The sequence below is a fragment of the Diabrotica undecimpunctata genome, chromosome 6 (assembly GCF_040954645.1).
Source record: "Diabrotica undecimpunctata isolate CICGRU chromosome 6, icDiaUnde3, whole genome shotgun sequence".
Classification (NCBI taxonomy): Eukaryota; Metazoa; Arthropoda; class Insecta; order Coleoptera; family Chrysomelidae; genus Diabrotica; species Diabrotica undecimpunctata.
In genome coordinates this window covers 138,138,757-138,210,845 of record NC_092808.1, presented here as the reverse complement: position 1 = coordinate 138,210,845, position 72,089 = coordinate 138,138,757, and the positions used below count along the sequence as shown (strand labels likewise).

General features: G+C 32.5%; 1 protein-coding gene across 1 annotated transcript; it reads right to left on the bottom strand.

Annotated features, from left to right (window-relative positions):
* Nucleotides 1–23,915: 23,915 nt before the first annotated feature.
* Nucleotides 23,916–58,955, bottom strand: Osi15 (DUF1676 domain-containing protein Osi15). Its single transcript, XM_072533826.1, has 2 exons — nt 58,620–58,955; nt 23,916–24,301 (listed from the first exon to the last, which is right to left on the bottom strand). The coding sequence occupies exons 1-2, from the start codon at nt 58,915–58,917 to the stop codon at nt 24,012–24,014; spliced, it is 588 nt and encodes a 195-aa protein (XP_072389927.1). The 5' UTR covers nt 58,918–58,955; the 3' UTR covers nt 23,916–24,011.
* Nucleotides 58,956–72,089: the final 13,134 nt, after the last annotated feature.

Here is a 72,089-nt window from a genome sequence, read left to right as displayed (position 1 = left end):
TATTACATCTATCTGGTTATTTACGTAAGGTGGAGCTATTTTATCAAAAAAGTCGTCTACCCATGTGTTATTTAGAGGCAGTGAAAAGTTAACTTTTTTCCTGTTCATTTTCCTTGCTTGGTTCCAAATAAGACTAGATGAAGTTTGTTTATTTAATTTTGAACACCATTCAACCCAACTTTGTTTGGCCTTCAATTTCAGGAATTTTTTGACACGAGCATTCACTTCTTTGCATTTACAAAAATTTTCAAGAGAAGGATTTTTTTTGTAGTTTACTAATGCTTTCTTTCTTTCCGAAACGGATTCATCACATTCCGAATCCCACCACGGAGCGGGAGTACGTTTACATTTAAATGATTTATATTGACAAATTGATTGTTTAGAAGCTTCATTAATACAGTCAATAAGGAAATTATATTTTTCTTGCGTGTCTGAGTAGGCGTGAGGGTTGTTAGTTAATAAGGTTTCAATAAACTGAGAGTATAATGACCAATTGGCTTTTTTAATGTTCCACTTACTGCTGGGATAAATGATATTCGCATCAGTTCCCAAGATATCGATTACAACCCTTATAACGAAGTGATTTGATCCCAAAGTATCAGTATCTACAGACCACGAAATTTTATCAAAGAGAGAAGGTGAGCAAAATGTGACATCAATCATGGAATCTGTGTTTCCTGGTCTCGTTTGGCAAGTTGGTTGTCCATTATTCATTACCACATAATCTAGATTCTGAATTGTCTCCACAATTTGATGGCCTGTTTTATCATTTTTAGATGAGCCCCACAGAGAATTATGTGCGTTCATATCTCCTCCAATGATACAAGGGTGTTTTAATTGAGAAAATAACTTATCCCAATCTTCAGTGTTAGTTTTAGCTTTCGGACACCTATATACAGAGAGTAAAGTTAAATGACTTCTGTTATAGTTGATTTTAATACCACAAGCAAGCAATTCTTTATTATAATTTTTTTTAATTTTTATGTTTTCAAAGGGAATACCAGTTTTAATTAAAATAGCAACTCCGGAATAGCCGTCATCCCGATCTTCGCGAATTACATTATAACCTCTATAACTATAAACAACATCCCGTTTAAACCAGGTTTCACTTATTAAAGCTATATCAATATCTTCGGTTATTAAAAAGTTGAGAAGGCTGTTTTTGTTAGCAACAGCTGATCGAGCATTCCATTGTATTATTTTGAGTTTAGCTTTGAAAGTAATTAGATTAGTTGTTTTTTTAAAATATTATCTAGAACATTATTAATACCTTTGGCTAACATATTAATATCAAGTGATTTTGCCTGTTCTAAACAATTAATATTTTGAATAAAATCTGAGAAAAGAATTACTAAAGAATCTACTAATTTATTTTTTTCATTGTCTACAGTTGAAAAACTTTCCTTGTTTAAGGGTGGTAAAGGTTGAGATGGTCCAAATCTGAAAGGGATGTGAGGAGATGTAGGATATTCGGAAGTTGGAGATGATACTTTTCTTTTTTTATTTTCTCTATAATCAGTGCTTGATTTACTACAACTTGGTTGACTAATATTTTTGGTTTTCTGTAAATGAGGCCTCAATAGGTTGGAATAAGCAGGTTTATTAACTTCAGATGTGTTAGTTAATTTTGGAAATTCTCTATCTGAATTTGACAATATTTCAAATCTGTTATTACAAATAAGACCAGAAAAAGAAGAATCGTTTAAATTTTTGGCCTCCAAATATGAAATTTTATGTTCAATCATGATATTTTTTATTTTTTTTTGATGTTCGAAAAAAGGACAGTTTTTAGAGATTGATATATGCTTATCACTTTTACAGTGTATGCAATACATTTTTTTTTCATCACATGTATGTGTATCAGTTTTAGTTTCTCCACATCGTATGCAGTATTCCTGTGTACCTTTACATTGTCTAGAAATGTGTCCAAATTTGAGGCATTTATAACATTGTGTAACTTTACCTAACAATTTTTCAACTTGAAAATATACATAATTAATTACAACATAGTTTGGTAAACAATTGCCTTCAAATGTAATTATAACATTACGTCTAGGTACATATTCTGTATTTCCATCCTTTTCTATTTTCCTGTGCATTCTTTTAATATCAATAATTTGTGAACTAGAGGTCATATATTTTTTCAAATATTCAATGTTATATTTGGTATCGACATCACGTATCAGCCCTTTGATTTCTAAGAGGAGATTGGGAATATACGCCTTTAAATTATCGTCTTTTAAATGAATATTAGTGACTAATTTATTTGCATCCAAAATAGATTTGAGGATTACTTTAACACGGTTTCTTCCTATACTTTTAATTTCCTTGATATTGTTGATCTTTAATTTTTGATGTAAAATATCACCCACAACCATAGGGTGCAATCGGCCTATATTCTGATCATTGGTCTTTTCAACATATACACAACAATTTTGAAAATCGTAATTACTAGAATTAATATTAAAAAGTTTTACTTCCCTTGTAGCAGGAGAAACGGTGGTATTAATTCCTGTATCCATATCTTGTTCACTAACACTAACAACTTCAGAAGTATTTAGTTCGCGCATTGGCGTCTTATTAGTATTCTCCCCCATCAGGGGAGAATATTTTCACTTTTTTATCACTATTTTACTATAATATGTAAATATTTTTAAACACGACGAAATTAAAATATTCTAATTGTCACAAAAACTGGGAGCTTAATGACTTTATCAATAAACACGTCTACCCGATATCAATGTATCGCTTCGACTGAATAATTATAGTTAATCTTTAATAAGATATTAAGAACGTTGATGTGTTTAAAGAACTTAATTCATCTGAAGTAGTAAACGCCTTAATTATTATCCTTGTAACCGAAATAACTCTTAACTAATAAGGCTCAAAAAATTAAAATGATTCACAATATATTACACTTAAGATTCGTCGTAAAAGTATAGGCCTACCAATTACGTCTTATCAATGTTATAAAAAAACACACAAAAAATGGACTGGAAATAAATCTAGAAAAGACCGAATATTTAACAACAGAGCAAGAACCAGTGAGCAACTTGGAAATGGACGATAATAGGGAAATTAACGGCATTGACAAATTCAAATATTTAGGATTCATACTCTCAAAAAATGGAACCACCGAGCAAGAGATAACCAGCAGATTAGCACAGACAAGAACATGTATTAAACAAATGAACGGGGTACTGTGGGATAGATAGATTACCAGAAATACAAAGAAGAGAATTTATAACACCTTGGTACGCAGTTTAATGACCTATGGAGCAGAGAATTGGGTAATAAATAAACGAAACAGGTCCAAAATCACAGCAACTGACATGGAGTTCATGAGAAGAAGCTGCAGAGTGACAAAAATGGATCGCATCAGAAATGAGGAGATAAAACGAACTCAGCTACATCGAAGAAAAACGTTTAATTTGGTATGGACATGTGAGAAGAACAGATCATACAAGGTGGATAGCAAAGATTTCGGATTGGAGCCCAATAGGAAGGAGGAAAAGAGGTAGACCCCGAAGATCATGGAGAGATGAAGTGGACGAGGCCATGGAAAGACGAGACCTTAGAGACGGAGAATGGCAGAACAGAAAGGACTAGAGACGTTGGCTGAAAGAAGGAAGGCGGCGACAGCTGTAAAAATCCTTGTATAGATAGATAGATAAAAAAAACAAGCAAATAAACATAAATTCATATATATATATATATATATATATATATATATATATATATATATATATATATATATATATATATATATACATATATCCAGGAAGCTTTATTAAAAAAAAAAACTGAACAATAAATATCGCGTTTTGAATAATCACTATACTTTGATCGGTATGTTTATAGCAAGATAATTCACTTGTTTAACGGCTTCGACCAGTACACTGAGGTGTATGATCCTTACTATATTAATATAAAATGTACCACGAAGAAATCAGTTGGAACAAAAATGTACAAGTAAATAAATTTATTATTATTATTATTAACACTCGCTACAACACTATTCTTTAAACAATTTAAAATAATAAAAAAATAATCTCAGTTCTGCATAAATACAATAAATCAATAAATAAATATTGTTGCTGAAGAGAACTACTTTCATCTTTGCGGAAGAGACCATCATAAGTTAATTGGATATGTTACTGTATTCTTACATATTAAATGAAACTGCTACTAAAATACTACATAAAAAGGAAGATAGAGAACAATTTGGAAACCATGGAGGCATATCGTTTATTAACACGGTGTGGAAATTTCTATCAATTATCTTGCTCAAGCGGCTTAGTCCATATTGGGAAGATATTCTGGGCGACTACCAATTAATTTCGTGCTGAAAGGTCAACAATAGACCAGGAAGTCAACCGAGATGTACACCAAATTTTCGTAGATTTCCAGCAAGCATATAATTCGATAAAAAGAAATAGATTATCGCTAGCAAGGCTAGAAGTGGGAATACCAAAAAAATTCTAATTTTCGAGATAACTCTAATGTGCGTGGCAGACTCATATCCACAGGTAAAGATAGGTAACAGAACATCGATGTCGTTTAGCATAACAACAGAAGTTAGACAAAGAGACCCCTTATCACCGTTACTATTCAATTTGAATTTAGAATATGCAATAAGTAAAATATCGTCTGAGATGTCAGGAGAATTTGCGAATAGAGAATAAAAACTATTGTTGGCCTTTGATGATGATCTAGATGCAGTCGCTTATTCTACAAAAGACGTGAAAGAGGTGATTTTACAACTTGAGGAGAAAACAGGTAATCTATGTCTTCGAATAAATGAAAAGAAGACGAAATACATGGTAATAATCAAAAATTCAGAACCAAGAGTTAGGCAGAGCATTACTATTAATGACCACAACTTCGAAGTAAGAAAATAGTTTAAATATCTGTTTAAATATCTGGAGACGGTAATCACAGATGACAACCACATAGAAAAAGAGGTCTCAGCAAGGATATCTGTGGGAAATAGGGTATTAAACTCCCTATTATTACACAACCACATAGAAAAAGACGTCTCAGCAAGGATAGCTGCGAAAAATAGAGCGTTATACTCACTATCATCAGTGGTAAGATCTAAGCTTCAAAAGAAGGAAATTCTAACTTAAGACTGTACAAGTTTTATTCTTCTCTCAGTTGTTACATACGGAAGTGAAACATGGACTCTTTATTAGCGGAAAATAAATAATCCTCAGGTATTTAAAAGGAAGGTTCTCAGAATGATATTTGAACCTCAAAGAGATGAATTGAGAGGAGAAAGGAAAAGGCGTCGCAATGTTGAGACGCTGTGAATTGGTGACTTTGTATTGTACTAAAAACATCGTCAGATATATAAAAGCTAATCTGATAAGATCATGTGGTTGGATCAGAAGAAGGCAGAGTGCTAAAGACAGTGTTTTTTGAGAGACCAGACGGTAGTCCGTCCCAGAAAAAGACGGAAAGAGGATGTTAAAGCCGATTTATCTAGGAATAAGGAATAACTATAAAAAATGAAGGCACAAGATCCGTAGAAGATGGAGGGCTATAGTAGAAGCGGCAAATACTCACCCCGTCAAAAAGACTAAAGTTCCAGAAAAAGATAGTGAGTATGAAGGCTTATTACCTTTGTGGAATTACAATGAAAAGACCTGTTTTATTGGAGGAGGCATTCATTAGCCTTTTGCGCCCACTGCTGAACAAAGGTCTCCCGTAAATAATTCCATTCCATTTGATCGTGAGCACTCTGAATTCAATTTTGCTGGATTCGCTTAATGTCGTCTGAGTAGCTTGTTGGAGGACGTCATCGATTACGATAAGCATCGTGTCTAGGAAAACCTCACCAGGCCCGCACACCGGAACGATTGACAGATTTCATATCACTAAATTCTAGTAAACCAAAAAGTGCGAGTAAAGCGTTCTTCTCGTTCGTGTAGTGCCTATCCGTTTCGGATGTTGGCGACCATAATGGCAATCTTAATTTTGCAAACTGCTGCCCTGAAAATTGTTGTGTTGAACCACATACGTAGATTTTTCAGCCAGAAAATTCTTTGCCTTTCTGGTCTTCGTTTTCCCGTTACCTTTCCTTGTAGAATTAATAGCAGCAACTCAAAGCTTTCTCTGTTTCCCATGCTGTGGCCAAGGTATTTACTTTTGACTGTTTTCATTCTTCTTCTTCCTATGCCGTCCCCATTAACGGAGGTTGGCGACCACATTTTTAAAGGCTTCTCTATCTTTTGCAACGTGGAATAATTCGTCTACAGTCATGTTTGTCCAGTCTCGAATATTTCGCAGCCATGACTTCCTCTTTCTACCTATTCCCTTTTTGCCATCGACTCTACCCTGCATGATGACCTGCAGAAGACTATATTTATTATTTCTTAGTATGTGTCCAAGGTATGCACTGTTTTCATTGTGGTTAACTATTTTCCTTTTTGCATACTTAATAAAACGTCTAGGTTAGTATCGTGGTCGGTATAGGATACCTTCAGGATTCGACGATAAAGCCATATTTCGAAAGCCTCAATTTTCTTGCAGGTAGTGTCTGTGAGAGTCCACAACTTAACTCCATATAACAGTATGGGCAAAATATAACATCGTAGTAACGACATTGTAGCAACGGAGTGAAGCCGACAAGGTTTAACAATTTTACGAGAGTTTAAATAATGAAACAAAGTCGAAATAGAAAAATAGTAAGTGAAAAGGATATTATTTCGAAAAAAATCAAGAAAGCAGGTTCATCCTACTAGATGAAACAAACTGTGTAGCAAACACATCAATAGAGTGCAGCTGGTATGCAGAATTAATTTGGTAATTGTAAAAGTCTTCTGACACACACTGAAAGAAGAAGTTACTAGTAATAATATACCAACACTATCGAGTTAATACCAGTTCAGAGAAATATGATCTTTGTTCAACTATAACAAGCACACAACGATCAGAATTTAATATCAATTAGAGGGAACACCACTCGAAATTTACGACGATCTTAGCCAAAAATTTACGAAATTTATGGCTGACGTCATACTACCGAGGCCAAGTAAGTAAACTGTCAAATTTTTATTGTCATACATCCAACAATAAACATTTATAGGTTAGAGGTGATTTTTACAACTTTTATTTCAGTTCAGAATTTTTTTAAAACAAATTTCGGATTGAAAATCGAAACATCAAAAGAAAATGAATGCTTGATTATAATTTAATCCCATCTAAAAAAAACTTGATATTTAGTTTTTTAGTTAGAAAATTTATGCATCAATTATTTTTAGACAAAACAAATAAAATAGAAAATTAAGAAATAAAGAAAATATAAAAAATTATGAATAAAATATAAATTTTAACGTTAATTTAACATAGTAGTTTAACAAATGGCATATATTACATATACCTAATAATATATACCTACAAATGAGGGACCTAGAAATAAAGGGGTATAAGTGACAAAAAGTAAATTTTGAGTAAACGCCGTTCAAAGTTGAGCCTTCATTAAAATTGCCATGATATTTGAATGCTAGTTTCTTCTCCAATTAAGTAATTGAAGGTAATCATAATTGTATTAACTTTACTTATTTTAGAGCTATTTAGGTTGCTAAGTAGCACTTGTTCCTTTTTCTGTTTCTGTTTTACTTCTAAGAAATGCAACACAAAGGTAAAAAGATCATAAAGTTTGCTTTTTCTAAGTTTTTTAGTTCTGCACCTTGTTAGCCATCATATCGCAGATTTATGAAAAACCCATGGTACGTAGTTAACTAACTGTTGAAGATTTGAGTATTTAGCTTGCTTAATTAGATGCCTTTATCAATCGGTACTGGCAAGAAATCTGGTACAAGGGCAGACGAGTGGTTTCATAGATAGCTCACTAAACTCTTCTATGATACCTCTAGCTGTTTTCTTCTAAAACAGGCTTAAAGGTTTGTCCTGTTGAAAATGTAACCATTGCATGCTGTGTATTTCACTTACGCTCTTCTTAAAGTATGGCGCAAGTATTTGATAGTCTAAAATATCGTCATTTTCTATCTGTACTGTAAAGAACTTTCTACTTGTAAAAGTTAACAGCTTCATCTAATATTGAGGTACATATAGGTGTCCTTTATCATTTTTTTCTTTTTTAGGTCTACCAAACCAAAGTCTTGGCCACACTTATTATAAGAATGACCACTTATAAAAAAGCGATGATCTACTGTATAAATATTAGTGTCTCTGACAATCTAGAGCTAAAATTTGACTCTCAGATAACTCTTATTTTGGCCTCCATAGTTTCGCTAAATACATATGTTTCACAGGTGGCATAAGGCTCCTGATATATTTTAGTAGACAAGATGATATTTTCTGCGTTTACCTGACTCCTGACCTTCGTGTCACATAAAGAAATGGGTCGTTCCAGTCTGTAGGTTATGGACCCCTAGGTTTATAGTTGTCTTGAATAATATGCTTTAGAAGTTGACATATCAAGAGTTGGTATAGTTTTTGGCAAGTCGAAGATGATCGCAAATTTGCTAGCATCCTTTAGGTTATGACAATCATCGTTTGCTGTTCATATGGCTTCCGCCTTACGCAAGTGAAAGTCTTGTTGCTGTTTGAGCTAAAACATTTTCTTCTGCCAAATCGTGATTTATTTTTATCTGAAATTTGTCACATTTATTACAGGTGTCTGCACTTGCGCTTTTGAAACTTAGATTGAACTGAGTATTAAAAATATCCCTGTAATAGCTTTCCTTTATAAATTTTTGACAGAAGTGATAAGTCTAACAGAACCTGTTAGATTTACCACTTAGATCTCTTTACCTCCAAATAGAATGAAAGATTTCCAGTTCAGCGATGCAATTTTCTCAATATTTACAAAAATGTCACTTATACCCCTTTACTTCTAGGGTCCTCAAATATAAAAATATTAACATGTTTACAAAAAATATGTTTTATGAACTAAACGTGTATTTTTGACCTAATTAGCTTGCTTAATAGTTTTTACTATAAACTAAAAAATGAACAGAAAATTTGGTTAGATGGAAATCCCTCTGCCCCTTTTATTTAGAATGACGAAGGTTATAACGTATTTACAAATCTATATTTATGCAAATCTCATAAGGATTAATTACAGCACATTTTGAAATATTATAAATTTTTTAGATAGGCACTGGTCAGCTTTACTCCAATTACTATTTTAGATTTATAACTCCGGAAACAAATGCATTAAATAACAGCTAATGCGTTAAATAACAGCTTAATCTTTTTCCAGAATTTAACCTAAAAAATAGCTAAATATAGAGTCTTCCAAATGTGGGTAACTAGAAAAACGAATAATTTAGTCGACCGACAAAGCAGTTATAAAAAATAATAATAACCTTACTTACTGAAACTGGAAGTGTCGACAAAAAGATTATCCGCTGGCACTTCCAGTAAAACTTGATTTAATGACAGGTAACAATCACTCACTCATTAAATAATAATATGATAATAAAATAATTATCAAAGCGTTTAAACGTTTTTAAGGTTGTACAAGTTATAAGGATAGAAACTGCAATAAATGCGTTTGTAAAAATTAAAATTCTCTGCAGTATACACACTGGAGTACATCTGAGAGTACGAGCTTTGAGGTGTGACGTGTTTTCGATACTATAATATGGACTTGAAAAATGGACACTGAAGCAAGAGCACATAATTAAGCTATAGTCGTTTGAAATGTGGTGCTACAAAAGAATGCTTAGAATAGCATGGAAACTGAAGAAAATGAACTCAGAAGTATTGTGAGAAACAGACAAAAAATACGAAATAATAACCACAGTAAACATAAGAAAGCTACAATATCTGGTACACGTAATGAGGGGACAGCGATATGAAATTCTAAGATTGCTAATACAGAGAAAAGTAAGAAAAGGAGGAAGTATAGAAACAAGAAAAGTGTCATAGATAAAAAAATTAAGGAATTGGTTTAGATGCAATTTAATACAACTTTTCAGAGCAATGCAGATAGAGTGAAGATCGTGATGATGATATCCAACCTGTGATTGTAAAACGGCACTTAAGGAAAAAGGAGAAGAAGGTTACTTATACAAAAGCGACTATTAAAGAATTTCGAAGTAAAAATTTGAAATGATCAGTTTGTATTCTTAGGTACAGTAACAAGGGAGAAGACTTCAGATACTATGCCAATACTGCAGTAATAAGCAAAAACAATTTTTTCTGTCGTCTATTTTGTAACAGCTCTCGACAAAGTCAAGTATTTAAAGCATGCTCAATCATTCCGCAAATTCTTCCAAATTTTTACCCTCACAAAATTCTGTTAGCTACACCCAGGGCTAACAAATCCTTAAAAGAAGTATGCTACGCTTTCTAATTGGCATATCGAGGGCAAGTCATTGTTCTCTTATGACCCTTTCCTTTCTCAGAAATAAGTCAATAGGTAGCTTGTATGCTTTATCTCTTCACTACCCCTTTACTTCTAAGAACAGGTATAATTCTCTGGCCTCTTCTCTAAAAAACCTCCTAAAATCAATTTAGTCCCTTTCACCCCAGTCGCTCCCAAATTCTAAAGTACAAGTAGGGCTAACCTCGCATGAGCCAATAAAAATCCCCTCTTTAAATTTAATCTCTCATACGTATTTCGGTTTGTCTTGTACTTGTAATTGTAATTATAGTCTTGATGTCTATTTGCCTCCACACATCTCACATCATACCTCATACTTTATATTTTTACTACTGCCGTATATTTATTATCGTCTAATGGCTGATTCCGTTCTTCAGCTGTATTGCCTATGACACTGTGCTTGTTGACATAACAGCCGAATTGTTTATTGGCGCCAGTCCACAACAACTACTGCATCCTTACCTAAGAACATACCTTTTAGACACGTGCCAATATGACCCTGTAAGTACATTTTATTGTTTTCTTTTATTCGACCCAAAAACCGAGAGTTTTACAAGCAAAGACACTAAATCCCGATGTAAGTGGTTTCTAACATTTCCATTCTTTATTTTTCTTTGTGACAAAGGACTATTCATATTATAGGTACGGTCAAATAATTGTTGAATAATTTATATGTATATATATTTCTCATTCATACCATATATTTTTTTTATATAATCATTTACGTATATTACTTTTTGATAGACACACACCATATATTATGTAATTAATTTTGTTCAACCTTTTCTATTTTAAGTTACCAATATAACACTGTCAAAGCAAATCTTTTTTATTTTATTTCATTGTCTCTTTCAGGTATGATTTATTTTGTTACTTTATTAATTTATATACATATGTGTATTGTATATTATGTCTTATTCGTGCTTACTGTCTTTCGCCATTTTATGATTTTTTGACTTGTCTTTGAAAACTTTACATAGTTCGCTTTTCATTTATATTCATTGCATTAGGTACTGATATAATTATAGATTTTTGGAAAGTTTTTACTTATTTTACAGGACGAAGATGCTGAGTAAGATAACGTTTTAGAATACTTTCATGATGTTTATAGAATTATTAAAGAGATATTTTTGAACGTTACAGCCTGTGGTTCTTGTGGGATATTCCAAGGACTGTTTTTTGATGTTATTATAGGCTAATATTGTACTAAGAATCGGATTTTTCAAAATATATGCAAAATTTCTCCAAATATATTTGTCTTTTTATTCTTTGATCCAAAATGATTTTATATATATATATATATATATATATATATATATATATATATATATATATATATATATATATATATATATATATATATATATATATATATATATATATATTATGTAGATCAAGCACATCATGTCCACAATCATATTCCAAATATGTTATTATTGAAACTTGGTATGTTTCTATGTAAGGAAGAACACAAATGAGTTTGAGGCCAATAGACCTTCTGCTTCTTCTCAAATGCTTGTTCATCTCCTTTTTCTTCAAAAAAAGTGCTGGAAAAGAAAGAATTTGGACTGTTGAATTTGGACTTAAAGTCAGTATTTCTTCTTCACATAATAGGTGTCCTTAAAGTCTTAAAACTTTGTTTATAGGTACCTTTTCAGGTAACGAAGGACTCTAATGGAATCATTCTGACTTTGTGGTTTCATTAACGAAGAGCCCCTATGTTATTGAAACCTAATACATAGCTTCCCCCTTTGAGTATGTTCAAGAATTCTTAACAAATTAAAAAACAGAAAGTCACCAGGAGAAGATCAAATACCAAATGAACTCTTAAAATATGGAGGTGATCATCTTGTACAACAACTGCAACTTCTTATTAATAAAATAATCACCACGAACAGAATACCAGATGAATGGAGGAGAGCGATCATGGTGATTCTTTAAAAAAGGAGATAAGAAAGACCCCAATAATTATCGAGCAATAAATCTAATAAATACAACACTCAAATTGACAACAAGAATAATCATGCACGGATGCAGTTTTTGTAATAAGACAAATAAAAGAAAAGTTGCTGGAATACAACAAACCAGCATATATGTGTCTGATAGATTTGAAGAAAGCGTTTGATATAGTGAGAATTCGGGACGCGATACATTTATTATATGAAAAGGGAATATCACTGGATTTAGTAAAAACTATTAAGAATATATATAAAGATCAAATCAAAAGACCTATCAAATATGAAACTGGCATTAGACAAGGAGATTCGCTGAGCCCATTAATATTTAATCTGATAATGGATGAAACCATAAAGAAAGTTAAAAAAAGAATAGAGGATATAGAATGGGAGAAAAGGAAATAAGGATAATATGCTACGCCGACGACGCCATAATAATAGCCGAAAATGAAGATGACCTACAAAGATTAATTAAAGAATTCGAAGATACGGCGCTAATATACAACATGGAGATCTTAAACTCAAACTAAAGAACAGAGAAAACTAAAGCGATAGTGATATCAGCGGAACTGAGAAGATGTAAACTAGTCGTAAATAACAAAATAATAGAACAAGTGATGGAAACTGAATACTTGGGAATAAAACTGTCAAGCTACGGAAAAGTGGAAGAAGAAATACAAAAACAAGTGAACATGGCAAACAGAGCAGCAGGATGTCTCAACAACACAATCTGGAGAAACAATTACTTCACAACGGAAACGAAAACCAGGATATATAAATCAACAATAAGACCGATAATAATGACGTACACAGCGGAAACAAGAGCAGATACGGCGAAAACACAAAGACTACTGGAAACAACAGAAATGAAAGTCTTACGAAAAATAACAAACCAAACTCTAAGAGACAGAGTAAGAAGTGAAGAAATACAAGCGAGATGTTGTATAGAGGAAATAAACGCGTGGACTAAAAGAAGAAAAGTGGAATGGAATCAACACATCGAAAGAATGACAGAAAATAGAATAGTACGAATAGCAAGAGACAAATCGCCAAATGGAAGAAGATCATTGGGACGACCGAGGAAAAGATGGTCAGACAACGTCAATTGAGGCTAAAAAACGAAGTAAAACAGGCATTTTGCCTATTTATTAAGTAGGAAGAAGAAGAAGAAGAAGAATTCTGTCTAGTTCTTCAAGACCATATACTTTTATGTATTTGTCCACGCTTTTCATAATCTTTGATATACCAGTACTAAGTCCTGCATAGTAATAATGAATATATAATATAATGGTTACGGCTATTTCGTTCCCGTATAGTAATCATCTGTATCTTTCTCATATTATTATGGTCTTATGTTCTTTCCGTTTTCGTCCCTTCATGTCTTTTCCGTTGTCGTTCTTAACTTATTTTCTGCCCATTCTCGCATTTACTAGGTTTCTCTATTCCTTTTAAAAATAGGGTGGTGCTCAAAATTCTTTCTATTTCTTTTCTCCATTTCACTCGTTTATCTTCTGTAGTCTAGACCTGTCGAACCCCGACCAACATACCTCTACCAGACTGAAGCCCGGACTTTAATATCGTTCTTTGTGTAAACCTCCCTTTTGTTTATAAAGAAGGTACATATTTAAACTTGCTGGAATCCTTACGCGATATCGATTGGAATATAAAGAGTTTATAGTAAATAAATAACAATTAAAAATCTTATGAAAACGAGAACGGAAAATAAAACAAAATTCATTGAAAATGTTTTTATAGCAAGCTTTTAAATTCTACGTAATTTTCTACTATTTTGAAATATGTTGGCATTGCACTACAATTCCTTTTTTTGTGAAGTTACCTAAGAGCCTTTCTATCACTGTCTTTATGTGTAGTCGTTTCTGTTTATTTGTAGAGTTCGAAGTCTTCTTCTTCTTCCTACTTTATAGATAGGCTTAATGCCTGTTTTACTTTGGTTTTTAGCCTCAATTGACGTTGTCTGACCATCTTTTCCTCGGTCGTCCCAATGATCTTCTTCCATTTGGCGATTTGTCTCTTGCTATTCGTACTATTCTATTTTCTGTCATTCTTTCGATGTGTTGATTCCATTCCACTTTTCTTCTTTTAGTCCACGCGTTTATTTCCTCTATACCACATCTCGCTCGTATTTCCTGACTTCTTACTCTGTCTCTTAAAGTTTGTTTTGTTATTTTTCATAAGACTTTCATTTCTGTTGTTTTCAGTATTCTTTGTGTTTTCGCCGTATCTGCTTTTGTTTCCGCTGTGTACGTCATTATCGGTCTTATTGTTGATTTATATATCCTGGTTTTCGTTTCCATTGGGAGGTATTTGTTTCTCCAGATTGTGTTGTTGAGACATCCTGCTGCTCTGTTTGCCATGTTCACTTGTTTTTGTACTTCTTCTTCCACTTTTCCGTAGCTTGACAGTTTTTTCCAAAGTATTCAGTTTCCATCACTTGTTCTATTATTTTGTTATTTACGACTAGTTTACATCGTCTCGGTTCCGCTGATATCACTATCGCTTTAGTTTTCTCTGTTGAGATCTCCATGTTGTATATGAGCGCCATATCTTCGAATTCTTTAATTAATCTTTGTAGGTCATCTTCATTTTCGACATAAAAAAAAGGGTTCCAAGTCTGTAAGGACTAAAGTGTAACCTCGCGTGTCTGGTTCTTCGTCTTTTATTCTTCTCATGCAGTTCTCCTTTTAGGGAAATCCTCTCCTCTATAATTTTTGTTTATTTATTTATTTTGTGTGTTGTTTTTCATTCAGTGTAGGTAAAACTCCTTCATTTGTAATTTGGTTTACTTAGCGTACCAGTAATATTCTTTGGTAGATCCGCATGTCAGAAGCTTTAAGTTCTTATGTTAGTGGCTCTGTAATGTGTTAACTCTCTTCACTGTATACAGCAATTTATTGAATATATGAACATGATGATCATGTATGTAAATCTGATATTTAGTTTTAAGTTATTATCTTTAATAAAGCAAATTATATTTAGCTTGTGGAATACTGCTCTGGCATTTTTGATGCGAACTCTTACTTTTTGCTCATATCGCAGTTTTCTGACCATTGGCGCCCATATACGTGAAGATGACTCTTTACAGCTATACTCTATCTATTGAGATCTGCTAATCTGAATAGTTGTTATACCTTATTCTACCTAGCTTACAAACTATGTGAAAAATATAAAGACTGGCAGAACAGGTACAAAATACGATTATAGAAAAAGTAACAGATGCAAAAGAGAGCTTGCATACTCATTAGCATGACTCAAAAGGATAGGAGTAAAAGACCATTAAATTGTAGGCTATAAACCTAAAATTAAATAAAACTTAAACGTAAAAAGAAGGCTTATGTTTAGAACTAGACGATGTAGATTAGAAAAAAATGATAAAAACAGATGCGACGTTTTGATAAATGATAGAGGCAGTTGAATAAATTCTTCTTTTAAAAAGATATAGGCAGATTTTAAGGTTATAATAAAATTACTTTTTAATACTTGATAACCAGATTGTAATTCCAAAAAATACTAGGAAAAGGATTTACAAATAATAATTTTCCTTAAGTGTTATTGAATTAATTAAATTTAAATTAAGCAGGAAGCATTACAAAGGGCTGCTCTTTCTCTTACTAGACTTTCTTACGTGGATGTCTGTATCGTACGCCATTGGGATGTTGGTTGCGAATCTACAAGGCCGTATATTCAGCGATTCTCTGATAACCTGAAAATTTGTTGTGCATTTCGTATTTCACACTTTTATACTTATTTCTTACCACTTAAAGGAAGTAGAGACATACTTATAGTGCAGTCGATAAAGCAAAATTACATATTTAAAAGTGGAAAAAAATTAGTACTACGGATTAAACGGTGAATCTAAAAGGAGTTACTGGGAAATGTATATTTATGCACGAAATTAAATGAATACTTTAATAGCTTATTAAAGAAGATTTATGGTTGGAAATAATAAGTTAGGAGATGTATTACATGAACTGTTAATATAATGCAAAACGAAATCAGAGTGGATATTTAAAAATATTATGCAGTGTTCAAACTACCTCTGCAATAATTTTTTTTTAGAAAATTTTAAAAGAGTTTGGAATGCTCACTCTCTTTTTCAAAAACTATATCTCTCAAACCAGTGCTCCTTGTCGTTTGATTTATCATATTAAATACTTTAAATATGTATTTATTTTACATACATATACAGTGTGTCCGTAAAGTATGAAATACATTCGATATTTCCTAAATGAAAAGCCTTTTTAAAAAAATCTAAAACACGTCGATTTTTAAATTTAATGTTCTACATTTTACAATACAATTTCATTATACAAGGTGATACACATTACAGTGATGCCGTCATGGGCTCTTTTTTAAATGTAACACCCTGCATTTTAGGGCATTTTTAGATCGATAAAAATGTGCTGATTCCAAAAAAGTATAATACTGGAGGTCTAACGGTTATAATTTAAAAGATATGCGCTTAGAAAATTAATTTTTATTGATTTATAATATTAATAAATTATAAATAAATTATAATAAATAACTTGAAAGTAATCCAGTAATTAATACATGACTTAATCTTAAATGTTCGAATTGTAGCCCTTGTTGTATTTGACTGTAACCCAAACGTTGTACAAATTCTTGTAGAATCTTGTTTATGGTTTCTTGAGAAATATTGTTTATTTCTTTACGAATTCTTGTTTTTAATTCTCCAATATTTGCAGGTTTCGTTTTATAAACAACATTCTTTAAATGACCCCACATAAAATAATCCAAAGGGTTGGGGTCTGGCGATCTCGCTGGCCATTCAATATATCCACGTCTTCCAATCCACCGATTCGAAAAAATTTCGTTTAGGTACCTTCGAACATCTAAAGCATAATGCGGAGGCGCACCATCCTCTTGAAACTATAAACTTTTATCAAAACATCCAAGACTAATTGTACTGGGGAATAAATTAACTAAAGTATGTACGAGATACCCACTTAAAAACTGAAGGTATGCTGGACCGTTTAAATTACCTTCGAAATAGTAGGGTCCAATGATTTTATTTCTTACAATGCCAGCCCATACGTTTACGTTTTGCGGGTATTGTGTATGATGTTCCCGCATCCAGTTAGAGTTTTCTTTTGCCCAGTATCCACAATTCTGACGGTTGACCTCGCCATTTAATTTGAATGTAGCCTCATCAGAAAAAATATCATTTTGAACCAAGTGAGGGTTTCGGTGGCTGTTATTTATCAATATTTCGCAAAATTTGTGCATTTTACTTACTTTACTTACTGTTACGTACTTTGTGTACCGTTGTTTTACAAACATCGAGATCACTACTAACCTTACGAACAGAAGTGTGCGCATCTTCTTCAAAAGCAAGTAGAACATCTAATGTTGTAACATAATTTACAGAGGGACGACCTGATTTGCGTGCATTTTCAACTGTACCAGTTTCTCAAAATTTATTTTCAATCTTACTTACTGTTGACTGCGTGATGGGTATTTGTGGATATTTATCATATTATCATAAATTACACACTTCCATCTGAGTTCGCGATTTGTCTCCATACCCAATCATCATGAGTATTTAAATTTTTTGCTTTACACTCAAATTCATTTCTACTTAAAATTAATTCTTAGCAATAATACAGAACATTCACGAATTAATACAATTATTGTACTACTTAGTTGTTATTGAACGTTACTAAAAATAATTATGGTTTACCAAAAACTAGAAGTAGCCTAATTTTTTGCAATTGATAATAAATAATTTATTTTCTAAGCGCATATCTTTCAAATTATATCCATTAGACCCGAGTATTATACTTTTTTGAAATCAGTTTATTTTTATCGATCCAAAAATATCCTAAAATACACGGTGTTATATTTAAAAAAAGAGTTGATGACGTCATCACTGTAATGTGTATCACCTTGTATAATGAAATTTTATTTTAAAATGTAGAACATTAAATTTAAAAATCAAAGTGTTTTAGATTTTTTTAAAAAGACTTTTCATTTAGGAAATATCGAATTTATTCCATACTTTACGGACACACTGTACATATATCTCTCTAATACGCAAAAAAAAATTGGTTTAGCAAATTATAGGAAAATTGCGGCAATACCAACAATAGGCAGATTATACTTAAAAATATAACCTAGTAGAATGTAGACATTAAAGACACCTTAAGGACAAGAGTCAGAGCTGTACAATCCACCATAAATAATTTATTCTTCTTCACCTTCCATCTCTACATACTCCGTTTTTGATGGATTAATTAGTAAAACCCACTTAGTATATTTTTCACTTAATGATGTGCAAATATTACTTACTTATCTAGAAAATGCAAGCTGCACAGTTTGTGATCTTCAATTAAAATATCCATAGGTTCACATTTTTTTTTCAGGTATTTAAAACCCTCTCCAAATAAATCTTAAAGAGCGTAGACGCAATTCAGTAGCCCTGCGAAGTGATTTGGTAACAAAACAAAAAGAGAAATCAAACAATTTCTACCTGGCGAAACCGAATTAAAATTTTTACCACTGTGCTTTCTAAAACTTGCAAAGCAAACAGCTTGATAAATTACTCGGCAAGGGAATCTAAAATTCCATTCCACATGCCGTTCATCATGGTCAAAATTCGTAGTGAATTCAGTTTCTGGTACTACAAACGGAGGACGGGAAAGATTTTTGTTTTGGTTTAGAGCAGTGGCTATACCGTTCTAAGGAGACCTAAAGAGGTCGAAATACGTAAAAGCGGCTTGTCGCTGCTATGTATCGAAACAAAAATCTAATACTGTCATTATGTTTTATTACTTTACTCCGTTTGGAGTACTAGAAACTGAATTCACTACGAATTTTGACCATGATGAACGGCATGTGGAATGCAATTTTAGATTCCCTTGCCGAGTTATTTATCAAGCTGTTTGCTTTGCAAGTTTTAGAAAGCCCACTGGTAAAAATTTGAATTCGGTTTCGCCAGGTAGAAATCGTTTGATTTCTCTTTTTGTTTTTAGATGGCGTAGTTACGTCCGTATATAGTTATTTTGATAACTATTGTCTAGGACGGAAAAGATTTTTGTTTTGGTTCAGAGCAGTGGCTATACCGTTCTGAGGAGACCTAAAGAGGTCGAAATACGTATAAGCGGCTTGTCGCTGCCCTGTATCGAAACAAAAATCTAATACCGTTATTATGTACGATTTGGTAACCTTTATATTTTTTATTAATTTTTTTTTTATTTTCAAATCAGTGGAATTTTCTAGTCTTCTAACATTTGCCACAGCTTAGCTAATAGGACATTATCATACACCTCTCTTCTCGTACGACATAGACATTCTTACATAATTCTTACTATCTTTCTGTCGTTCTATCGCCATTATTCTTGTAAAGATTGTTCATATATATGCAGTTATTCATTCTAGGTGTAGCTCCTTAATAAGGACATACTGTAATATTTTGTCAGAGCCTTCTTTAATTAATTTAAAAAATAAAGGATTGACTAAAAAAATTACCACCTATTTGAATTAAGAAATAAAAACCATAAATATTTCGGTATTTATTCATAAAAATTGTGACAAAAACTTGTTTAAACTCTTAAGCCACTCTACTAAAATCATCGTTTAAGAATAATCTTATTAAGAAAGTATCGAAATCAAACGTTCTATATTGAAGAGGATATCGTTAGTTGCTCTACATTTTCAGATATTTTTTTCTTTGAGATGCATCATTTATTAATTGATCTGCTGAAATTTGGGTCGGCAAAAGTTTGCAAATGACGACGAAGAGAGAAGAAAATTAGTTGTAATTGGTGACAACGACCGGTTTTTAAAAGTGAAAACTAAGAAATCTAATTTTGGACCATAATATAATAATAATAAATAAAAAAATTAGGTATATTTAAAAAAATCTACTGATTACGGATAATTGAAGCAATTTCTTGAAATATTGTTATATTGATAACTGTTCACACTGTAGTGAATGAAAGCAAAAACGTTTGCGTAGTATCTGGAACAGAAAAATATATCTACTGAAAATTATGAAACATTTATTGTGATTACAAAAAATTTACTTGAAACAATCATACTGAAAAATTTTATACTAAAGCTTAGTAACCAGCTGTATATACAGCACAATTTCAATTCTGCTGTATACACAGTTGGGTTTCAATGAAGCAGCTTCAAATTAAAAACAAACTGCTACTCATACTAGATAATTAAAAAAAATTCGCTAAAAAAACTTTAACAACAAACTGAGTTAGTTTTGAGTACTGTCAACTTTAAACGTCTGCGTCGTCTCAACAATATTTCATTGATTTCTGCGAATTTTGATAGCGTTTTTTTAAAGCCTAATGTCTAAGTCGTATCATTACGATTAGAACTGACGGCGACGCTGTTTTGACTCTCGATATTCCCGTTTGTACAGTTTAACCCTTAACTGGTCCGGTACTGTAGCAGTAGCGTAACTGGTCCGGCGTAGTCTGCGAAACTACTGTTTTCAAAAAAGCAAAACAAAACTTAAAAATAATTTTTTAATTAAGAACAGATGTTACAAACATACCCTGATATATTTATATAAAAGTGAACGTATTAGATTTGGGCATTATTTGGGTTAAGAAAAAAATATTTAAATAAAACTGACATCCATACAAATACTTATGAAAAAGTACATAGTTTTGTAAAGTAATTAAAAAAATATATAAAAAACACTATGAAAAAAAAATGTATTCCTAGGATAAATGTTCAAACTATGTAACAAAACACACTGTTCAAACACTAAACAAAAAACTATGTAAAATAAAAATCGATCAAAAATGTTTGTTTCCAGCATCGGTCAAACTTTACCAATTTTATATGCAATTTTTACATAGTGGTTTTGTACATCCCAAACAAACAGGCTTTTTGCAACGCAAGCACAGGTATTTTGTCATCCTGCGATTTCTACTCGGACACAAACTGTAAATCTTGCGTTTTTCTAAAATAAGAACATCTGTCTGATTGTCCTCTTGTTCTTCTTAAACTCCAAGTATCTGGCTAATTGTAAGACGTAATTGATGTGAAATGTTCGTCATTGTCATTCGTCTTTTCATGTGATCTTACACTAACTGCATAGCCAACTCCAGAGCAAAAACACTTTTTTCTTTTATTACTGGATTATTTTTATAAGACTGATGTAGAATATATGAATTTGCTATAGAAATGTCCAATATGCGAAAAAAAATTGTTAATCGCCATCTTCGGGTTCGACGGCTTGAGGTGCTTTTGGAGCATTTCTCATCTAGGGAATCTACACCTCCCTTATTCTCATTATAATTAGAAATAATTTCTGGTTTTTCAGTAGAGGGATCACTATAACGTCTACTATGCATTGAAGATATAAGTACTGTAGCCTTTCCCACTTTTCCTTCATGAGAAATTAAGGTACATTCTTCCCTAAATCCATAAATTGTTCACCCTTCAAGTCTGTTTCTGTTGGGCAGTATTTCAGCCTTGTACTGCCAGGTACTGAATAGAACAGTACCAATTATCAGCTATGATATTTCGGTTGCTACCAAAGAGCGGTTCAGCTAAGCGCAACGCAGCTTGTGTAGGCTTTAGGAATTTTTTGTGCTCGTCACTGATACCAAATCTATCTATGTCTTTTCAGCTGTAGATATAAGCAATATATAAATAACCGTTACGTGCATCCGTAAGACACTGTATTTTGAGTCCGTATTTAGCCGGTTTGTTAGGTACATTTTAAACCGGCATTTACCTCGAAAACTTACAAGCATTTTATCAATTGTGGCAGATTGACCAAGTCCGTATACACTTTGACAATTTTCTATGAAAGTATTGAATATAAATGTAATAGCCGCTGTTGGATCATCTTTTTTGCGTTCCTCCCTGTCTTCAGGATTGTCGAATCGGATAGCAAGTAAAAGAACAGCAAATATTTTTTTGCTCATGACTGCTTTGAAGATTTCTCTTCCAGTTCCATCTGTTACAAATAAACGGTCTATATTTTCGTGACTGGAGTTGAAAATGGCAGTGTAAACAAGTAGTCTTGTCAGAGCCAAAAATGCTCTTAACTCAATAACATCCATTTCTCTAAGATGATGGATAGAACTAGTTATTTTCATATTTCTCAAGCATTGATCGTAATTTTGTGTTTGTATTCTGCTTAATATGTTGTAGAATGTTATCACTAAACAACATATTCCAAACAGACAAGTGTAGTGTAGCCTCGCCGAGCATTTTTGCCTTTGTTTTTAGAATTGGCACTTTTATGACAATGTTGTGTTTACGTGTTCTAAATGAGGGGATAACTTCTGACGTACACAACCTGTGTCGATTTTTACCATAAACATAGGTTTTGTCACTATCACTTACTGCTAATTCATTACAATCTGCAGGCTCGTCAGAATCAGAAAATTCCGAACATGTATCGTGTTCAGATTCAATGTTATGGTCTTCCGAAATATTGTCTATATCACTGTCATTATCACATTCCTCATTGTACCACTTTAAAAGAGTTGTCTCATAATCGTCATCGCCGAAACGCACTCGTTTTGATTAATAATATGGCCATAATTTCTTAAAATGCACGACACACAAAAAAGTCACACCAACAGTCCGGCGTCGTCCGAAGAAGTACTCTCGACCTCATTGTTGCGATAACTTTTTAGGAACTGAGAGAAACTTGTCGAAAATACACCCACTTGTCAAGCTCCAATAGTTTAAGGATTAGATAGAAGGACTTGCCTGTAGGCAGTGCAAATTTCCAATAAAATATAATTCAAAATATGGAATCGACAGCACGCTAATATGGGCTTTTTATAATTTCAGCATTTAATTTACTTATTACCGTTTGACCTGAAGATGCTTTGCAAATTTTAGAAAGCGAAACCAGTCGTTTTGGGTAGTAAAATGAAAATGATTGTGAGTGAGTCTAATTTATTTCTGTTACCTATTTGGAATAGGTTTAATTCTTTGCTCTACACATTTGTGTTACAGATTATCCCAAACTTTTATTTTCTTGGTTCCCCTGGTTTCTAAAACCTGGGTTACTTCCTTCCATTTTTTTTTTCAATCTCTCACACGTATTTCTGATAAATTTTGATTCCAATCAGTTTTTCCTTGGGCGTTCGCTTCTTTTTTACCATTTTTCCATCTTCAGTAATTGTTTAACAATTCAGTTCTCAAGTATTTGTATGATTTGACCACATAGCTTTAGCTAAGATACCAACTTAGCGTTAGTATCTTTCTTTCCCAGTCTCTATTTTTTTTCTTCCTGTTGATTCATATTCCACATTTCACTAGTATACATCACTGCGGGTCTTATTAGTGCCACGTAGACTCGCAGTTTCGCTGTCCTTGATAAATTTTTGCTCTCAGTATATAATTTAGTGACCCTACTCCCCTTCATTAATCTTTTGTCTATTTCTATTTCCCCTCTTCCCGTGTTTGTTATTGTGACTCCTAAGTATTCAAATTCTGTCACTTTTCGCCTAATCTTCTTTCATTTTGATATGTTAATGCAAAATACTAATATAAATAATAACATAATAAAACAAGATATAAACATACAATTTAAGAAAAAAAAAATAAAATGATATTAAAAAAACAAATAAATATTAAAATAATATACTTTATTAGCCTTTTTTACAATAAGAAAATAAATAAATAAAATAAATAATAAATAAATATGTAGATATCGATTTCTATCAAGCTATAGTTTGATAGCCAGCAATTGGTAACGAATCTTCAATGGATGTTCTACTCCACTGTGGTGTAGGAACGATTTCATAGGATACCTTCGATTGTCCATGACTTTCCAAAAAGCTCTTAAAAGCTACAGCTCCAGAGATTAAAAAGGCTGCTAATCCGCTCTTTAGTCCAGCGAAGGCAACAAATGATATTGCGGAAAGCACTATGGGTATAATAATGGCAGCCTTAAGTTTTAAAAGAAGAATAAGCGGTAGGATCATTTTTCGTAGGCGTTTAGTGCGGCTTTCTGAAAATATAAAAAGTATTTTTAGATGCATCTATTAAGACGTAAGTAAAAAAACGAGTCTTAATATAAAAAATGAATGTTTTATTTATTTAATTTTGATCATATTTATACATTTTATTAAAAGCTTTAAAATTTATAAATTTATGTTTACAAAAGAGTAAAACTTTTAAGAATATGTGTCATTTAATTTGCTGAAATAATTTAGGTTTCAACATAATATATATATATATATATATATATATATATATATATATATATATATATATATATATATATATATATATATATATATATATATATATATATATATATATAAAATAAAGTTTTATTTTGAGGTTGCAGTCATTAATAGGGCAGGAAAGTAAAACTCTTTGTTCTTTATTCAAGCTTTCGCAAAATTTATTTGCTTCTTCAGGATATGCTAAAATATGGTATCAGTAAATACAACGAAATTAGAACTAAATAGCATTGTATAAAACTAGTAAAAAAAAAACTTACAACATGAGGTTAATCCATTAAATTTTCAAATTTGCAAAACATTAAAACTTAACTTATTTTAAAAATTATACAGTTATGTAAGTACAATATTCCAATTTAATTTAATTTTGTAAAAATTCATTTTGACATTGATTGTTTGATTTATGTCAGAAAGACACTCGTTTCTGTTTATTATATTTTTTGTTGTTGATAACTAGCTCTTGATTGTTATTATGGTTACGTACAAAGTGGCGCCAAATATGAATATTTAAATTTTTTGAAATTCTAATATTTATAGTCAGAAAATCTAATATTGGAAAATTATAGTATTAATTTTCGTAAGACAGAATGTAATTATAGATATTGCTTAGTTTATCAATATCAGTTCTTTTATTAACGCATTGATATTTATTTATGCATACCATTTCTAAGAATTCTCTTTTATTTAATTGTATGAATGAATTATTCCATAAGAAATGGTATGCATAAATAAATATCAATGCGTTAATAAAAAAACTGATATTGATAAACTAAGCAATATCTATAATTACATTCTGTCTTACGAAAATTAATACTATAATTTTCCAATATTAGATTTTCTGACTATAAATATTAGAATTTCAAAAAATTTAAATATTCATATTTGGCGCCACTTTGTACGTAACCATAATAACAATCAAGAGCTAGTTATCAACAACAAAAAATATAATAAACAGAAACGAGTGTCTTTCTGACATAAATCAAACAATCAATGTCAAAATGAATTTTTACAAAATTAAATTAAATTGGAATATTGTACTTACATAACTGTATAATTTTTAAAATAAGTTAAGTTTTAATGTTTTGCAAATTTGAAAATTTAATGGATTAACCTCATGTTGTAAGTTTTTTTTTACTAGTTTTATACAATGCTATTTAGTTCTAATTTCGTTGTATTTACTGATACCATATTTTAGCATATCCTGAAGAAGCAAATAAATTTTGCGAAAGCTTGAATAAAGAACAAAGAGTTTTACTTTCCTGCCCTATTAATGACTGCAACCTCAAAATAAAACTTTATTTTACATAACGTGTCAGTCAATAATACCTAACTACTTTATATATATATATATATATATATATATATATATATATATATATATATATATATATTCTCTGAGAGGTACCAACCAACTGTTGGTTATTACCTCTTAGGGCATAAGGTTCCCTTTTTCGAGCTGGAAAATTGTACGTTCCCTTTAAAAATGTAATATCAAGTGAATTGGAGACGTGTACGTGTAAAGAAGAAACTCTTTCAGAAACACTTAAACTCATACAAGGTACTAAAGATAAATATATTGATAAAAAGATTTGTTGAATCCTTAATACATTTTAAATTCACACTTTATTTCTGCTTAAGCTTATTACCACTAGCCCCTCACTTGCTTTTATTTATTAAAATTCTTAATTTTTTATTACTAAAAGTTTTAATTGTAAACAATATATAAACATTAATCAAGTTTTAGCTAATTATGTTTCTACAAACCACAGAGACACATATTAATTATGATAATATTGATTTTTTTATAAACAGTTCTAATAAATCTACATTAAACATTTTCGCATTAAATTATTTATTTTGTTTTAATAATTTATTGTATCAGATAATTCCAATTTGGAATAATAATATATATTATAACGCCGAACGTCGACTATTGATTATTTAATAATTTTATATCACAGGTTTTGTTTACGTGACGATAACATTCTATTGAAAATAGAAAAGTTAATCATAATGTAGAGTCATCGGGAAAAATTATAATTTATGTTGGCTATAAAAGTTAAATGTATTTTGCTGAAACATCGCACACTTTCATAGCATGATATTTCAATGTTTAAGGTAAAATTGAAATCAGAAGTGATTTCAAAATTTTGAAAAAGAAACTAAACTGAAATCAACAGATTACACCAAGGAAGATATTTGGTTAAACCAAAACATAGGACTTTATTGAGAGAACTGTCAATAATTTCAGCTTCTTAAAAGTTTTTAGTGTTGGTCTATGCCAACTTTTAAAAAAAGGTTTGTTACTAAGAGTAAAAGAAGAGTGATTTTTTAACTACAGAGAAGCAAAATTGTAAGTACAGTTTTTATTCAATCCATATAAACCATTTGAAACATATCGCATTGATATAAACAAAAGATCCATTTTTATTTAAAAAAAACTAATCTTCAAATGTCAGTAGCGGCTCTTACTCTATTACTGGCTAATGAAGAAGATAAAAATTAAAAAGGAATAGCAAATTAAAAACTAAAACAGCAGCTACTAAAGAAGTATCAACGTCTTTAACATCAACATCATCTACAACATCTCCAACATTAACTTACTCTAATGCCGTAAGCAATTTGAATTTACCATCTAAAAAACAAGCAATTGTTTTATCATCAGTAACAGATATAAGAATATAGGAAAATAACAATAGGAATTTTAGTACAACCAAAAATATCATCTTCGCATTCAAAACCTTCAACAAAAGGGTATGCATTTATCTTAGTAACACTACAATCGTAAGAAAATTTATTACAGAATCGCAAATCCGTTTTAATACAACAAAATGATATAGAAATTAGTAGATTAAATACTCCTGCTAGTCGACTAGTAATCTCAAATGTGTGCCAGGACATTTCAAACACTATAATCGAAGACGAGCACAAAATAATACCACAGGACATAAAGATAAAAATTGTATTACCGAATTATCCAATACCTAAAATTTTTACCAACTATCTTAATCTATTAATTTTTAAATAAGAAAATAATCAAATAACTTAAAAATTTCTTACAACAGAAACCCCAATTGCTAATCAATCTGATACCATTGATACTTCTACTTTTTCTACTAGTTCACTAGTATAAAATATCCCAAGCTTTACTAGAAACTGATTCTGTAAGTGCCAAACGGAACTTTTCAGATACAGATACCTCCTAGTGAGGAAGTATTGGATCAACCATTTGTCACGCACAAGAAGGAAGAAACCAAAACAAAGAGACCGAAAACCTGCAATGAGGTAGAAAAATTATCACAACTCGCAAAAATTCTATTTAAAGAAGAAACACTATAATTAAATTTTAAACATATATAGTCGATTTTTTCAAAAATTCATATGAAAATAAAGACCTTATAAGCTTGGTTAAAGCGTATAGACGTTGTTAACAAGTTATTGGGAATATTGTCAAAAATGCATCCATAGTATACCGATAGCCACATAAAAAAACAGAAGTACCAGAATTCTTCTTCTTAAAGTGCCCTCTCCTCAATGGAGGTTGGCTACTACAATTTTAAACTCTTCTCTATCTTCAGCTGTTCTTATTAGCTGTTCAAAATTTAACGCTGTCCATTGTCGGATGTTTCTGAGCCACGATAGTCTTTTCCTTCCTAGGCCTCTCTTTCCCTCGATGTTTCCTTTCACTATAAGTTGGGCATATTGGTACTTATTATTTCTCAGTATGTGGCCTAGGTATGATGTTTTTCTAACTTTTACTGTGTTAAAAAGTTCTCTTTCCTTGCCTATTCTATGCAGCACTTCTTCCTTTGAGGTATGCGATGTCCATGAAATTTTGAGTATTCTCCGGTAGATCCACATTTCAAAGGCTTCCAATTTATTTACGGTTGATGTTTTAAGGGTCCACGTTTCAACTGCATATAGAAAAGTCGACCAGACGTAGCATTTTGATAAACGTAGTCGAATTTCGAGTTTTATTCGAGAATCACAAAGCAGTTTTTTTATTTTTTCGAAAGATTTTTTGGCCTGTTTTATTCTCGATCTTATTTCTAGATCAGGATTTAGGCTGCTATCGATCTAACATCCCAGGTACTTAAATCTATTGACCTGTTCTAAAATGTGTCCATTTATTGTGCAAGGTTGAGGTACGTTTTGGTTTTTTCGGATTGACATCACTTTGGTTTTTTTAATGTTTATTTTCATAGCAAATTGCTTACAGGTCGAGTTGGTCTTATCGATGAGTCGTTGTAGACCTAAGTCGGAATCCGCAATTAACACTGTATCATCGGCGTATCTGATACTGTTGATATTTACGCCATTCACATTGACTCCATCCTTGGAATCCTCCAATGCTTCTTTACAGAATACGCAACTATATTTACTATAACCAACTAGACATATCACTAGAAGTAAACTAAAAAAATTGAAAAATTGTATATTTTTTAGTCAACTAAGCTAAGTTTTTTTTAAAACTTAGCTTAGTTGCTTAGAGTTAAAAAAAATAATACGAATTAGTAGACATTTGACAGTAACTGATCTCAGCTTTGCTTTATGTAAAGTTCCACACTGAATAAAAGCTCTTTTGTAAATCGAAAAAAACAAGACTAGAAGTAAACATATAAGTTCTCAATAATATACAGCGCGTTCCAATAGCCGGTAGGAACGTCCAGAAAGATCAACTAAGAATAAGGTTTACCAAATGCGTCCTGCTAATCAATTAAGGACATGATATAGGGTACGAGCTATATAAGCTATATTCTACCAATACTGGAGTAATATTAACAAATAATTATTTGTCGATATGCTTGGAATCAGGTTCTTATAGAATACAATGTAATCTTGGTTTAATTGTCTGTAATACTGCAGTAGCAGAAGCAGAAACTAAGACTAAAACCTCTCGAGGCAGTTAAGTAATGGTTAATTCTGAAAACTCTAAGGTCCATACTCCGTGGCAGACCAAGTACTGTTAAGACTGCACAGAAAGATTGCTATGAAATAACCGAAAGTGATCCAAAATGAAGTTTTCAAACTAAAAATTGGAACCCAGAATGCCAAAAAGGAAGTCTTTTTTAATAAATTTAGATGGTTTGATCCATTCAGCCGCGATAGATACTCTTTGCTATAATATAAATATCTTCAGAAGAACTAATCTTCAAACTAATCCCTGCATGCTCACCTACAGACATTTTCAAGTTACAATGAGCAATTTAAAACTGTCTAAATAAAGTTCAACAATGGACTGCCTAGGACAGCTTCTGGACCAATGCAGCAAGATATAATAACATATATGTTACAGAAACAATACTTACGAAAGACCTTACCACTTTGGGACAATACTTTCCTGACAAAACCTTGAGCTTTAAAGAACACGTACAAAGAACGGCAGCAAATTTAAAATGAGAAACAATATAATCCAAAAGCTATGTGGTACCACATGGTGTTCCTCAACTTCCGTACTTAGTTCGTCCGTTTTCCTGAATATGCTTCCCCGGTAGGGCTTAATAGCAAACACAGTTTGTTGACACACAATTAAATCAGACAATGCAAATGATCTTGGATACAATTGGACCAACGCCAAACTATTGGATTTCCTTTCTGAGTCACAGTCGACCGCCACAACTATGAAAAAGTCATTCTATTTTTCTCAGAGAATATAGAAAATTAAGGCTAATCACCAACTACCCGTCGACTATATTGGGTTTAATTGCGAAACTAATAGACTGCGCTCCAGATATCCTTCATTTTTAAAGGCCACCTTCTTAAATCATGAACAGTTTAGTCTCACCAACATCTGGTCAAGACACTGGGAGAGCGACTCACCATAGGGAATGCACCAAATGGCCTGTAGCGATTAGCAATCACCAGGCTTTCGACTGTCCAGTAATACATGGATATCGCAAAACAGATTCCAAACGATAAAGCCGGGTACACACATGTCAGTAAATTGGGAAAGTAGCTGGCATGTCAGTTACTGGCATAGGCCAGTAACTGGAAAGCACAAAACACATTTTCTAGTAATTGGCATGCCAGTAGCTCGCTTGCCTATACTGTCAAGCCGTAATAACAGGGTAGATTTGGATTGGTAGGCGAGAAAATCTTAAAGCAATTTTGTATTTTGACCTCTATCTCCTTTATACTAATACCTTCACCCATTTCCTGTTGAATTGTTGTGTAAGCATTGTCACGGGCTATTTTATTTTTATATAGAGATGACTTAAAATTCAAAAGACACTCCAATTCTCCATATAAAGCAATACATTTGATCATTTTTTCTTCACCTCAACGAAACATTTTGAAGTTATACTTCTATACGCGCGCTCCACGTTTGAAATTTGTATGGGAGTGAATCTGTGAAATCATTACATATGTAAGATAATCAGTAAGAGAGAGACAGAAGACATATTTTCTCTCTCTTCCTCTCTCGAATATAAAAATATTCCTTTTGTATATATATTTAATATTATATATATTACATATATACATATAATATTACATACATAATAAAATATTTATTAATATTATTATTTATGTGATATGTTTTTTATTATTTATTAAATGTTCATAATTATATTAGTCTTTTGTATTTCAAAATAATAATCTCAATAAATTACTGTATGACCCAGAACTGTCAATTTTGAAATGCGTTTGTGTCATGTCCTCGGTAGTATAGTAGTCAGTATCCCAGCCTGTCACGCGGGAGACCGGGGTTCGATTCCCAGTCGGGAAGGACTTTTTTATTAATATTAATAAATGGTAAATTAAAAACATGCGTAAGTAGAAAAGTTATGTATATTATTGTCATTTTTAAATACTTAGGAATATTGCATTTTAATTTGTATTGTATTATTATATTGAATTATGTTGCACTGTATTGTAGTGTATTTTTTTATGTACATTATTGTCATTTTTAAATACTTATGAATATTGCATTTTAATTTGTATTGTATTATTATATTGAATTTTGTTGCACGATTGTATTTTATTTTTTATATTAATAACAAAATAAACAATGAATTTTACTGCAGAGTATGCGTAAAAAAATTTTTGCATTTAACTCCTTTCATACATATATGAAAATAAAAATATACATTTTCAGCAAAATGTTGATTCAATCCTTCATTTACTATACTCCTATTACAGGTCAAATGTTGTTTATTAATTGTTAGTAAGTTGTTATTAATTCTGTTTCTCTTTCTTCTGTGTCTTACCTATAGCATTACATATGTAATGATTGTGCAGATTGACTCCCAAATAAATTTGTAACGGCGAATGCGTGTATAGAAGTGTAACTTCTACCGGCAGTCCCACTGGACTGCCACACCCGTTTTTTTTTTAAATTAACAAAGACTAATTTTTATCATCAACACAACAAATCTGACAATTCTCTCCTAGCTACTGGTATGCCCGTAGCGGTAGGGCGCGTTCACATATGCCAGAGACACTCCCCACGCATGCGCCTTGCATCTCACAGCATGCTACTAGCAAGAAAATCAAATTCTTTGCGATTAGCTAGCATGCCAGAAACTAGCATGCCAGTGAACACACACACTAGCCAGTTTGGGGAGAGTAGCTGGTGCTTGCTAGGTACTGGTATGCCATTGTGCTAGTAACAGGCATGTGTATCTTCGGCTTAAATAACCTAAAATACATTGTAAAGCAACCATAAAACATCTTTGAATAAAGTTAACTGAATATGGGAGTAGAATATGTGATTATGGTTTGTTAAGAAGCTAAATATAGGTATAACAATAATTAGTTTTCTTGTAATTTTAAAAAAATGCAGGCTAATTAAAAGCACTGCAGAGTAACAAGAGTCATCTTCGCTTTTACTTAATCTCTCCTTGATGGATTTTAATAAAATCTAGGATGAAACCTAATAATTTATTTATTAGTACCACGATTGAGGACGACGTAATTAAAATTACATCCATTTAGTAAATTGCCAAGTTTCATTCGTACTACAGATGTTTCAATTAGATAATTATTTAGCTAATTAAAATCTTCGCTGGTGCATCGAATGTAGCTTTTACGTGTCACTCTGATTGATTACTGTTGTGTTTGTCGTTGGTGTATTCAATAAATCTACTAATGCACCGTTATTTAATTCACTACTGTGCGATCTTAATATTTGCAGCAATTAATTAAACCATTCGCAAATCAGGATGACTGAGTTTATCTTATTCTGAAACGCATTTTACCAAAATAAACAAAGCCTAGAAAACCACAAATGAAGAAACACACTGTAAAAACTCTTACTAAAAATTTACATAATGCCCAAAAAAAAATTATATAAATAATAAAAAAAAGAACGAACCCTCCCGTTTATGAGAGAACCAGAAGATATCTCTCCATAATATTAAATTCCAGAAATTTTTTTATCAGACTTCTCCTGGAGCTTTTATCCCGCAATATATGATATTACTCTTTCTAAATACAATAAGTTTGAGGACCCCTCAACTGATGCAAAAATTATTTATTCTCCGTTCATAAATTGTTCAGAGCACGAAATGTGCCTCTAACTCATAAAACGGTCGTAAACCATAGGCGTTCCTGAGGTGCTTATTCATTAAATAGTAATATAATATTTTTTAATACTGTTATATATATAATATTAATAATATTTTAATACTAATATATTTAGCAAAAAAACAATTAAAACTTTCACGGCTAATGTTATGTAATTATATTATATTAATAAAAATAAGAATTTAACCATTAACAATTTTGTAAATAAGAATACCTTATCTCTTTGGATATTTCAATACTAATCTTCGCGTTTAATCACTTTACTAGAAAACCTGGAATTCATATCCGAAGGTACTATTCGTTGCAAGATAATTAGGATGGAATTCCCCAGATTTTTAATAATATAATGGGTATGCTTTGGCCACGTGCCTCGTTTGTTCAGTTTATATTCGAAACTTAACTTAAAAGGGTGAAGTTATTACGAACGAAAACAATTTTTTTGTTTAGTACGTTTTTGATCGCATGTAATTTACGGCTCGTCGGTGTGTCCGCGTCTACGGCAGTAATTAGCGTCTCGAATATTTCTTTTGCGAATTATATGCAGTGCGTGAGTGATTTTTTATTCCATATACCTACGAACATATACGTACCTTTCGCTCGTGCTTGTTTTGTTGGATTGTTTGTGATGGCTTCATCATCAACATCATCAAGTTTTACACCGGTACTGTTGCGTACAGTCAGTAAGTCTGTCTATTCACCAAGAGAGAAGACTATTGTTCTGAATGTTCACGATGCTCTGGTTTCTCAGAATCCCACAAATATTGTTCGCAACATAGTCAAAAGTGCCAACATGACTGGCGTAGGAGAGTCAACTATATATGGGTTCCTATCAGAAAGAAAAAAACACGGTATAGCTAACCCAAACACAAACGAACACTTAAAGAGAGGGAAAAAGCCTATTTAAATTGATGAATTTGCCAAAAATGGTATTCGAAGGAAAATTCATGGATTTTTTTTCAAAAAAGAAATACCAAACCTAAACAAAATTTTACAAGAAGTTAGAGACGACCCGGATTTGCCTCATATCGGACGAACTAAATTGTGGCAAGTTTTAAAAGAATTAAATTTCCGGTGGGAGAAATCAGACCGAAAATCACTTTTGATTGATCGGGAGGAGATAATATGTTAAAGAAGAAATTATCTAAGATCCGTTTGTTGGAATTTCAGTCCAAAAGCACAAAAGACTATCACGAGGAGATGACAGCTGATGTTTTTGAAGAGTATTTTGAGCAGATGGTTGGACACATACCACCAAATTCAATTATAGTGTTAGATAATGCACCTTATCATTCACGACTAGTAGAAAGACTTCCAACTGCTGCGTAGAAGAAACAGGATATTCTTGACTGGCTGCGGAATAAGTATCTGCCTTACGAAGATGGAATGGTAAAAGCAGAACTTCTAAAAATTGCCCGGCAACACAAATCTAACTTTAAGGAATACGTAGTTAACAAAATGGCGGAAAGGCGAAACATTACAGTCCTTAGACTTCCACCCTACCACTGCGAAATAAATCCAATTGAACTCATTTGGGCACAAAGGAAAAGTTATGTGGCTAGAAAAAATACGTTATATAAAATACAAGCTGTACGTGAATTGTTATACGAGTCTTTACAACATATTACAGAACAAAACTGGAAAGATGCAGTAAGGCATGGAACAAAAAATGTGGGAACTTGATAACATAATTGATGCGACCGTAGAGACACAACCGCTAATTATTAACCCTCAAGATGACTCTGATTCCGAAGTTGATCCTATTTATTTTGAATTTGAATAGTTTTCTAATCGTAATTATATAAGGTAAGTAATAATAGTTGTAATCGTATGGTATTAAAGGGGAAAGGCGCAAAATGTCGCCTGTCAAAATGTTCAATGTGTTTTAAATGTATCCATTTTTTTTCAAATCCTGAGAAAACTAAAAAGCATTTTTGAAAAATTTAAAGGCAGAATGAAATATTTTTTAGAATAAATAAAAAGGTTCTTTTGCATGCAATATTTTCAATTAAAAATTATACTATATTTTCTCTTTTATTTTCACCCCTGTTACATAACATATTAAAATAAACATTGTAGAAGTTTTCAGGGACTTTCTGCCCTGAGTAATAATGTAATCTTGCATTCTGGGTTTAAATTTTTCAAAAATATTTATTAGTTTTCTCCGGATTCGAAAATAATGGATACATTTAAAACACATTGGAAATTTTGCCAGGCGACATTTGGCGACTTTTTCCTTAATTAAATAAATGTATCTTTTACAAATGGCAAGAAACTTTTTATTTTTGAATAAAATAAATAAATTTTATTAAAAAATACAATTTACATAAGTACAATTTAAAAAATATATTTATTTAGTTCAAATAAATGTTTCAATCATATACTCTACGACACTGGTCGTTCATCTCTAACCATTCAAAATACCCCCGTAATAGGAATATAAGGTATTGTATTCCTTCAGATATAAGGTGGGTTAGTCGAAAACGTCTTAAACCGTCAGTTTTAGGTTGGTTTTTACTATTATATCGTATTACCTATCCTCTCTGTATTTCAGTTTTCTAATTAGGGTTAAACTTGTAGTGAGCTATCAACAAATTGTGAACCGACTATAATCATTTTACAACATATGTACTTGCTTCTTTCCCAGATCATTGTCATATCTATACAAATTCATCAAAAATTATTATTGGTGTGGGATCAGCAGTTATACCTCCAACAATACATTGCAGCTTAACTGATCTTTCAGTTGTAGTATTTATTTATTTTAAGTCATAGTCATTTATTTAAGTCATAGTCATTAAGTCATGTAGTCATTTAAATACGTACCCAAAAAATTTCAAATTTTCCATTATTACCGACTCTCTCAATGCATTACATATGATAGAACAGTTATTTATACAAGTTATCTTATAGGTATTTTAATGCCTGAGAATCAATACACAATGCCTCTTCAGTGTTAGTGAACTTAGTGTCTGTTTCCGACTACAAATCGTTCCTTAAAAAAATGACAAATAAATGGAAAAACGAATGGAATATTTTAGAATCAACTCTACACATTGTAAAGTCCTCAACCAAATCTTGGGGCGAGATAAATTTAAATTGCCAGCTGTTTGTTAACCTAACCCGTTTACGTATAGGTCATAGCAGACTCACAGCTACCCAACCTCCAAATCAAATCGCCCTATTTGTGACTTATGTAACTGCCACATTAATCTAACACATATCTTAAGAGAGTGTCCTAAATATATCAGTGAAAGACAAAAACACTTACTATCTAACAATATAAAAGCAGTAAATTGTAAATTTACAAATATATTTAAGTACTTGAAAGATATTAATGTTTTAAACAAACTGTAACTATTAATGTTTTGTAAACCCTATTTACAAATTGTAAAATATGACATTCTTATCTAATTGTGAACCTAATAATTAATCAAATCAAATACTGCTTAGATTTAGGTATCTGTGTATTAATATTATAATACAGCTAATAACTCAAAGTTGTTGGTGCTGTTATTAATAAAATAAAAAAAAGTAAATAGAGATGGAAAATGTCCTCCTAAATCAAAATCAATATAAAACGGAAGATTTTTTAACAATTATAATGGGACATAAAATATACCGGTTGTTAATATTGTGTTATTAAAAAAAAAATGATAACCCTGCACAAAATTGGCAATGGTGAACTACGTACCCTAGCACACTTAGTCCATAATATAAGAAAACAGTTTATAGTGATATTAATTATGCTGCAAATAAGTAACAGAGGGAATGAGTCACATAGAGTAAGTAATACCACCAGAAAATAAACAATCAGACTCTATAAAAAAATATGTAATCTTTTATCTAAAGATAAAATAGTATGCATTTCCTTGCTCTTTGTTATTGCGGATCACTTATTGAAATCTATAATATATATAGACCAGTTTCTTATTTCCATTTATTTTATAATTTAACAAAAGGAGTACAAAACTAATCTAAACATGAATAAAGTTACGTATACTATAAATATTATCATATTTATACACTATAAAAATCATAAAATGCTTAAGAAAAGAAAATTATTGAGACTACAAAAAAATAATATTTTTTATTTTTATTCGGACTTTCTTGTACCTACATATTAAAGGGAAAAATTGTCAGTTTATTTAAGAACATTGAGTATAATAATGTAAAAAATACTACTAATTAAAATAATATAATAATACATAGCCATACTGCTACATTTCGTTAGTACAAAGAAGCAGTTTCTATAGTCGTTATTACGGGAACATTAATTTGTAAATTAACTGATTTTTAATACAGATAGCAATCACCCTTGATATGAATCTTTCCAGCAACCTGCACTGGCCAGCTTTAGATGTGAAACGAGCAAGAATTTAATCGAAATCAAGGCGGCGTCGGACCGGAGAAGAAAGGATGAAATGAATGAGAGAAAATATCGCTTGAAAGTCGAAGAAGGTCATGGACATCCGGAAGAAAATACTCAGTGGGTCAGTGAGCTAATTAGTAACGCGTGCGTAGTAGGCAAGCTGCACCCAAGGTAAACGTCATTTGTGTTGGTCGGAGTCGAAAACACCAGTGGTATACATTGCAATATTCTTATTATGTTATATTTTAAATATGCTAGCGGATGTTGCTGTAATGAAATTTTTATTTTATCTTTAATAAAATTCACGTTACTATACAATTTTTTTCAATGGTTTTTAGTGCGTTTACTTATAGCAAAAAAATTTCACAACACTGTGGAATATACTAAAATATTAAACGTATCATATGATAAAACTGTCATTTTTAGGTCTGAGAATTTTTCTCAAATATATTTTAAACTAATTGGTCTTGACTGGTCTTTGATTTTATTTCTAAGCAATATTAGCTTGCCTAATTCCATTTCTCTATCGGTCTCTTACTGACAGTAGCAGCGTCAACCCTGAGAAATAAGAAAAAGGAGAGAACAGAAGCATGGTTCGATGACGAGTGCAGACAAACAATAAAGGAAAAACATGAAGCACACAAAATGGGTATAACAAGAAGAACATGGGAAAGACGAACATCATTTAAAGTCGTAAGACGGAAAGCAGACAAGATATTATATAGAAATCGAAAAAAAGCCTATCAAAATGGACAAATAAAAAAAATGGAAGAAAATTTTAAAAACAATGAAATTAGAGGAGTCACAGAAACCTGGAAGCATTATTTTCAGATCCTATTTGGTACACAAATAGACACGGAAGATAAAATGGGTAGGAACTACGTAGAAGAGAATGAAGTAGAGAATGGAGTAGAAGCTCCAACCATAGAGAAATTTCTCGAAGCTATTAAGGCCCAGAAAAACAATAAAGCCTCGGGGGTTAACAAAATACTAGGAGAATTGTATAAGCAAATCACATCGATGCGCTCATCAAAGACATATGGCAAGAAGAGAAAATACCCGACGACTGAAAGAGAAGTATATTATGCACGATCTACAAAAAAGAAGACAAACTTCAGTGCAAAAACTACCGTGGAATTTCTCTACTATGTACATCATATAAAGTCCTTAGGTACATTAAAAACCAGCGGCTCCAACCACTAGCAGAAAATATTATTGGATAGTATCAGACGGGCTTCCGATGGGGAAGATCGACACTGGATCAAATATTTACAGTCAAACAGATCTTGAGTAAATCATGGGAACATAATATTGATGTTCACAACGTATTTGTAGACTTTAAACAGGCATATGACTCAGTCAAAACGAACAAACTCTACAATATATTGGCTGAATTGGCAATACCACACGAGCTAATAAAACTCATTACAGCCGCAATGGATAAAACTCAGGCATGTGTACGAATACAAAACCACCGGACATGGTGGTTTCGCAACCAAAATTTCCAAACTTTTCCAAATTTTCGCAGGGACTAAAGCAGAAAGATGGGCTGTCCCCAACTGTTTAACCTGGCACTGGAGTATGCGGTTAGGCAAATGCAAACTGAACGAGAAAACCTACTGACCGACCGAATGGTCTAACTGGCCACTTATGCCGATGATATTAATATTATGAGTAGAACATCAACAGGAGCACAGGAAACATACGCAGAGTTAAAACCGCAAACAAAAAGGCTAGGTCTGGAAATTAACACAGAAAAAAACAAAACTAATGATACAAACGAGAAGAAATAAAGTTCCACAAAACATTATACATAAAGATGACATTGAAACGGTTGGAAAGTTTACATACCTGGAAGTAGAACAATATTCCGACGGATCTGAAAATTGAGAAATACGGAATAGAATAACGCATGTAAACAGCTTATTTTGCCCTCCATCATATATTTCGGTCTAAAAATATCCACCGAAATACAAAGATGAGAATCTATAAAACCTTAATTCGACCAATAGTATGCTATGGTAATGCAGCATGGATCCTGAGAGAAACATCCAAAAGCGAACTCGACACATTCGAAAGGAAAGTACTGATGAGAATACTAGAACCTGTGAGGAAAAACGAAATATTTAGACGTCGATAAAACAACGAGCTTTATCGACTTTATATAAGGAAGCACCACTGTCAGACTTCATTAGAATACAAAGATTGCAATAGGCTGAACATGTGATAAGAATGGAAGAGGATAGGCTACCAAAAAGAGCACTGAATGCTAGAATGCAGGGAAAAAGACCGGTTGGAAAGCCAAGAAAGCGCTGAAAAGACACAGTAAACAGCGACGCACAAGCCCTCTTAGAAGTCCATGTATGGAAAAAATCAGCCACAGACAAGCAAGGGTGAAAGCAAAAAATAAAGAAGGCCAAGGCTCAATTTGGGCCGTAGTTTCGTAGAGGAAGAAGAAGATCAATCTCTTAAATTTTAAATCATACCAATATCAAACCTCTTCACGAACGTGTCTGGTCTAATCGTCTTCCACCAGGTCTTCTGTGATCATCCTCTTCTATGTTCCACGAACTTGCAACACAAATAATCTTATACGTACTTCTTCATTGTAACTTCAAATTGATGTCACTTCTACACTTCCTTTAATTCATAAATTTTTAATATTATTTTTACTTGTTAATCCACGCATCGATCTAACTTTTCTGATTTCCGTCACATTATCATCAGCCTTCACGGGTTAGGCTCTCTGGCTATACCGTTTATTCATATCACATGAATATGAATCTTTCGTTCCTGAATCTTTAAATATTTCTATTACCTTTTGGTTTGTAGTTATACATACACTAGTTTCTACAACCGGTCGTGTTTAGTTTTATTCTATCAAGATATTATTTTCAGTTGCTTTAACATCCTGCCATTTTGTTATTAAGGATGAATATATTCTATCCTTGTCTAATCTGTTACTTTTTAATCGGTCAACCATCTAACACTTTCCAAAAATCTCATCCCAGCAGCTTGGATTTCACTTTTACCTTTTTTTTGTTAGCGTTAGCGTTCACATTTAGCTAACATATATAATTATTGAAATTACCATTGATTTATTTAATTCCAAGTTTGTGTCTATTCTTTCGTGTATTTCCTACGGATCTTCTTATAGTTTCGAATATTTTTTAAAAACTTGTTAACTTATTGTTCATATCACTTATAGTAAATATATATTCAAAAATCGCAAACCAGATAATTAAAATTAATACTTAATCCAGGGAGATAATATCAATGCATATCTTGGTTCTAATGTTCTCCCAAATGCCAATATTTTAGTTTCAAGTTTAGATATTTCGCAATTATAGTGTTTGTTTACAACCCTCTCAAATCTTAGATGTAAGAGCACTAACAGCAGAAATAGAAAGCGATCATAAATTGGTATTGGGCAAAATCCGAATAAAAACACATATGTGATAACAAAATACCAGAATACACCACAAAGATAAAAGTCGAAAGCTTACAGGATGACTTCACAAGATAATAGAACAAGTGATGGAGTTTAAATATCCAGTCATCACAATATCTAGTTACGGAAAGCTTGATACATATTTGTTTACAAATTGTATCTTTGTCGAACTCCTATTCTTTTAAGTATTCCATTGCTATGGAGAAGTGCAAAAATATTAAACATTATGATGTTCCACAATTAGTATCAAAATATATTATAAGACCAATTTGATTAACTTGCGTCAATTCGGTGAAGTATTTTTTATTAGTGGGTATTTTAATAAAATTTATATAAAGAAAACATTTATATAACCAATGCTACACTGATTCAGAATAAAAAATATTTATTTTGCTCTTAACCGTACAATTTCACTCTGAATGAACTAACCCTATGCAAACATCTGTTAAATAAAAAGCGTGATTTTCTATCCGCTTTCTCACTAATATAAATAAAAAACAATACCAAAGTTAGTAATAATAGATAGCAATCTACTTTTACTTCTTCGCCAATAACCAATGGCGGAAAGGTTACGCTTCTATCATTTTCTTCTTCGGACCAGAGCAAGTATCAATTGATTAGTGGGAGAATGCGATCGAACAGCTTTTACTCGAGAACTGGTTGTTGATGAAAGCAAGTGTAGAGATGGGAAACTATTGATACAGATATTAGTTGATAAAGTAATAGTATCCAACATATTCATAATTTCTTTTGCTTTTGAGTTTAAGTGAAAAAAAAAAGATTTTCTGAAACTGTTTTCTTGTGGTATGTTTAAGTTAAATATTGTCATTTTATGGGATAAAATCACAATGTATTGTAATAAAAATTACATTTCCAATTCGGGAATTTCCATTCCCGATCTGGAAATAGATTTCAAAAAATATTATAAATTAAGAATTTTTGTTAACCTAGAGATGTTAAATAAATGGTGTTTTGTAGCAGCCAATTTGCCAGTTGAATTGTTTGGCCTCAATCTTGTACATAAATAGCCATGTTTTTGGTTTAAAATTCAAATGTTGAATGTATGCATATTAAATTCTTAGATAATTAAATGAAGGATAAGTGTACTAACCGCAAAAATTTTTCTGAACATATAATAGCCTGTAAATGTCACCATTCAACTTACATATGTGCGTCCCAAAAAAGTATTTGTTAGGCATTGTTTCCTAATGAAGAAAAACATAAAAAAGTTTAAACCCTATAATATTTTTCTTATTAAGATGTTTTTTGTTTCTAATATCTTGATGGAAGGACGATTTATCACGTATTGGCGGAAAGAAACCACAAGAAATTTTAAAATAAATGTACGAAGTATAAAAGGAACCCAAATGGATTCGGACCATTTTCTGGTTAGAGCTACATGTCGAACGCTGTAAAAAGATAAAAAAAAAATGATATAGAAAAACTAAACGAGGTGGAAATAAAAAGAAAGTATATCAATGAAATAAATGAAGGGCTATTATCCGAAAAAGAAGAAAAGAAATTAGAAATTGAGCAAGTGCGGCAAACTACAAGAGAGGCTATGACTATAGCAAATGATAAAAATTATTCCACAAAAGAGCCAAATGAAAGCACAGAAGAGTTGGTTTGATGAAGAATGCCTTAAAATAGCAGAGGAAAAGATAAGATTAAACAATTGGCACTAAAAAATAATAATAATGATATGAACCAGAGTTTCAAAGATTAAGGAAGAATAAAGAGAAGGGTATGTAGAGGAAAGAAAAGAGAATATAACGAAAAAATAATACAATAAATATAGAAAAGATTAAAAAAAAAGAAATACGGTCGTTTTATCAAAAAGTTAAAAAATCTGAAAAGGAATACCAGACTTACAATTCATACATGGAAAAAGAAGATGAAACACTCACGAGTGAAAAAGAATCAGTGATGGGTAAATGGGAGAGCCATTTTAGTAAACTACTAAATGGGCAACATGCAGACGAGAACAAAAATGTTCTTATACAGGATAATGGCATAATAATAGAACAGCCGGGTGAAGGAGAGATTAAAAATATAATCAATGGGCTCAAAAATAATAAAACACCGGGAGAAAACGAAACAGCTGTGGAAATGGTGAATAATGGAGGGGAAGAACTGCAAAAAAGGATGTATAGTCTTATCAAGAGGATATGGGGAAGAGAAAAATATGTGAGAAAAGAGTGGATCAAGCTTTATTATGCTCCATATACAAAAAGGGGAATATATTGGCATGTGAAACTGCAGAGGTTGCAGACTTGCTCTGTTGGATACTTGTTACAAGACATTAGCCAGAATGCTAAAAGAGAGACTCAACAGGCTTGCTGATGATAAACTATTTGAATATCCGGCCGGTTTTAGAGTTAATAGAACAGTGACAGATTAAATTTTAACACTAAAAAACACATCCATTCTATGATGAATATGAAGGTAATCCTTCACGCATTGATCATAGATTTTAAACAAGCGTATAATATTATAAGCAGAAATAAAATGTATGAAGCAGTGAGCTTCTTGCGCTTGCCCCTTCAGTAAGAATAACTCTTAATAGCACAGAAAATCATGTAGTATGGAGAGAATTTTTATCGGATGAGTTTGAAGTGAATAGAGGTCTTAGACAAGAAGATCCGTTACCCACGGTGCTTTTTAATTTGGTATTGGAAACAATAATCAGAAACAGCCGAGTTAAAGTGATCAGATTCATCTTCATCAAGGAACACCAATGTCTGGCCTTCGCTGATGGTCTTACTATTCTAACCAAAACAAGAAAAGGAAAATACAGAGCAAAAAGAAGAGGGACAGTTTACTTTTATATCTAAAGAATTAAGGGAATATAAATTCGAGAGAGTGGTCCATTCTACTTATCTGTGGGTTATTATAAAAGAGAAAGGACAGGTAGAATGGAAACTGAATGCCAGATTGGCAAAAGAAAATAAAAAGATGGAAAGCCTAAGACAACTGATGAAATCTAAATATATATCGAGAAAACAAAGTTAAGGATATATAAAATAGTAAAAAGGCCCACAGTGACACATGGCAGTGAAGTATGGACGATGAAAAAAGCACATACGGAAAAATATGGGAAAGGAAAATGCTCAGAGTTATATATAAAGGCAAAACACGGTAAAAGTTTGAGTGCGACTAACAAACAGCGAACTAGAGGAACTGCATAACGAACCAAGCATGGGTCGTTTCATAAAAGTACAGAGAGTAAGATGGATGAGACAGGTGATGAAAATGACAAGGCAGAGGATGCCAAAGATGAATATGAAACGGGACCCAATCACGAAAAGAAGAAAAGGACGACTTAGACAAAGATAGTTTGATAGTGTACAGGAAGATCTCAGAAAAGAGCAAAAAACAGGGATGGCTGGAGGCGAATAGTAAGCCAATTTAGTGGGCAAGGAGCATAATTGGACAATAAGAGGTTACAAGTAGTTGATCCAAGTTTTCTAATTATATAAGTATTATATTAATTGTAATAATTGTATTTTAGCCCTAGGCCTTTAAGGCCTGTTTAGCTTTGTAAATAAATGTTGATGACTGTAAAAAAGTGTTTTTATTGGATTTACTTTTCTACAAATTATTAATATAGCATTTAGTGTTAAAATAATCAAAAGTTTAAAGATCAGATATCAATAGGTTTTCAATTTTATATAATATAAAAAAATAGCTTAAAACTAATACTAAAAATGCAACAATGAAAAAAATATAGCAATGGTTATATCTGTCAACAAATACGGACCCATCTCTATTCTGAACTTGGCACTACTGGCCCGATGCTGGCAGTGGCACTGACACTGACACTGGCTTTGAGTGCATGTAACAAGTGAATCTCTCTTGTTAGGCACCTGTAGAATGGACTTGATTGAATATCTTATATCCTATTAAATTTTTGATGGATAAGGCAAAACGTAATTGTTTTAGGATATGCATAACAAAGAAAAACCACAAATATTAGAACAGACAAATAAAACATGAAATAGGTTAAAAAGCTTGATACATCTTTCGGAAAAGAGTGCACACTCTTATAAGCCAACTTTAAAATTAGTGTAAATAAGAGAAGCTATGGTAGAACATATCGCAAAAACAGGAAACAACTCTCAAGAAATAGCAAAGTTAAGAAGAAAAATAAAATGTATATGCATCAAAGATAAAAGCAACTATATAAATAACATGTGTCAAGAGCATGAACTATTTAAAAAATTTAAATATTTAGTCTGAACGTTCAAGCCTCAACTTCAAGCTGTTCAAGACCATATTGAAGAAGTAAAAACCGATATGAGATGAGGAGCACTGAAGAAACCTGGAAAAAATAATACACAGAATTATACAAAGACACTTCAAAAGATGCATCAGTCTCAGAACAAAATAAACATGCAATTATAGATGCAGAACCAGTTATTTTACGAGCAGAAGTAGAGAAAGCTCTTAACTGACACCGGAAAAACCAAAATAATGATCTTCTAGCTATTAAAAACTTTAATTTCGACGTCTTTTTCCTTGAAAGGAAGACTCGGCTTTTGCATCAATAATTAACATCTCAGAGTGTCTAGCACAGTTAAAAGCTTTTGTGTACTCTATGAAGCAAATCTATACCTCCTCTCTCTCTGACATTTTGGTAGGAGAGCCGATAGGCTCAACAATGCTTCTATGGTCCCTAGACAGGAGACTTACACGTTATACTAAATGATAAAATGGTTGTCGGTGAGAGTTCATTTACATGATGCAAAAAGAAAAATTTCTACTCACAAACCTTTAAGTTTATTAAGTCTTAAATGAAGTTAGAATATCAGTCACACACAGAAACATATCATTTAAGATTTAATAAACTGATGAGAGTTGAGAGATTTTCCTGTTAACATTACGCTTACTTAGTACTAACCTATTTTTTGACTTCTTAAATTTTTATATGTACCTGTTAAAGAGTTCTTCTTCTTGATATGCCTATCCGTTACGACTGTTGGCGATCATCATGGCCATCTTTATCGTATCTGCAGCATCGCGGATGTTGTATTGAACCAGATTCTGAGGTTCTTTAACCAAGATGTTCTTCTTCTTTCTGGGCCATGTTTTCCAAATATTTTTGCTTGCAGGATGGCTTGGAGGAGAGCATATGTGGATTCATTTCGCATAATATCTCCGAAGAATTGTAACTTTTGAGATTTGATGGTGGTCAGTACCTCTTGGTTCTTATTGATTCTTCTAAGGACCTGCTCATTTGTGACTCGGTCAATCTACGGGATCTTAAGTATTCTCCAATATAGCTACATCTCAAATGCTTCCAGTTTTCTGCACATGTCTTCCTTCAAGGTCTACGATTTACCACCATAAAAAAGAACAGAGAAGACGTAGCATCTCAGCATTCTTACTTTATATTAAGAGAGAGAGTGTGACTCATGAAGAAGACCCCCATCCAATTGAAGGTGGATCTAGCTTTTCCGATGCGTGCTCCAATCTCCTGGTTGTTGGTCCATTTTTCATTTTTTATGGTGCCGAGATGGTTGTAGTGCGTCACTCTTTCTACAGGGGATTGGTTAACGTAGAGTTGACCTTTTGTTATCCTTTTCTTCGTATGGTATACAATAATAATAATTAAAAATCAATATAAAACTTTACATGGAGTAAAGGAGGAAGAGGACATTTTCGGTTGCATTCCGGAACTCATCGAAAACTCCAGGGAATCGCCTTCGGGGGCATTCTGTAACAATGTTACGGACGGTCTGTCGTTCTTATTCTGCTTAGCGTTGTCCATGTATTGCAGATCAGTTCAAATCCTGGAGGTTTCTGATCGATACAGCCTTTTTCTCCAAGCGTTGGTGAGGTTGAAATGTTCCTGATGTAAGAAGTTGGCTCTTGGAGGATATCTGGAGCGCAGTCTGTTTATTTCGATATTAAGCTGATCATGGTGGATGGGTAGTTGCTGGTTAGCCTTGATTTTTCTATATTTTCTAAGAAAAGAATAACATTCGCAGTTTCGGCTGTGAAATGTGACTCAGAATGGGAAGCCAATAGTTCGGTGTGGGTCTAATTGTACCTGAGATCATTCGCATTGTCTGGTTTAATTTTGTGTCAATAATCTTCGTGTAGGTCCGCAATGTATACATTAAACAGTAAGGGTATCAAAACAGATCCATGTGGTAGTCTATTGCTAAGCTTCATTTGGACACTTTAAAAGTTGCCTGTTGTGACTTAAAAAGGTCTGTCGATGAGTATGCTATCAATAAGTTTAGTTACCTTTTGGTACGGAATGGCACGGATTATTTTGCAGATTACTCCTTGTCTCTAGACAGTATCGTATGCAGCTGATAGATCAATGAAAACAACGGATGTTTTTTGCTTTCTTTGAAAACATGCTTCAATATGTGTTGTTAGGAATAGGATCTGATCTGTGTAGTTGCGGTTAGGTCTGAACCCTGCTTGCTCAATAGGTATCAAATCAAATATGTTATTACTAATTCTGTTGTAGATTAAGCGTTCCAACAGTTTATAGACACAGCTCAGCAGTAAAATCGATCGGTAGTTTTGGGGCTGATCATTTGCCTTTTCTGGTTTTAATATGGCTATAATGGAGGGCTTTTTAGTGAATGGAGGTTTTCTCCTTATTTTAACATATCTATATAGAAATCAACCAGCCATTTCCTAGCATATTTAACACAGTGGAGTAAAAATTCTGGATGGATTTTAGTATTTTTAGTTCTTGTTTTACTTTGGTGGTGTGGTCACGATCTTTAGAGGTTGCTGCAATGCGGGAGGTCACTCTGTTGGAAGCTATTAGTACTTTCTCTTTAGTTAGGAGTCTAATACTATTAAGCTTTCTAAGTAAAGACCATGCTTTTCTGCTTGATTTACTAAAGTCTAATTTTCCACAGTTTCCATCCATTTTTGTCGTCTGGCTACACCCAAACTGTGTAGTAGTTCGTCCGCAATTTCTCGGTCTTGGCTTTCGTTGTATTCTTGATATAATTTCTCACATTTTTTATCCCATCCTGGGAAATACTCTTTACGATATCCTCTGGGTATAGTTGTCTTCGCTATAGAGATAACCGCGCCAACAAATCTTATGTAGTTTGCACGTGTTGGGGTTACCCATCTCAGTCATTATACATTGTTTTAGTATTGTTTGGTGTTATAAGATATCGATAGAATCGATAACTAAATAATAATGTAGAAAGTTTAGCTTGACTCTGCTAAGTCGAATTGACCATCACACAAATTCCATTGGTTGTTTAAAAGTCAACAGCCTTGAAACAGGTATAAGTTTTAATTTACTAAGTTATTAAATTTTTATTGCCACTTTGATAACTTAGATGTTGAAATATACTTCAAATTATTTTAATTTCGGTAACAGCCTATGCGTTTTGTTACTTAATAATAAGTTGGAATAGGAAAAAATACGTGGATAACCGTGAATTCACTTTTTAAAAAAATAGTATTGAATATTATCAAGCCAATAATTGTTTAACTGTCATAATATAATTGAATAATTAATAATTGACTATTAACGATTTTGATGTCATCTGTCCATCTCGTTAGGGGTCGACCTCTATTTCTGTTAGCTTGTATTCGGGGTCTCCATTCCAAAATTCTTTTTGTCCACCAGACATCAACTGATCTTGCTACATGACCTGCCCAGTTCCACTTTAGTGTTGTTATCCTTTCAATAACGTCTGCTACTCCTGATCTTTTGCGTATAGTAGCATTGGGTATTCTATCACATAGAGAAATCCCTAACATTATTCTCTCCATTACCCTTTCCGCAACTTGTAGTTTACTCACTGTTGTTCTTGTGAGCGTTAGGGTTTCTGCGCCATAGGTCATCACTGGAAAAATACACTGATTAAATACTTTTCTTTTCAGACACATTGAAATCTTATTCTTCTTTTCAGCTCGATTGTTTGGTTGTCTAGACCTATTATGATCTCATGGCCCAAGTATTTATAGGAGTCAACTGGCTCAATATCTTTGTCTTCTACTGAGATGTTTTTGTTGTGGACTAAATTTGTCATAAATTGTGTTTTTGAAAAAATGATTTTAAGACTAACTCTTTTTGTGGCAGTATGGAATTCTTGGAGCATTATCTGTGCCTGATCAAAGCTGTCTGCAATAAGAACGATACCATCTGTAAATTTAAGGTTATATAAAAATTTTCTATCTACATTGATGCCCTTTTCGTTTCAATCTATTGTTTTACAAGCGTATTCTAGCAAAGTTGTAAATAATTTAGGAGACATGTTGTCTCCTTGCCGAACGCCTCTTTAAATACGAAAGGTCTTAGTATCTTCATTAAGTCTTACACAGGCTGTAGCATGCTGATAGATGTATCGGATGAGGATCCGATACGTATGCGAGCTTGGAGCATTTCACTTTGATTGACCGTATCAAATACTTTTTCAAAGTCGACAAAGACAAGTATCAGGGGTCTATTATATTCAATGGTTTTTTCAATCAATGATTTAATGGTTTGCAAATGATCATTTGTTCCGTATCCAGCTCTAAATCCTGCTTGCTCGCAAGGTCAACCTATTAGTTATTATCTTCATGAATGAAGATGGGCCTGCGTAGCGCAAGCGGTAGGATGCTTGCCATGCATGCCGGTGGTCCGGAGTTCGAATCCTACCGCCGGCAAGAACAACTAGACATTTTTAAAAATGTCTATAGGCCCCAGGTCGACTCAGCCTGAATAAAAATGAGTACCTTGGGTAAAACCAGGGGTAATAATAGGCGGTTGAAGCGTAGCACTGGCCATGTTACCTTCCTTGTATACCGTAGGTCCTAGATATAGCAGACTACCCTGCTATACTCCCAAAGCCGCGAAGCGGTATAAAACAGGAGACTATTATATTATAAATAACTTATAAACGTGAGATAACAAGCTAATAGGTCTATAGTTCTTTAGCTCTCTTAGCTCTTAGAAAAAGATGACATAAAAAGTGTGACTACAAATTGGATTCAGATGACGCAAAATCGGACTAAATGAAAAAGCATGCGAGAGGCCTATGTTCAGCAGTGGACGTTAGAGGCTAGTTGATGATGATGATGATGATTAACGATTGACAATTAATTTTATGAAACTAACTTAAGTTACTTAAAGGTATTTGACATAAAAAAATTGCTGAAAACTTTTCTAAACTCTTTAGAAAATACATACTAGAATTTACTTCCTAGTCTTCCTAGAGCATCTTTAGGGGTATCTGAAATAAGCCAAGAAACGCTTTTTCAACTGAAGAAAAAACTTCGATAAAAAACTCAAAGTTGATGGTTGATAAAAGTTTTTTATGTAATATAACGTTTTTGACTTACTTCGTCAAATTTGGCCTATACAACAATTTTTGAGAATGTCATAAACAGAAAATTGTACATTAACATTACACGATACAAGGACAAACAGATTAAAATTTTTAAAAAAACGGCGAAGCTATATGTTGATTGGCATCAGGAGAGAGAATGGCTCCTGGTCTAAATGTTATGGTGACATGTGACATATGACAGCTTGGATGGGCTGCACAATCATGGTGATGTGATCTGCACATTTTAAAATTCCATGAAACTGAGCATTGACTAAAGTTTCAACTGACACTACTGTAGGAAATCAACTGATGAAATATGAAATTATATGGAATATTTTAAGTAGATTGCATAATCCAGATCTCACACTCAAACCTGTCTATAATAATTAGGGTTTTAGTTTGAGGGCAACTGAAGTGGACGTAGAGTATGAATGCAAGAAAGAGAATAAACAATCTATTAGATAGTGGGTGGTTGACTACAATAAAAGGGTCTACCAAGCACTATCAATACTGTAGAAAAGAAGAAATCGTACTATGAAATTGAATTAATAAGAATTAAATCAAAATTGAAAGCAGAGTGTATAAATGGGGTATAATCCAAATAGTTCAGTTAAACCCACAGTCAATGGGAGAACCACAAATTTTAAATTGCAAAGCATTACTCAAGACCAACTGACCAACAGTGGGAGATGTTGAAATATACAACTGTGGAGATGGTATATTTAAATTACGTAGAGATATGGAGAGTGTAATCAACGCCAACTATAGATCAATGGAACCTGAGCAAGCTAGTTTTGTAAATTATTGAAGAATAAAATAGTAATGTTAATCAAAGTATGAAATTAATAAACTCTTAATGGGTATATTCAGTGCAGGAATTCTAAAGTCTTGGACAAGATTTAATTAATAAACTGTGCTCGACATCTGCCTTTTATTTGATCAAAGTTCATTTATTCGATTATTCAACCGTATATCACTTTATCATATTTGTGACGATAAACTAACTACTGCCGGCTATGTTGACATATTATTAGAAACGAAATTAAATTACACTTTTGATGAGGAATATTTGGCTGAAAGGAACATATTTTGGTTAAACAAGAGCTCATAATACTGAACTCCTTGGAAATTAGTTAAATGAAAAATGTCATAATCGGTGAATTGGAACTTATGGTCCTGTTGAGTAGCAGTCTTGTTCACGAGAAATAAATCCTCCTGATTTTTTATTCGGGGATTTTTAAAAGACAATATTTATAAAACTAACTTAAATACTAAGGAAAACTTAATACAAAGCATTCGTCAAGCATTTAGAAAAATAAAGCCAGTGCATATACTTAATTGTGTATTATTATTATTAATTAATTAATTATTATTACAACAAAGCGGGGGGCATTTCGAACATTTAATTTTATATTTTTTTAAAATTCATTCTAGTTGTTACGTTGTTTACTATTGTTGTTTTTAGGTTTATAATATTCATATTTTTGTAAAATGAGTTTTGGTTGTTAGTAAATTTGGTAGGTAGTTAGGTAGTTTTTTGTTGTTGGTAAATTTGTTATTCATATTTTTCAAGTTGAATAATTTTATTTCTAACAAATAAAACTGTGGAGAATTAACATTTGCGTAATAAACTGTTAGAATGCGTTTTGTTTTTAAGTGTCTTCAACATGACGTCTAACAAGATGTATACAAATTTTATTTGCTGAGTATCTTGACACAACTGCAAAAAGATGTCATGTATGTCATGTTACGTGAAAGAAAATTAAAAATGAAAACGAAAAATGTCAAAATATATAGGGTGTCCCATATAAAAAAACACATAAGTTAGTATGTTGAAAAAAAAAAAAGAAGTCATAACGTCTTAACTGCTTTTTTTCTATCACCTCTAGTTTTGGTGTACCCTGCAAAGCATACCAATTTGGGACACCCTGTACATGTAGTAACACTAGCTTTTAAAGATATTACTAGCCATTACATCAAAGAACAAATATTCTGGATGTTCACCATTTTCGTTAAAGTATAAGCACTGGGTATAAAAATATATATGACAGAACCACATAGAAACTCATCACTTCTGAGTCAAATGAAAGTTAAAAAGACAAATATGAATAAATAATTCCAATATTTAAAAAAATTGTACAAAAAACTTATTAGTGGTGATTTGGTTGTTAAAATAGATCCTAACCCGGTTAACAAGAATAAGTACATTTTTATTGGAGAAGATAAGATTTTGCTTGCGGTTTTTAAATTTCTCGACCGGAAATCTACTGACCACTGATTATTAATATATGCAAAATATTAGAAGTACCATCACATAACTGTTTATATAGCTGTTTTGGGAATTTAGATTTTTTTTTTGTAGTTGTCGTTACTGAAATGTATCAGTTTCTGATTGATTTATTATTTTGTAAAATAATGTAATATTACACTAAAGAAAAGGATTAAATAATGCTATGAAGTGTCATAACATATTTATGATTTTAATATCACAGATTTACAATAATATCTACAACTTTAAAGCTATTTTCTTGTGGTATTATAAATTAATTACTATTTAATTGGGAATAAGCCACAATTAAAGGTTAAAATACGTTTATTGACGTTTCAATTTCCACTTCGGAAATCGTTCTCAAAATACAAACATTAGTAATGTTTAACACTAATGTTTGTATTTTGAGAACGATTTCCGAAGTGGAAATTGAAACGTCAATAAACGTATTTTAACCTTTAATTGTGGCTTATTCCCATTTAAATAGTAATTAATTTACAACTTTGTCGAAGTTTTACGTGTTTAAATACAAAAACTCTCATACTAACGCAGAAATATAGACTGCTCTAATTTAATTTAGCTACTAATTTAATTATCAGCGGGGAAATTAATATCTTGAAGGTACCCGACCGTCTTAATGCATCAACTTTTTGCCCGTTAACAGTAGATGTTTTGCTGTTTATTAAGTTAGGTCAGAAAATAACTGATAATTGGTCATTTGTGACCAAATAGCAGTATACAAACACCGCACAGGTTTTAAAAAAACAGTAGATGTAAACCTATAATGCTGTTCAGAATATTTATTTTAAATATTCTGATAGACTGATTTTTCCTGACGGAGTGTAGAACAATACAGTCGTACAGAACTCTGGTCACAAAAAACATGTTTCTATTTTTTCAACTAAAAACCTCGTTTCATCCTGTTTTCTAAAAAAATGTCACAAACACCCGCAACCTAAGACTATGTGATGAGAACCTAAAACGTGTAACGTCAATAAAGTTCTTGGGCATTACATTACATAAACCCTGGCCAATAAAGAATGGGGTGCAGAACGCTAAACACTTGATTTTATATAGAACATTATTAAATTATGGATCTACTGTGTATTCTACAGCCACTAAGACACTGCTTAAAAAACTTGACAGTCTTTTCAATCTTTCTTTACGTATAATCATCGAAAACCATAAACACCAATTGAAATTTGTGAAGTTGGTGAACTGTCTCCAGAAGACAGAGGACTTTATTTAAGTGTAGAATACGCCGCAAAAATCAGATCTGACTCAAAAAACCTTGCCATCAAAATTGTTTTACAGAAAAGTTTCCAAATATTTTCATAAATAGGTAAGCCAAGAACGGCCAAACCCTTCTAAGCAAGGATTAGAAGCTAATTAAATCAATTAAACTACACGTTCCCAGAATGTTTTTCCTCTCAATCGTCCTTAATTCCTCCATGGCAAATAAAGAACTTTCAGTGCCTAAACCGCCTAATTTTTTTCGACAAACATTCAACAAACTCACAGTTAATCAACTTCTCCTTTAATGACATGCTTCACAACTACAAGGATTATACACATATATACACAGACGCATCTAAATCAAATAAAGGTACTGGTGCGGCAGTCATAACTTCAAAATCTACAAATAAATACAAACTGCCTTCAGAGTACTCCATTTTCTCTGCTGGACTATACGCTCTATACTAGGCCACCCTTGCTGTCAACGCATCCAAGTGCGTTGCCTCTATGTTCCATACCAACTGTTTAACTAACTAATTCTTTGGTCATCAAAATAAAATAAGAAGTTTATACCACTTAACAGGATGGAAAAAGTATTAAATTTTTCTGGATACCATTCCATATTGCAATTTAAGGAAATGAAGAGGCAGACAACGCTGCCAAAGAAGCTGCAACTAGTGATAGCGCGGAGTGATAGTACTGAAACATTTACTAGTGCGGACGTGAAAGCGGCTGTCAAATGTAAACTGCGGTTTATGTGGGAAGAAAAGTGAAAAGTGTCATTCTTCTTCTTTTTCTTCGTTTTTTTTTTATGTATACATGACTCTGTCTGTTTTTTAGTGTGCCTCCAGTAAGTTGTCGTTCCATCGTGTTCGTGATTTTCCTACTGAAGTCTTCCTACTGGGGAACCGTCTCTTGCCGTCTTTGGTACTCTATTTTTTGTCATTTGGCTTATATGATCGTTCCATTCTACTCTTCTATTTCTTATTCAGTTCTTGATGTTCTCCACCTTGCATCTACGGTCGTATATCTGTACTTCTATCTCTGTCTGTGAAGTGTTTTCATCTCTGCTCAACATCTTTTTGTGCTCTCTGTATTAGGTCGTGTTTCTGCCGCGTATGTCATTATTGGTCTGATGACTGTTTTGTAAATTTTGCCTTTTATTTCTTTTCCGAGAGTTTTATTTCTCCATCTTGTTTTATTCAGGCAGCCTGCGGCTCTGTTTGCTCTAATCACTTGATGTTCCACTTTAGTTTCGAGCTTTCCGTAGCTAGATAATGTGATGCCTAGATATTTAAACTCCATTATTTGCTCTATTATCTGACCTTCCAGCTTCAATTTACATCTTAGTAAATTTTACTGTTGTTACCATGCATTTTGTCTTTTTATTATTGACTTTATAGGATGAATAAAAGATACATTTCCAAGAGGATAGTAGTTCGACAACTCTTATCTATGATGGCAATTAGTAATGTATTCGAAAAATTTAAATAGCTAAGTAATGCATTCTTAGAATATGGATAAATTACTTTTAAATTTGTTTAATTAAAATATTAACGGTACTGGAAATATATGGCATAACACCAAAAATAATTAACATGACAAAAACCCTAAAACAATACGAAGAACTTTCTTAAAGACAAGATTGAATTGAAAATCTTCCAAGTACCAACTATATTGTGCTACTTTCATATAGTTGGATACAAAGATGTCTTTGCAGGCTAGGGACATTAATCAGGAGACCGAAAGGAACTATGTATGTGGCAAAAACTTCACAGGAGCAATATGCTAAAAAAGTATAAGGGTATTAAGAAAACCTTGATAGCTATTAATTCACTTAAATTTAACCAAAAACGTAATTACAATAAAAATTAAATAAATAAAAAGTAACATTAGAAAAGTAACATTAAAAATTAGAAGAAAGACAAACACAAAGAAAAGAATAGGTAAAAGATCACGAATGGAAAATGGTTGTAAAAGAAATAAACAAAAAATGATCAACAGACTTGTCGAATCTTTAGATACAAAATTTGCATAATATAACAGGAAAAAACCACAGTTAGAAGAATACTAAGGAAAAAAAAGTTGCAACAACAATTTTCAAACCTGCAAAAAAGAAATAATGTCAAAGGAATGTTGTGGTGCTGCTAATATACCAATACATAAAAAGAGCTCTTGTAAGAACTAACAAAGTATTTCAGTAATGCTTTTCTTCTTTTGGTGCCGTGTCCTTCATTATGTAATTTCCTGAAACCTTTCTCTATCAGCTGCTGTGTGAAATAACTCTTCTACTGTAGTACCATATCAAGATACACGGGGTTGGAAGCACGAGGAAGGGGTCTATGTTCAGCAGTAGACTTTTGAAGTGCAGCCATGAAAGTTTCTTTCGACTAATCCATCTCTTTCCTTCCACTTTTCCTTGTATTATAAGAGTAATCAATAGTAATTACTATTTAAATGGGAATAAGCCACAATTATAGGTTAAAGTACGTTTATTGACGTTTCAATTTCCACTTCGGAAATCGTTCTCAAAATACAAACATTAGTAAATTTAGAATGATTTCCGAACTGGAAATTGAAACGTCAATAAACGTACTTTAACCTTTAATTGTTGCTTATTCTCATTTAAATAATAATTACTTTAACATGCCACAAGAAAATAGCTTCAGAACAATAATCAATAGTACATTATAAAATACTGGCTTGTATACTGTTACAGATTGGTGATACTGATTGTTGAATTATGAAAAGATACAGTGGGTGATCAAATAATTAGAGCCACCTAGCAAAATTTAATTTTTTTTACAAAAAAGGTATATAATTGAGGTGTACTGTATATTAATGCATTAGTTTCCATTTTATTATCTTGTGATACTTTATGAAAGTACAATAAATAGTCTAACCACAGTGGCAACACAGCGAGCGTGGCAATTTGTGACTCAGATGCCTTTGTTTGACAATGCTGTCCTGCCTAGCTTGTAACTCGTGTGCATATTGTTTTGTATTCTTGGTGTTTAGGGTTACAATAAATAGTTTCCATTGCTCTTTAGTTAATATTCTGACAGCCGTATACTATTCTTTATGAACTAAGCAAACATCGCATGTTTGTTACACCAGTGGTACCAGAACATCATGGGAGAAGCCAAAAACATCTCACTAAGGAAAATAGTTGAAATAAAAACTTTATTATTGAACAATAATCACTCCAACAAAAAAATAACATCAATTTCTAAAGTTTCAAGGACAACTGTGGACTGTACAAAAAAAAAATTGGCGAACATTTGAATTTGACCCCACGCAAAAAAAGATGGTCGAAAAAATATTAGAACGCCACGAGATAAAAGAAAAATTCGAAAAATTGTCTTGGCACAAAGAAAACCTTGAAGGTTTTGAATGAAAATGATGCATTAGTCTGGCACCAGTATTTTACCAATTACAGCTCATCGGCGAATAAAGAATCTGGGGTTTTCAAACCTGTCGCCCTGCAAGTCAAAAGCTGCTACTCAGACCACCTATGAGGAAAAAAAACTTCAGTGGGATAAAGAATACAAAGATTGGACCATTGATGATTGAAATTAGGTAAATAACATTGCTAAACATTGTTTTTCTTTTATCTAGTTTACAGTTGATTAATTTGTCCACGATTTTAAAAGAATAATATTTCAGGTGTGTTTTTCGGACGAATCTGCCGTGCAGATTCTCATGGATAGAGCTGAATTTGTAAGGGAAAGACCTGGGGAAAAAGATAAAGCTGATTGTATTGTAAGGACGGTAAAGCAACCTCATGGTGCAGTATATCACAAGGAGTTAAGGAACTGGTAGACTCTACATTGTCGAAGAAACAATGCCGCAGGACCAGTACTTGAGAGTACAGCAAGCAAAAATGCTTTTCCAGGCCCAGGAGTGGTTTTTGAATAAGAGTTTTACGTTTATGCATGACGGCGTCTTGTCACAAGGTAAAAACTATTACAAAATTCCTTGCTGACAACCAGACAACTCCTCTGGCAACTGTATGCAATAAAAAATCTTTGGAAGCTCATGAACAAGAAATTTCTAATACAATTATAACTACAAAAAGTCAATTAATCAAGTGCTTAATAGCAAAATGGCACAGGAGTGGAACAATTCCACAAAATTGCCAGAGATGCATAGAAAATATGCCAAGAAGGTGCCAGGCAGTCATCCCTGCAAATATTGTCACTACCAAGTATTAGGCTTAGGCATAATTTTAAGTGTTTTCGTGTAATTACTCGTTTCTTTTTTAATATTTGTAAACTTTATAAGATTCTAAATCACAGTAAAATAGAATTAAGCACAAAAATATGTTTTATAGCTCAATTACATACCAGTTTTAAACAAAAAGTAAATTTTTATGGGGTGGATCTAATAATTTGATCACCCACTGTAGTTGGTGACAAATGCGGCAGGCGAAGAATAAAATAGAACCAAAAACAAAGTGTTCACTAAACAAAGCTATTACAATACATAAAATGTTTTCTATAGAAAAGCTACAAAACTATTTTCAATCAATTTATAAATAGTACCGGTAAATTTGTTAAAAGGTACAACTTAATTACAAATAAACCCATAATCAATATTTATAAAATACATAAACTAAATTTATATACCAATCATACCAAAGACAGAAGAAGAAGAAGAGAAAGAACAAAAAAGAATAAGAAAAAGAAGATGAAGAACAAGAAGAAGAAGGAGAAGAAGAATCATAACAAGAAAAACAAAATAGGCTGGTTGAATAATAAAATTTAAATCTTTTTATAACTTAAAATTCATTAAAGTTTACTAGCAAAAACGTCTATTATTCTGCTTCTCTCCGATCCCTTCTCCCCAAACATACAAATACACTCACCTACATACCCCATTATTTTAATAATTTCATTAATAAAGTTTTAATGTAAGTACTTACCGGCTTCCATGCTTCGTTTTTCGCTGTCAGGTATTCCAACCCTCAGTTCATTCTCTCTCAGAAACCTTAAGCATCTTTCAAATAAATCTTCATCTTCTTTAACACTTTTACCTGATCGCTCAGACTTTTTTAAATGTACTAGTCCACCAATATTTCCTTGTTGCTCGATAACGTCAACTTGCGAAACTAATTCTTTTTCTAAACATTCAAGAGAATCGCCACATTTAGTATTTTCTCCGGCCAAAATTTGGCAGACAAAAGTCAAAAATAGTAATGAATATACCAAGTTTTTAATCATTGTGTTGTTTAACAAAATCAGACTAAGTGTTAAGGAAAAAGTCACACTTCATTTATATTTTTCATTGTTAAACATTGGCGGGAGATTTTTTGATAAAATATGTAACACGGATATGGCAAATACCAAGTTGGAGCGTGTATTGGAATACAATTAGCTTAGGTGTTAGTTGACAGTTGCATTGCAAATTCTGGTGTTGTTCAGGACTGGCTGCTATAATTTAATAATTTCCTTTTTTAGTAGTAATATTAGCTAGACTACCTATAGAAATACCTAATTTTTTTTAACGCAATACAGATATTGTTTTATTATAAATAAATTTTTTTAATGGTTCTTCATTTTATATTTGGTCTTTTTCTTTTTCTTTTCATTTAGAGATTAAAACCGACGATTATAAGCAATGATTATACAACGAGAAGCCGACATTCTACGACTATCTACCCAGGAAACCCTCATAATTCTTCTATAGGTCCATATTTCAAAGGCGTTAAGTCGTCTCATTGTGTCTAGATTTAACGTCCATGATTCCACTCCATAGTATAGTACACTGTATACGTAACATTTTGTTAGGCGTACTTTAAGAGCTAGTATTAAATCTTTGCCACCTAGGACCTTTTTCATTTTCATAAAATTAGAACGTGCTTTTTCGATTCTGACTTTGATTTCTGCAGTGTAGTCATTATTTTCTGTTATAAGTGTTCCTAGGTAAGTGTACTTTTTTACTCTTTCGATCTGCTGGCCTTCAATTGTCAAGATTTTGTTAGTATTATGGTTGCTTTTACAAATTTTCATAAACTTCATCTTTTTGATATTAAGCGAGAGTTCGTATTCCCTACTACACATTACTATTTAACTTATGAGTCTTTCCAGGTCTTGTAAACTATCGGCTATTATTACTGTATCATCTGCATATCTGATGTTGTTAACTAAGACTCCATTTACTCTTATGCCGACTGTTTCATCTTCCAGAGTTTCTCGAATTACCTCTTCAGAATAAGCGTTAAATAATAGAGGTGATAGTATGCAGCCTTGCCTGACTCCTCTCTTTATTTCCATTTCTTTAGATGTCTTTTTTTCAATTTGTACTATTGCTCGCTGATTGTAATAATAGCCTTAAATCTCTTTCATCTAGGTTTTTATTTTTTAGAATTTCCATGAGTCGGACATGTTTTACTTTATCAAACGCTTTATTGTTGTCTATAAAACAGACGTAAAGAGGACGGTTAACATCCAAACATCTCTGCGTCGGCACGTTGAAGGAGAATAGTGCCGCTCTGGTACCCATACCATTGCGGAACCCATATTGTGTGTCACTAATATCCAGCTCCAGTTTTGTGTGAATTCTGGCGTGGATAATTTTCAACAGAATTTTCAAGGTATGTGACATTAAGCTTATGGTTCGATAGTCACTGCACTCTTTGGCATTCACTTTCTTTGGTAAACACACAAATGCTGATGTCAACATTTCTCTAGGGATGATTCCCGTAGTATAGATAGCATTGAACAGTTATACTATTATGTCTAGCTTTTTCTCGTTGACCAACTTTAATAGCTCGCTTGGTAATTCATCTGGACCAGCAGATTTATTGGTTTTCATTGAGTTTAATGCCTGACTTACCTCTGATTTGGTTATCTCTGGGCCTACATCTCCCGTTTGGCTATCTACAGATGTACTAGCTTCTCTCTGGTCATAAAATAATTCCTCGATGTACTCTTTCCATCGTCGTAGTGTCTCTTCTGTCTCCCATACAATATTTCCATTTCTGTCGAGCAATATATTCGAGATTCTTCTACTTCCTACTCCGGATAGTTCTTTGACATTTTTATGTAGATTAAAGTTGTTATATCTGTTTTGCAATTCTTCTATTTCTTTACATTTTTCAGAGAAGTAGGTTTCTTTAGCCTCCCTAATTTTTCTTCTTATTTGGTTTTGAAGCTGTTTATAGCGGATCGTATTGATGGTTTGGATTTATGTTGTTACACAAAGATTTTAACAAAGTTTTTTTATAAATGATTTTATAATTTGTTGATTTCAAAAAGCTTATGTTGTATGAAAATTCGTCAGATACTAAGGCAAGATAATAAATTAGAGGCAGAGCCTCCAGAAATTTGTTGAAGATGCAGATGTTAACAACCCAGCAAAATAATAATTATTTCTATATAACTATTTGTTTACTTATATTACTCAGATCTGGGATAATTTTTTATTTCTCAGCTTTTTCCTTTTCAGAAATAGCTGTTCCTTTAGTCATCCCTGATCTTTTCCTCATCACGACATTTTAGATCCTGTTCCTTCCAGACTTTCCAATGTCCACCGTAACATTTTTATTTCAGCTAAACCCATCTTCTTTTGCTAAATATTGTTACAAGCCACACTTTAGCACCAAACACCAACTCAGGCCTCACTATACTCTTTATATCATTCCTTTAAGGCCCTTCCTGATTTTTTGATCACAAAGTACCCCACCCATTTGTTTTAAGTTAAACTAACCAGCCTGTGGCCTGTGGGCAATTTCTGGATTTAATGTCCTATTTTTCAATATGTGGAAGCCAAGGTGTTTTAATTTTTCTACTCATCCTAGCTTTTTCACAAACAAGTCGATCTCCCCAATCATTCCGATCTTCCCAACCACTTCTGTTGCTTTTAACCACATATTTTCGTTTTCGACCTGCTAACCTTAAGTTCTAACTCTTCTCCGACCTACTATCTTCTCTTCCAATATTTCTTTGACCTTCTCTAGTAACACGATATCATCTACAAAGATCAACGACAAATAAGTCCCTTCCTTACCTTTCCTGTCAATTCATCCACTAAGAATGTAGGAGAGTCTAGATCTCTAGATTAAACATGTAGGGACTTAGTGAAAAGCCTTGATGCAAACCAAACTTCATTGGAAAATTTTCGGTTAATCCGATACAAGACCTTACTTTGGTGTACGCTTCTCAGGAACCCATTTGTTTCGTTTTTGGTTTCCAAAACCATTCGGTTTTGGAACCGTTTCGTCCTCTTTTTCAAAATTTATAAATAGGTGTAGGTATTACATTCTTATTTAAGGTCCCGCATTCTCTACCTCTCCTCTAGTGTTCTTCATTCAGCAACTTTCTAAATTAGTTAAACCATCTCAATTTCAACATCAAATCCTAATACTTTTTCCATCAGCACTCTTAGTCTGCCGCACGTGAGTCAAGTTCTTTGATAACTCGTTCCTTGTTTTAGTAATGGTGTGTAACAGTTTTATCCCCTCGGGTGTTTTAGGCTATTTATGCGGCTGTGTAGACGATATTTCGTAGCTAGAGCGTGCTTTGCTTCTCTCTTTGCTACCTTGTATATATCAATATCTTCCTTCCTTTTATATCTGCCATGTCTCTTTCTAGCCTCTTACCGCAGCAGCAAAAAATATAAAACGATTCTTTTCTTCACGTATGAAGTTCTGTCTAAACGTCTACTACTAGTTGTATGATCCTTATTATATCTCTTGCTGAGGAATAGCTGCAAGATTAATTGTTTTATCTGATATCGGAATCGTGATATGTTGCTGACTCTATGCAATTAGATCATATTCTTCTATTTTTAACAGAAAGATGGTATAAGATTTAATTTCGATTGCAGGGCATCTGCAAGCTGCTTATACGTATTCCAACCTCTTTAGGTCTCATCAGAACGACATATGCAGTTGCTGTATATGTCGTTCAGAGCAACTGCATATGTCGACAAGTGCGAAATGTGTGGAAAAAGTTTTGTTTTTACTCCGTCCCTGCGTACTTTTCTTATTATTTGGTATTCAATTCTGAAAAATTCTTTAATTTATTCTCTTGTTGTATTTAAAACATGGTGAATATTAGTTTTTCTTAATTGAGTACATTTTTTTATAACAAAATAGACAAGGCAAGAAGCTCGGGTTCGTTCGGAAAAATATTCCCTTGAAATTTTTTTGCATAATCACTTTTCTGAAATACCCCAAAATAAGGTTCAAAAGGTCGCCCAGACGAAAAGTTGTTCAAATTTTTTAAACAATTTTTTATAAACAAATTGTAATAATCAATGTTTTCGGCCCGGACATTTTTTTTAATTTCTTGGATTATTTTGAACCAAATAAGTCTCTTGTAGTTTTTTCGTAAACTTGATCGTTTTCGAGATATAAATAATTTTAAACTAAGAAAAACGCAAAATTACGATTTTCAAGGCTTAAAAAAACAAGTAAAAAGCATTATTTTTGTATTCACCAAGTATCTAAGTTTAAGTTCAAACTTTGTTCTATCATTTCTTGACAATTATTTTGGGCTTACTTTATTATAAGACATTGTTTTTTAATCGTTAATGAAGCGCTTATGACAGGACGGGCGCTCGGGCTGCGGCGTACATAAGAGAGAGAAACAAGATCTAGGGCACAAATTGTTTCTAGTTTAAATTCTCATTGTACAAATGAGTGCCCGTCCTGCCATAAGCGTGTTATTATCAAATAAAAAACAATGGTTTAATAAATATTTATGTACCAAGGTTGTTATTAAGATGATTACGTCGAGGGAGCAACATAATCCAGTCAGAGAGCCTCTGGCCCTAAAGATAGATGTTGCACGATGGACGTACTCATCTGGCAACAATAGTGGTATATACAAGATATTTTTTTCACTTCATATAATATAATATTGTTTATTTTAACGCAACTACAAAATATGTATCGCTAGTTTTATCGGATGGTTACGCCCATCGAGCAACATCCATCCCTCGGGCCAGAGGCTTATGTTGCTCATTTTGGTGAATAAATAACTATAAAGCAATTGCTTTTTAATTAATAATGAAGCGCGTATGGCAGGACATGCGCTCATTTATACAATGAATTTAAACCAGCCGAAAGTTGTGCCTTGAGATATTGTTTCTCTCTCGCCTCAGCCCGAGCATCCGTCCTATCATAAGCGCATCATTAATGATTAAAAAATTATGTTTTATAATGAAATAGGCCCAATATACTAAGAGAAATTGATAGAACAAGGTTTGAGCTTGAATTTAGATCTTCTGCTTCTCTTAATTCTTCCACAATTTGTCTTTATTTTCTGAAAAGCTCTTTTTTTCCTTCGATACATCTTGCTTGCTATTGTATGGCATATTCTGTTTTTCTTGGTTGTTGTTCTAATATATCTGGCGTGCATCTGTTGCCATACTTGATTTTTCTGTCAACTAGTAGTGCACATTCTATCTCATACCAATCTTGTCTACTTACTCAAATAACTGTATTTATTAAAGCCCCACTTTACTCCTGCTTAACGGTTTTTAAGAAATATTCTAGTTTTATTTCATTAAAGACTTTGTCGGTAGTTTCTAACTTTAGTATGCATTATTTTACTTTTACTGGGAAATTTCCTACAGTCTCTTTGTTTTTCTTTCTTCTCTTTGCTGTACTATGCAATTTTTGTTTATATTTACACCGACTGTAGCAGTATGAATCGATTTCAGTTGTTCTTCATGCATGTACTCACTGCATATCAACTATTCTCAATACATTCTTATGGTTATCAGTATGTAGAATACTACTTAAGATTTTTCTATTTTTACACGAAGATCACCTAAACGATTTTAATATTATGATATTCTCCTCTTTTTTTACTTTACTGCAAAAGGCGTCTTTTATATCTTCATCTCCTTTCTTTGTAGAGGTGTAATCATTACAGAGCAAGAAGTTAAGGAAATTTTAACCGTAGCCGTAAAAGTGGTATCCTTTCATTTATCTTATATATAATTTAATAACCACTTTTTCTATTTTAGTTTTATAATAAATCCTGTTTAGCTGCATCCTTACTTCTGTCGTACACTGTAGCTATCATAAGCTAAATGATCCATTTCTTGGCCATCTGGTTTCTTGTATAGCCACTGGGTCGACATTAGACACCTTCCAGCTGGTCTTTTAAAATTCAAGTAGCTATTGATATTCCATTTTTCTTATTAATAAATCCATTTTACCACCTTGTTTGGTTTTCTTTATATTGTTCTATAAAAAGCTACTGTGAGGTTATAACAACATATTAATTTTTCCAGAGGTCGTCTTATCCAGCTCCCAACTTAATGAACCAGGGATCTATTAGGCTCTCCTTCCACTAGGCGGTTCCCAGGAAATATTGAAAAACCTATTCTGGCTTTTGTAAAGGTTAAAGTCTTTTACTTCTCCTTTCCTTGGGGAGCTCCAGGATTAGGACCAGCATAGCGGAGTTCTTGGCGTATAGCATTTATATATTTTTTATTGAATCATCTAGATAGGCTACTTATCTCATACAGCTCTAAATGGAGAAATAATTCTGCAAATTATCTGCCCGAACGTGATCGGTTAATCTTTATGGAGGAGTGATCTACTTCTAAGAAGTTTTCAAGTTGGCTGCCTGATGTTTTAATTATTAAAATTCACGTTATCAGTTGCTTTCATCTATCTTTATTTGCAAGCATTGCCTAATTTTTTCAAAAGCTCCACAGTGATATCAGGATCTATATTCTCTCCATGGGTGTTGTAGAATTCGTCACATTCAATGTTTTAATTTAGGATGTATTCCGTACTCCTTTTTAAAACCATTTGTTGCTGCTATAATGACGGAACCAAAAACCTTTTATAATTGAGGGGTCTAATGCATAAACCGGCCAAGTTACATAAAGCAAAATGTTTAGGAGAAGTAAAAACATTGTTGTGGTAAAACTGTGAAATCCTAATAGATTTTTTATTTTCTGTCATTTAAAGATCATCTTCATCATCATCATCATCATTTGGTTCGACAACTCTATGTGAATCTTGGCCGCGTTTACTATTTGCCTCCATTGTTGTCGGTCCTGTGCAGCTATTGAAGATGAAGATCATCTTGTAAACACTATTTTTTTAAAATAATAAGTTCTAAGTTAAAAATGAAAAAAGTTATGGGGAAAAAGGAATTAGACTTGACTGGTTTATACAAAGTATTAATTTTTGTTGTCAGGAACAATAAAACAAAATAGAATTCCATATTTAAAAATTATTTTCTAGTAATTTATTAAGTGAAATAAACGAAAACATAGTTTCAACTAAGTAACAGTGTAGAGTTGATACATTTTTCTTTACTCACTGAATTCTGATACCGAAGTGTCCTTATTGTCTGATAAAACGCTCTAATGGTAATTTAAGATTGCTTCATAAAACCATTGATCATACTGTGGCACATAATTTGGTACCAAATACATAACATGCTAGTGATCATATGGTCGTGGTTTGGTAAGGTCAGAGTTTCACTATATTTGAATGTTATTTCACTATCTAATTCTTCATATCCCATGGCGCCATATTTTGAGATGGTAAATTAGTTGTTCTTCATTTTAACTTCATTTCAAGGATTTTTCACAAAAAATTGTTGCAATTGGGCCTTTAAGTTCAGAATTATATCTTGAGTCATATTAATATCTTGAAGCTTTTTGTTACTATTTTTAATAATTTTCAGTATTTTCAACAACACAGTGAATCACAACCTATTTAACTGAGAACTGAGAGCACTGTGCATTAACCAGTCAAGTCCAGGACTTCATCGGTTTATACAAAGTTTCAAAATGCAGGCAACACATTATACACTCTATTATTGATGTTTTTAATCCTATCGAGCTACTTTATGTACTGGAATATGTAGAATTTTATACTGTGCATGAATAAATGCTTAACTCAGTTTGCCCAAAAAGTGGACTTGCCTGGTTTATGCATTGGACCCTTTAATTGTACTCTGTCTCTAATACTCTGTAAAATCCAAATATTAAGAACATATGAAAAGGCACTCCAATTTGTTTCTATTTCATACAAAATAGGACCATGTTGATTAAGTGGGAAGTTCTCTTGTTAGTCGTATTTAGAGGTTGTTCAGAGCGTTTTGTGCTATAAAGTTAAGGTTTGGATTGTAGCCATCTATTTTCAGCTACTTTGTTTCAACGTTTGAATGTGTTTCTATCTTTGGCAATATAAGTAATTAAGGAAATCTTAAAATTACGAATATTGGACAATATATTACCATAGAACCCCTTTAGTTCACTTAACATAAGAAGGTTCATTCATATTTTTATCGATATCTCTTCGATATAGTGCGCCTTTTAATATGTTATATATGTTATATATCTTCTGTCATTATTGCTAATGTAATGAGGAGGCCATTTGTTGTTGTAATTTTTTTTACAACCAATATTGCACCCAGTTTCTTATGGCATTTTTTTTATGCCGTAAAATGATTCTACGACTTCAAAAATTTCTGCCGAGTTCTGTTTTGCCAGCAGTTTACTTCTTGAGACTTTTTAATGGCCTGGTATCTACACTCAGACTTATTTTTACTTAACCATTTGTCATTTTTTTAGTGTCATTAATTTGATATGAAGATTGTTAAATGTTCTCTAATTAAAATACTTTCTTTTAAAAGATCAACACTGTACCGATCTTTTCGTATATCAAAAGGGTAAAATTACTAATTATTGACATAAAATCATTTACCTATAATCTGAACCACCTGGTATACTTCTTTGTATAAATATATAGCATAAAATATGGAATACCTGAGTCCTAATTAATTTGACAAATTATTACCTCCTCTTAGGTAACTAGATCAATCTGAGTAAACGAGAGGAAGTCTACATAATTTACGGTGAACTCGATGTTCTCATTACACATTTATTAATTTATAATTAAGAAAATAAAAAAAATGAAAGGAATTAGATTTAAAATTTAAGAAGATTTAAACATTTTTTGATAACTATTCAAATTTGAATTACGAAAGAACTATTTGGTAATAAATTCATAGACGGGACAAGACGGACATGATATTTTATCAAAAAGACCAATTATCACATACTGAGATTAAATCGAAATGTTATTATGTCAACAAAATAAAATATGTATCAACAATATCTATATATATATATATATATATATATATATATATATATATATATATATGTTATATGAGAAAATATTAACCTTGAACTAGCTTAAGTTCGCCGACTTCAGATTTCATCATCCCATTCCCATAGAAACCGCTGAGCACGCATTAGAACTTTGTACGAACCGTTGGCCAATATTCATGGGAACAGCAATTCAGCACTTCATACCAAACATATAAATTACCATTCTCAGATGCCGGAACCACTCTTAGCTGCAACTTCGACCAGTCCAGTTATTGTAGTCATTTTAAGTTAATTTAATTTTGTACTATTATTTAATATTTAATTTGTAACAAATAAAGTTCTTTTTTAAAAAGTCAAATACGTGATTAGTGATCTAACAATTGGCGCAAAGTCAGTAGGATCCGGTTAACGTTGCTAGAACACGTGTATACTCACTGGCAGCGGCGGATTCTCATCCCTTAACGGAACAAAGAATCTACGGAAGTCCTCACTCCTGTGACCTACGGAAGGAACACCTAGTGAAGCCCCTGGTAGCCGAGCAGAGAGAACAAGACAACTCTTAAAGAAGAAAGCATCTCCGAACAACCTCACTCCTGTAATCTACGGAAGGAACACCTAGTGAAGCCCCTGGTAGCTGAGCAGAGAGAACAAGGCGTCCCGATGTTCTTCTTTTTGTAAGTGGATTTTGAATCATCTCGTTAATAATTTTGTTATAATAATTTACGAAATTGACTATACTGCAAGTCAATTAATCAAGATACATAAAAAAAAATACAAGTTGATTATCTAATATTTGAAATTATTGATATTTCTTTACATACTATTTTATACTGATATTTTATTGACATATTTTTTTTTTACTTGCTATATTTTGGTATATTTTTCTTGATATATTTTTATTTGGTATATTTGATACATTTTTGTTGATATATTATTTGATATTTTTATATTGATACATTTTTGCCCTTTATATACCACCACATTTTTTTTCTCCCTTATATACTGATACATTTTATATTTCTCCATACTTCTATTTTTCATTTTCGTTTAAAAATATCTCGAAAAATGCCTGAGACACGTTCCCAGACTCAACAAGAAATCGAACCATACAAGCTTTCGGAAATATTTTCTATTATCCCAGAATTTGAAGGCGATCCGATTTCTCTTTCTACATTTTTAGATGCGTGCGACTGTGCTTTTAAAATGGCCACAGGCGATCAGCGCGTTCTATTAACGATTCACGTAAAAAATAAACTCAAAGGTAAAGCTGCACAGCTTATTAATTCTAGAAAACCAATTTCTTATACAGAAATAAAACAATTACTAAATCTACATTTCGGAGACAGTAGAGACCTGACCTCCTTAATACAAGACTTACAAAGACTAAGACAACTATCTAACGAATCTCCTCTAACTTTCTTTAACCGTTTACAAGTTCTGAATGCAAAAATGCACGCCTCGATCCAAGTAGCAAATTTATCCCCAGATCAAAAAACTGCCCAATGTGACTTAATCGATACCATGGCCCTAAACACACTTTTAACCGGTTTAGAACCTCGTCTAGGACAAATTATTAGGGCTAGTAATCCAAAAGATCTCATTGAAGCAAGCAATCGTATTAGACGCGAACTTCAATTGTCATATTTTGAAGAACAAAAATCTAATTCTAGATCAACTATTCCTAAATCCTCTCAACCAATGAGAAGACCCTCATCTCAGTTTACAAAATGTACAAATTGTGGCCGCATTGGTCATCTAAATAGTGAATGCCGCTCTTCACGTTTCGTACAGCCAAACCAAACTTTTTCTAGGCCACACGGTTACCAAAACCAATATAATAATGGACCCAACAACTATCAAAACAATCAGAACCCTAATAGGAATCAATATTCGTCCAATAATCCAAATTTCAACCAACAGAGACCTTCCTTTTCATCTCAAAATCAAAATCAAAATCGTCCATCTGTTATTCAAAGAAACCCAAACTTCCAAAGAGCACATGTTTTAAACGAATACCCTGATGAAATGACGACTAACTATTATACAGACGATTACTATACAGATAATTATTATAATACCGATAACTATGAAAACTATGAAACGGATTATTATACAGAAAATAATCCACAAACTGATAACATTTACGAAACCAATAACACACAAAATTATCAGGATTTTCTTTCACTTCAGAATCAAAATCATCCTCCCAATCATACGAACCCCTCAACGGATATTACGAATATCCAAGAACAAATTCAAGCACTCAACTTAGACAACTTTCACCCGAATCTCAATTTTCCCGAACAGACATTCATGTAACCCCATTTCATACAATGAGTTCCACAAATTTATATTACATTAACGATGCTACCAACACTTTTAAACTTTTAATCGACACAGGTGCTGGAATCACTGTTTTCAAAGAAAACACAGCACGCAATTATCATAATAGATTTCCTGAAAACGTTCCCGAAAATCCCGACAGTTGCATACAAATTTTAAAACTGTCACCCTTCACAAAGTAGGACACGAGACAAACACACCTCCTAAAGACAAAACACCGACACACCCCACAGAAATAAGACAAAACGAACCTAAAATAAAAATTAAATCAGATTCTAAACAGGAATCAAATTTAAAATATCAAAACCCTATAAACGAAAAATATATTATCGTAAAAAACCGAGATCAAGACAAAAATCTTGAAAGACCAGAGAGAAAACGAATAAAAGGAAAAAACAGGATTACCATTGACAGCCGGACCGAACAAATATGCAGACTAAAATGCAACTTATCAAATACAGATGCCATATTATCAGCACAAGAAATAGAAAAAGTTAGATTACCTCATGCATTAGTCCATGTAGATGAAAATGGAGAATTCTTAACTTCCGTACTAAATGCTAATGCTATGCCGAAGACAATCGAATTTTCAGACATTTCAATCGAACCTTTCAAAAATTCGGAGACAATCCTATCCTACAACGGAAATGATTTTGAAGAACCCGTAGTAGATAGAACACGAATAATTAAAGAACAACTAAGAATTGATCATCTAAATTGCGAAGAACAAGAACTAATTCTAGATATATGTACTGAATACGCAGATATATTTTATGTCGAAGGCGACAAGCTGACCTTCACAAACGAAATCAAGCACAAAATCGAAACAAACAACGCTAAACCTATCTTCACTAAATCCTATAGATATCCTCAAATACATAAGGAAGAGGTAAAGACGCAAATTAATAAAATGTTAGAAGAAGGAATAATCCAGAAAAGTGTCTCGCCCTGGTCGAGTCCAGTCTGGGTCGTACCGAAGAAATTAGATGCGTCAGGAAAACAAAAATGGCGAGTTGTTATTGATTATCGAAAACTCAACGAACTCACAGTACAAGACCGTTATCCTCTACCACAAATATCAGAACTATTGGACCAACTAGGAAGATGCCAATACTTCACAACACTAGATTTAGCGTCTGGATTTCACCAGATTGAAATCGAGCCACAAGACATCCAGAAAACGGCCTTTTCCGTCGAAAATGAACATTACGAATTTGTTCGCATGCCATTCGGACTAATGAATGCTCCATCTACTTTCCAAAGAGTAATGGACAACATCCTCTTAGGAATACAAAACGAAAGATGCTTAGTGTATATGGATGACATAATTATCTACTCACCCACTATTCATGATCACATGTCACGACTAACAGAAGTTTTTAAAAGGTTGCGAAAAGCAAATTTAAAAATACAGCCAGACAAGTGCGAATTTTTAAGAAAAGAAGTAGCATATTTGGGCCACCTTGTAACAGAAAATGGTTTAAAAACAAATCCAGCTAAAATATCTTGCATCAAAAACTTCCCGGAACCAAAGAACACCAAAGAAATAAAGTCATTCTTAGGCTTAGCCGGTTACTATAGAAGATTTATTCCAAATTTTGCCAAAATTTCTAAACCACTTACGAAACTACTTCAGAAAGACGTACCTTTTATTTTTAATTCTGATTGCAAAGAAGCCTTTAACGAACTCAAAAATATTTTAACTTCAGATCCAATACTTATATATCCCAATTTTGAGGAACCATTTTTACTAACGACTGATGCTAGTGCATTCGCGATTGGAGCCGTTCTATCGCAAGGCCCTATTGGGAAAGATTTACCCATAGCTTATGCCTCCAGAACATTATGCGGTGCCGAAACAAAATATTCGACTATAGAGAGAGAACTATTAGCTATCGTATGGGCAGTCAAACATTTTAGACCATATCTTTTTGGCCGAAAATTCACCCTG

What these genes read in the sequence shown, in the direction of transcription:
- Osi15 (XM_072533826.1), bottom strand. Translation starts at nt 58,917, where the DNA reads ATGATTAAAAACTTGGTATATTCATTACTATTTTTGACTTTTGTCTGC. An exon ending in AAAACGAAGCATGGAAGCCG is followed by an intron (nt 24,302 to 58,619) that starts GTAAGTACTTAC and finishes TTATATTTTCAG; the next exon opens with AAAGCCGCACTAAACGCCTA.